Here is a 72089-nt window from a genome sequence, read left to right on the forward strand (position 1 = left end):
CAACACTCCCCCTTGGATGCCCACATATCAACATCAGTTGCCTCGTTAAAACCTTGCTTGGAAAAACCTAGTGGTAAAAAACAATAGTGAAGGAAAAAGAGTATAACTTTACTTGGATTGTTGATATAGTGTTAAATATGCTTATGTTGCCTCGTTAAAACCTTGATAGGAAAAACCCGTGGGAAAAATCCTAATCGAAGGAAAAAGAGTACAACATGTATGTATTATGGATGCTCACCCTAATATATATCTCCCCCTGATTCCGCATTCTCCAAATTTAGCTGTTTGGTAAGTTGATGTAATCCGATACTTTGCACTATCTTCTGAAACGTGCACTTTGGTAGAGATTTAGTGAACAAATCTGCCAGATTTTCATTGGAACGGATTTGTCTGACTTCAATAACTTTAGCCTTCTGAAGCTCATGTGCATTGAAAAACTTTGGAGATATGTGTTTAGTCTTATCGCCCTTGATGAATCATTCATTCATTTGGGTAACACAAGCTGCATTATCTTCATGAATGACGGTTGGAGTGTCTGTCTTTGAAGGTAGACCAAATGAATTCCGACTATGATGGATAATTGATCTTAACCAAGAACATTCACGACTTGCTTCATGTAAAGCAAGTATTTCTGAATGATTTGAAGATGTAGCAACTAATGTTTACTTTGTTGAGCACCATGAAATTGCTGTATCTTCATTCTTGAACACATATCCAGTTTGTGAGCGGGCTTTATGCAGATCAGAGAGAAAACCAACATCTACATATCCAACAAGGATTTGGTTATTTGTGGATTTCTTTGAGTAGAAGAGACCCATGTTTGTTGTCCCACGAAGATATCGCAATACATCTTTGACTCCCTTCGAATGACAAATTGTTGGAGCAGAGCTATACCTTGCTAACAAGTTGACTAAAAAAGCTATATTTGGTATAGTACATTGTGCTAAATACAATAAAGCACCTATTGCACTCAAATATGATACTTCTGGACCAAGGACTAGTTCATCATTTTTTTTGGACGAAATGGATCTTTCTTAATGTCCAAAGAACGAACGACCATTGGTGTGTTGAGTGGATAAGCCTTGTCCATACCAAATCGCTTCAGGATTTTTTCAATGTAAGCTAATTGGTGGACCAAAATTCCACTAGCACAATACTCGATCTACAGGCCGAGACAAAATTTTTTTTTTCCAAGGTCTTTCACTTCAAATTCGCTTTTCAGATATTCAGCAGTTTTATTAAGTTCTTTAGGGGTTCCAACTAGGTTCATATCATCGACATATACTGCCACTATAGTAAATCCAGAGTTAGATTTCTTAATAAACACACAAGGGCAAATGACATTGTTGATATATCTTTCTTTGATCAAATACTCACTGAGACGATTATACCACATTCGTCCAAATTGTTTCAGCCCATATAATGATCGCCTTAATTTGATTAAGAGCATACTTCGTGGTTTGTTAGTTGTTTCAGGCAACTTAAGTCATTCTGGGACTTTCATATATATGTCAATATCTAATTCTCCATATAGATACGCGGTGATGACATCCATAAGTCGCATGTCAAGTTTTTCTGAAACCATTAAACTTATTAAGTAATGGAACGTAATTGCGTCCATTACAAGGGAATATGTCTCCTCATAATCAATTTCAGGTCTTTGTGAAAAACCTTGTGCAACGAGTCATGCTTTATATCTTGCAATCTCGTTTTTCTCATTGCATTTCCTTGTGAATACCCATTTGTAACCCACAAGGTTTACACCAGGCGGGGTTTGGACTACTGGTCCAAAAACATTTCGCCTTTCCAAGGAATTTAATTCTGCCTGGATTGTATCTTTCCACTTAGACCAATCTTGTCTCTGTTTGCATTCATCAACAGAGCGGGGCTCAAGATCATCACTTAATATGATTTTAGTGGCTACTGCAAATGTGAACATGTCGTCGATGATTATTTCATTCCGACCCCACAATTCATTAGTACAAGCATAATTTAAGAAGATTTCTTTACTTTCATGTACCTCTGTTTTTTCAGGTACATATGTCTCATCAAGGACATTTTCTTTTTATGAAAGTACAGAATCATGAATTGTGGATGTGTCATTCACTTTTTCTTCTTAAATGATTTCATTTGGATTCAATTATGCCCTCGACTTTCTCTTTCGAGGGGCTGAATCTTTTCAACTTGGAAGTTTACCATGCTTCAAGTGTGCACCAGATAAATCATTTGCTGCCACTTTATTTTGTCCAACAGGGACATTAATTCTTGCAGGTGCATTTGCAGCTGGTATATGTGATTTTGTCACTTTCATAGCATCATTAAATGCATTTGGCATTTGATTAGCAATACTTTGAAGATGAACAATCCTTTTCACTTCATTTTCACATTGAGTGCTATGTGGATCAAAATGAGATAAGGTGGGAACAACCCATGTCAGCTTTTTCCATTCTTCTGGAACGGTCTTTTCTCCCCCTTAACGACGGGAATACTGTCTCATTAAAGTGACAATCAGCAAAATGAGCTATAAACATATCACCTGTCAAGAGTTCTAAATATCTAATGATAGATGGTGAATCAAAACCCACGTAAATTCTCAGTTTGCGCTGAGGTCCCATTTTAGTTCGTTGTGGTGGTGTAATAGGTACATAAACAACACAACCAAAAACTCGTAAATGTGAAATGCTTAGCTGATGCCCAAACACAAGTTGTACTGATGAGTATTGGTGGTTGGCTATAGGTCTTTATCACACCAATGATGCAGCATGTAAGATGGCATGTCCCCATGTAGAAACTGGCAATTTTATTTTCATGAGCAGAGTGCGAGCTTAATACTGAAGCTGCTTGATCAATGCTTCTGCTAAACCATTTTGAGTATAGACATAAGAAATAAGGTGTTCAACATCAATGCTCAATGTCATGCAGTAATCATCAAAAGTTTGAGACGTAAATTCACCAGTGTTATCAAGTCGGATTGACTTAATGGGATATTTTGGGAACTATGCTCGCAACTTAATTATCTAAGCAAAAAGTCTCACAAAAACTACATTCCAAGTAAACAAGAGATAAACATGTGACCATCGGGTAGAAGCATCAACCAAAACCACAAAATATCGAAATGGTCCACATGATGGTTGAATAGGCCCACAAATATAATGATGGGGATTCGGCATCGACCTTTAGTTGTGATCGTCTAATTACCAACTTCCTTTGAGAACAAGCCTTGCAACGGTTATCATTTGAGATAGCAATGTGCTTGCTCAATAATGGATGTCCATTAGGGTTGGTAATGATTCTACGTATCATGGTAGATCCTGGGTAACCCAGACGGTCATGCCAAAGCATGTAAACTTTTGAATCAATGAACTTCTGGTTCATGACATCATGTCATTCAATTGTCCTTATGTATGTATAATACAATCCATTCGACAAACCATGCAACTTCTCCAATATATGCTTCTGAGTATCATTGGAGGTAATGCATAGATATTCCACATTTTCTGCACTTTTTGTTTCTATGTGGTATCCATTTAAACATATGTCTTTAAAACTCAACAAATTTCGAGTTGATCGAGTAGCGTACAACGCATTTTGTATGGACAATTTGGTAACATAATCTGGGCTTTCCCTAAGCCTTTAATCATATCTGATTGCCCTGATATTGTTGTTACCCTTACTTTTGCAAGCATCAATCTTGAGAAATACTTTCGATCTCGAAGTATTGTATGTGTGGTTGCGCTATCTACAAGACAAATATCTCCGTTATTTCTCATGTTTTGAGAATGACCATAGTTTTCATCCATGTTTTCTAAGTAAGGGAACCACAGTTAAAATCAATTTATAACAAGAAATTTAAATGCTACTTTTATTGAATCTGAAATACTAGTTTTTAAACGACAAGTTCAACATAATAAAAGTACATCAAACATCAATGATTCAATTAGACCGGTATACTTCATTTTCCCTTTCCACCATGAAGTCCGAGACCTCTAGGTGGGTTGTGTTCAACTGTCCTGATAAGTCGCACACTGGATTAGGTATATCCATTGGTTTAGCCTAGTCGAGAAAATTAGTCTTGACACCCTTCTCCTTGAGGGAGGCTTGATATAGATCCACCAGATATTTTGGGGTACGACAGATACGCACCCAGTGCCCATCGCCACCGCACCTATGGCAAGCTCCATCAGAGTTTCTAGGAGCATTGTTCATACTAGCTTTGCCTTTGTGGCGGTTTTCATTTTTAAAGCTTGGGCTTGAATTATGCCTTGGAACCTGGTTGTGAAACTGGACACCATGATTTTTGCCTTTCCCGTTCCACTGTCCTCGCCTGTGCCACATCCTTGTTTATGATTATTGCCACCAGAAGATGTGGCGTTCACTTCGAGGGAAGCAGCATTCACTTCTGGGAATGGTGCAGATCTAGTAGGTCGGGACTAATGATTTTTCACCGGGAGCTCATTGTTTTGTTCAGTTACCAAGAGCATAGATATCAACTGGTTATATTCAGTAAAGCCTTGCGCTCTATACTGCTGCTGCAGGAGCACGTTAGAGACATGAAATGTGTTGAAATTCTTTTCTAGCATATCTTCCTCAGTAATGGTATCCCCACAGAACTTCATCTGAGAGGTAATTTTGAATAACGCAAAATTATACTCAGCCACTGACTTGAAATCCTGGATCCTTAGGTGAATCCATTCATAGTGAGCCTTTGGAAGAATCACCGTTGTCTGGTGATTGTATCTGTTTCTCAATGCCTTCCAGAGAGCTAACGAATCTTCAACTGTTAAGTACTTGCTCTTTAGTCCCTCATTAAGATGGCGATGAATAAAGATCATGGGCTTCGCCCGATTTTGAAAGGATGAGTTGTTTTCTTCCCTAATGGTATCTCCAAGATTCCCTCCTTCCAGATAGATCTTGGTATCCAGTACCCAGGTAAGGTAATTTTTCCCAGTAATGTCCAGGGCAGCAAAATCAAGCTTTGCCAAGTTCACCATTTTCTTTTCTAAAAGAAAATTGAGATGTGTAAGACTTGCAATAATATGTAATCTGGGGGATGTAGTGTTAAAACTTCTGGTTCTTACAAATTTTTCATTTTGATCTTCAAGCCAAAATGATAAGCACTCGAAACTTCTGGCTCGAGATTTACATGATGAATGAGGAGGGCGATTGTATTTCACCATTCTTATAACATAGGATGGGCGATTATTCTGCACTATTCAAGTAGCAGGAAAATTTAAATATACAAAGCAGGGTGGGTGATTATACTGCACCACTTAAAATTGCAATGAAATTAAACAGCAGGCAAATTTAAATATAAGGGTATGATGGGCGATAATACCGCTCCACCTAAAATTTGCAGTAAAATTAGATCTGCAGTCCAAAATAGGAGATGATACCGCACCATTTGCAGTTCAAGATGGGCGATTGTACCGCACCATCTTGGATTGCAGTAAAATTAATATAAATAAACACTAGGTTAGTAATCAAGATCTACACCAAACAAGAAATCAAAGATATATGTAACTGTTAGGTTGAGAAATAAAAGCAGGCATGGTGCAAACAGTTCTTCATGAGGGTATATCTAGCAGTTGAGGCAGAGGAAGAAGATGAATAGTAAAATCCTTAGAGAAAACTTTTTTTTTTCTTTCGGCGAAGAGAAATGAGGAATGGTTATATTTAAAGAGTCGTGCTGATAACGTGTTATAAATAGGTTAAAGTTAGAGAGATAACCTTTACTAGTGACAAGAGCGAAGTAAGTGTAAAATATTACATTGTAACTATAGCATAAGAGGATGACAAATAAAGGAGGTAAGAATAGATAATGATGTTATTTATCTTTCCTTTCTTTTTCTGTATTTTGATTGCAGTCGAGTGCTCTATTTATAGAGCAACTCGCATTATTACATGTTGAAATTTACATCACATGACTTAAAAAATACAATCCTTTTGTTTCCAAAGTCTACATCTCATTTGTGGGCATTGAAAAACATACGTGTGGGCATTCATAACAATGCCAATGTTTTCAACAGAAACAAATATTGTACATTAGAAAAGATTGTTGATATTTTTACAAAAAAATGAGAGCTGATTTTTAGTAACGTTTAAGTTTTTTCCTATTAAGGAGATAAAGGTCCCATCTTTCTAACAAATGTAATGTAACAACCTGTCTCGGGATTTACGAAACAAAAAGAGTTTTTTTGTATTTTCACTAAGTTTAGGGATATTTTTCTTTTAAAAATGGTTTTCGGGTCTTAAATGGTGTGCCCAAGGGGGGCCCACCCCTGATTTGTGTCCCCGGTCTCTTTCTCCCTTTTCTCTCAGTTCTTTCTTCTCCTTCACTCTCCCTTATCACTCCCTCTCGACTCTCTCTATCTCAGCCCCCTTCAAGGGTTTTTCTCACCAACAAACAACACCACAACAACATCAATATCTCCACTAACACCCTAGTGAGTTAGAATCGAAAGATAACACCCCAAACCCCTCTCTTTCTCTCGGCCTACATTGCTCACCGAAGTTCTCCGACGAGTTTCCTCCTCTTCCGACTAAGGTAAGCCTTGAACCTCATCCAAAAGTTATAGATCATGTCTTAATGTATGTTGGGAAGTGGTTTTAAGAAGTGTTATCGATGTTTGGACGTAGGAACCTCACAAGGAAAAACTTCCCTAGTTTTTCGACCATCACCGCCTCTTTCGAGGCAATTTCCAGCCAAACCACGGTGAGTTGGCTGACGTGCAGGTATCAATCTCTTAATCTCATTGAGTACTACAACTTTCCTTTTTGAATCACCCAGTTTCGTTGAGTATTGAAAAAGTTATATCCATTTGAATCTTACCCAGTTTCCGACGACCTCTGAGGCTTTAGAGGAATTTTCCGACCAAACCACCGTGAGTTAGACGTTGTGTGAGGTACCATTCTCTTCGTCTCATCGAGAGCTATGACTTCTATTTTTTAATCACTTAATTTAGTTGAGTATTGACAAAGTTATTAACATTTAAAGTTTGTTCAGTTTTCTTGCCGAATTCTGGCCTTCTCCTTCCTTTGGGTCCAACGACCTATGTTTTGAGCTCAGGGGGGCTTTCAAGCCTAAACCCTCTTCCTTTTATTTGGTTTAAACGCCAAAACCCTTGTAGATAGGCCTTTGGGCCATTCAACCTAACCCATCAGAAACCCTTGGGAACCTAACCCATTTTTCCCCAACCCAAGACCTAAGTAGAACCAAGCCTTGGACCTAGGACCTTTCAGCCCAAACCTACTAGCCCAAGTTCCAAACCCATCAAAACCCAAGCCCAGAACTCAGGCCCAATTCGGATCCAAGCTCAAACCCGTTTAACCTGCTGACTTGGACCCGGTCTGACAGTTGACCCGGTGAAGGTCAGCGTTGACTTTGACCGTTGACTTTTTGTTAACTTTTCGGGTTTTCGTCTGGGACTTCTTCTAGGCTAATTCCGATGTCCTGGACCTGTTTTTGAAGTCCGTTTTCCCAAATTCAATCATTTGAGTAGAGTTTGACTAAATATACCCTTTATGTGCTTAGGGGCAATTATTTGTGGCGTTTTCATCTTCGCTAGTTGCGTGGCTCTTCGACGGCAAAGAACTGTGAGTGGACCTCTTCTAAAAATGCATGTTTTGATAGTAGAAATGCATACATGAAAAGCATGATTTGATGACTATGTTTTATGAAACGTTTTATGACATAACATGCTTACTAAGGCTAGTTTGAATTATTACTATTTTTCCTATAACCCGTGTTCTTATAAAATATCTGATGGATGACGATATGATATTTAGAACATGTTTAGAACACATCTATATAGTATAGATGATATATGACTTTATACTATGAAGTTGTTTTTCAATATATGTATGTTCAATGGTTTTGTATTTACCTAGTGGTCCTTATTTCATTACGAGACGTAGGGAAAAATTCCGGTCCGTCCTGGGCGACGGTTTGGTGTTGGCATAGGGCCTGGAGTGTGTTTCCTCTGGCTATTAGCACAAGGACGGGTAGTCGGCATAGGGCCTGGAGTGTATTTTCCTCTGACTGTCTGTTCAGAGACGGGAGCCGGCATGGGGGTTATCGGACGTTCACTAGTGATTATTATATATACAAGTTATGATTTGAGACATTGCAGGGCATACTAGGTTTCGAAAAACCAATTTTATCATGTTATATGTGCTTCCATAAAACATGGGGGTTAGTACGTTGATAATTGTTTTATTTTATATATATATATATGTATGTATGTATGTATAAACTTGGTCCACTCATGTTTGTTTTGCACGCCCTTCAGAACTTAGAATCGAGTCATACAATCCTAGTGTTAAGGCACTTCAGCATCGGTATCTTCAAGTCCTCTCGGTGTAGGACCTATTCTTTTATTCATTCAATTTTATATTATTTCTTTTAGTGTTCTAGTTAGTTGTATACTCTGGTATTCGGGGAATATCGGGATTGAGGCGTGTCAAGTAAGGCCCACCAATACATGTAGGTTTCATCTCTATCAAAGAAATGATACAAATGATGGTTACAAATAGATTGTAGGAATATCATTTCTTGCAAAAAAAATTACGGTTGTTTAGATAGAGACCTTGCAACTCTTATTTCCTAAACAAAAACCTACCTAGTTTTAAAAATGCAAATAAAACCCAAGTTTAAAAGGCTGCCAAATAGAAAAGTAGTTGACTTTTTATTACAAAATATTTGCAACTTCTATCACAATATTCAAAATAAATCACTAAATGTTATTACTCACCTTAATTAATAACAATGAACACATAATTATTGCACATATTATTAACCCTGACATACACACACACACACACGTTTAAAAGTATATAGTATATATATATATATATATATATATAGGATAGGTTAAGGGACAAACATTTTTGACAACTATTTTTACACTCTTTTTAAGCCTTTAGATCACATGACAACCAAGGGTCCTTAATTCATTAAATGAAATAGATGCTCATGTGGATTTTAATTAATATTCAAAACAAAAAACAAACCTAAAATGACATAAAATCTTGAAGAAGGAATTAAAAATAAAATTAAAAAGAAATCCTATAAGCGTGCAAAGAAGAAATGAGTAGAACTCCATCGATTCGTAGCTTCCATCTCCTTCTTTGTCGTTGAGGTCTGCATCTTCTGGCACCTCGACGCCCTCACCGTCATCATCATCCTCCCTGCCATCGATGCATCCATCTCCTTCCTCACAAAATAATAAAACCTTTGGCATCATTTCAAGAAAGTACATGAGTGGCTCCAGGGAAAAACAGCGCAAAGTATGCTCCTCATAAATAGCCACAAAAGAGAACATAAGCTCAAGGCAATGAGGAAAACTATGTTCTGATAAGAGTTTATATTCATAGACAGTTTATTAGACAAGTAATTTTGGAAATATTTTTACACTTTTTTTAAACCTTTGGATCACATGACATCCAAGGGTCCTTATTTATTCATTAAATGACATGGAAGTTTATGTGATTTTAACTAATATTAAAAATAAAAATAAAATGAAAAAGCATAAAATCTGGAAGGATTAAAATAAAATTAAAAGGGGAGAAGCCCTATAAGCATGTAAACCAGAAAAGAATAGAACTCCTTTGATTCATAGCCTCCATCTTCCTCTTTGCCGATGATTATTTCCAAAATTACTTGTCTAATAAACTGTCTATGAATTTAAACTCTTATCAGAACATAGTTTTCTTCATTGCCTTGAGCTTATGTTCTCTTTTGTGGGTATTTATGAGAAGTATACTTTGCGTTGTCTACACCGATTCCTATTCGGTTCTTGCCAGTTTACGGTTCCAAATACTAAATTATTTGAACACCAAATCATCATGCATTCAAATACATCTTCTAAAACTCTTCAACAAAAAAAAAAAAAAAAAAAAAAAAAGAAAAGGAAAACATCTTCTAAAATTGATTATATAAAGTTGCATAAATTAAAAGTGATTTCTTTCCCACCAGCCTCCTCAGGTGGGAAAGGAGGAAGTTTTGCACTAAGATCTGAGCATAAAAGCGCATACATAGGACAAAAGGTTGGCTCCAGCACAACCTTATCAAATCTCAGAAAGATAACATCCTGCAATTCAAATTGAACGCTCAAGCTCATCAGCTGGAAAGTAATAGCTCAGTATGGAGTAAGAAGTTTTTAAAGACATTTATTTAATTCAAACCTTTAAAATATCTAGAGTGGTAATTCCAGAATCAATTAGTTGGACCTTGAGAGTGTCAAACTTCTCCGGGGTCAATCTATTCAGTAAAATGCACAAAAATTAGAACACTTTCATAAGATAATCAGATAGAACAAGCAGTTGCACAAAAAGAAATATTCTAGCTTCTATTAAATTGCAGCCTTTTGCAACTTGGTAAAACTAATTTTTCAACCTATTATACCATGACATATGTGTATATATAATTTATTTATTTATTATTAATAAAATGGTTTGGTTCGGTTCTGGCTGGTTCTTGATCATTCGAAACCGAAAACGAAACCAGTTTGGACGATTCTGTTCGGTTTTTTACTCAAAATTGACTTTTCTGGTCAACACGGTTCTTTTCAATTTTTTTTTTTTTTTCGTACAGTTCAATACTGTTTTGTGGTTTGGTGGTTTTTATGCCCACCCCTATTGTCATGTGATATAGAAAGTGTTATAGGGCACATTTTATTATGGGAAGTGTTATTGGCACTCCAAAAATCTCATTCTACACTCCACACAAGTGTATTTTTCTTTCCAAATATAAAAAGTTTGGAGTGTAGAATGAGATTTTTGGAATGAGAATAACAATTCTCTTTATTATTATATGGACAAATTAATAGGTAAACTAGTGTTGGGTAAAATATTATTATTTTCTTATGTAGGTAATTATTTTGCATGTATTTTGCATATATTGAGTTTGCTTTATTATGTAGGTTAATTCTTTTGCATGGATAAATGATTTTTTTTTAAAAGCAATCTAACATTTTAAAATTCTAATATTATTATGTAGGTAAATTCTTTTGCATGGATAAATATAATTTTATTGACTTAATTAAGCATGTATTATTACATATACTAAGCATGTTTTATTGTTATTATATATTAGGCAATGAATTTATAACATTAATGTTTTTTAATTTTAATTTTTGTAAAATTATTAATTCTTCTTTACAATTTGCATGGAATTAAATGTGTACATCAAACATTCAAATAAGGGTATCTTAAGCATTCGATTTTTTTTTTAAATATGTAAAGTCAAACATAATTTATGAATTTGCTGATGTGGAATTTAGTCAATGGTTCTTATTCGAGTAAAAAACTTGTATCGGGTTTATGTGTAGAAAATTAAGTTTCAGATGCTAAAGTTATGGATACAAATTTGTTCCTCCTTGATCTTGGACAAAAGTGCACCTACAAAACAAATCACACCTTAGGTCAAGGCCAAAAGCCTCACGTGCCCATGATGAATGGGTGGGGTTTGGCCGAAGAGCCTCCAATGCCAAAGTTAGAATTTTGAGGGAAAAATGTTTGGAGAGTTTTGTAGTATTTTTGCAAGAGAATTGGAAGTGAACTTTGAGAAGAATGATGGGGTTTAAAAAGGAGAGTGGTTGGCCTCGTTGGGTGAGAGAGAACTGGCCACCTAGCTCCCTTTGTGGCTAGGTTCTTGATTTTTGTTAAATTGGGAGTTATGGAATAATTACCTAATCAATTAGCTAATTAATAGAATAATTACCTAATTGATTAGCTAATCAATATAATAAAAAAGGGAAGATTTGTGAGTTACCCTGTGGAGAAGATTGGATAAGGATGTATGAAATAGGTTTTGAATTGTTACCTATTTTGGGCACTTTTGACTTGGTTGAGTGATGATTACCCGCTGCTCGCGCGTAGGAATCCTGGTATGCCTCAAGGGTATTTTTGTCATCTTTTACCCAAAAATTCATGTGTCGCCTTGTGATCATTTTTGGCTCCACAAATGTCCCCACACTTGTTGGGCTGCTCGCAAAAAAGGGCAACAAGTGTAGAGATTTTCTTGCTTTAGGAAACTTAGGATTGCTTCCTATTTTGATGTAGATTCCCTCTTTAATAGGAAATTAGATCCTTCTAGGAAAGGGAAATGAATTTCTCTCAAAACCTATTTAAGTCCACCTTAAGTAGGTTATTAAATCAACTTTGGAGATCGATTCATTCTACCCTATAAAAGAGAGAAAGAGAGAGAGAAAGAGAGAGAGAGAGAGAGAGAGAGCTTAGAGGATATTTATTCCCCCTCATTTAGCAATCTTCTACATCTTACCCGGTGCAAATGACCGTCTTTGGTTGATTTCTTTGTCTTCTCTGTGCCGTACCAATGTAAGAAAAATTTAATTTTCTTTTCTTTTTCTTGGATAGTGCTGCCGCGGGGCAGCCGTCAGGGTAATGTGGCACGTCAGTTGGTAAGGGTCAGGAGTCAGCTCGGCATGAGCTGAGGAAGTGTTGAGGCAGGGACCACTGCTTGGGCTGCTTATTTTGGCTAAAGCCAAGGGCAGCTATGTGGCTGGGCCTGCTGATTGAGGCGTGCATGATTCATGTCCTTTGGGCTCTTGGACTTGACGCGGGCCAGGTCAACGATTGAGAGAAACAAGGAGGTCGCAGGCCTCATGGGCAGTTGAAATGCTGGGTATGCATGCCTCCTGCCTATGGTCTGAGAGAAAAACGAGGGAAAAGTCGGTATAGGTTGAGCTCCCCTGCTGAGCATTGTGAATGGCATTGGTTGCTTAATCCTCTTCGTCAAGAGAAATGGGTTATTCCCAAGAAAGGAGGTAAAGAGGATTAAGGCGGATGCGTAGGCTCGTATAAACGTTGTCGTTGAGCCTACTATGAATAAAGGTGGAAAGAAGAGATTTTCCCTACCTGCTCAAGAGATGCCGGTTGATAAAAACTTAAGACTTCCTCCGCTGCTTGTGAAGGTCCGCCTGCTGCTGAGAGGCTTGTCATTGACATGACTTCTTCCAATGGGAAGAAAAATGAGGCTGTTAGATATGAGCATGTGGCGCCTTCTATTTCAAGAATGGCTAGTATGATTGCTAATAGGATTGCTCAGCATAAAGGTCCTGTCATGCCCTCAATGCCGAAGTCTGTACTAAGACGTCTGTTGGGAGCTAAGTTTGGTTCACCTTTGGAGAGGCTTGCTATTATAAAGAGCGATAAGGTGGACTCTGATGCTAAAATAGCGCCAATGCTTACTCCCTCTGCTACTGAGACTAATTTGCATGTTGGGAAGGAGGAGACTGCTCGTATGGGCAGCTGTGAGAAATCCACTAAGCTTGCTTCTAAGGAAGCTACTAAGATTCGTGTGCTCTTGAAACCAGATCTACTTGAAGACATGAATGCTTGTGCCAAGTTTGTTGATGGCGTTAGAAAAGTTTGTTTGCCTAAGTTCCTTTGTGAAACATACAACCCAATATAGAAGGACCGATTTGCTTGCTATAATGCAAATATAACAAGGCTGCCAAAGAGATGGTGAGGACTATGACAGCTGAAGCTTATTCCTCGGCCGAAGAGAACAAGAGGTTGGATTTTGAGTTCGTTGCTTTGAATAGGTCTAATAGTTCTGCCCTCACTTCTCTGTAGCTTGAGATCGCTCACCAAGAGATCTTTGACTTGAAAACTAGGCATGACGCGATCCAAGTTAAGTATGAAAGTGCATAGAAGGAAATTGGATGTTACATACCTCAGATTCAAGATCTTGAGTTTGCAGTTTCTAAGCTTCGTTTTGCTACTCGTGCAAAGGATGAAGAGTTGATTGCTGCTTCTAATCAAGTGATCCACTTCAACAGAATCGTCGATAGGCTTGAACCCTAAGTGTTGGAACTTCAAGGTGTACTAAAGATCAACAAAAGTCTGAAGAAAGAAGTGGATCAGCTGCAGCGCGTCCGTGTTGGTCTGTTCGAGGAAAATGAGCAGTTGAAGGGTGGCAAGGATGGGCTCGAGGTTTCGAGACCTTCTCTATTTATCTGGAAGACTTGCTTGCTTTTATTTTTGAGGTTTCCATTAGTGAAGTAGTTTGAGAAGTTGGTGCTCAGGCTCGAATAGCATGGGTTGAAGCGCTGGATAATGACGATGCTAAGAGTGTGGCGACTGCTGAAAGTGTGGCGACTGAGTAGTCGTGGGATGTCCAAGCTGTTGAAGTGTAGTCTTCTAGGTAGCCTTTAGGATTTTCTTTGTTTTTCCTTGTAACTCTTGTTTTGCTTGAACTCCTTCGACCTTTGCTAGTTGTTTATAAACATGCTTCATTCACTTTTCTTCATCTTCGCTTCTTTTGTTCATGCCCTAACCGTTAGACTTTATAGATCAATGGCAGGCGTACTACCTTTCTATAAGTAGATAAGCCTGCGTAGCCTATGCAGCCATAAGTGTTGGTGTAGAACTTTGCAAAGTTGTTAGCCATAGGGTTGGCGGCCAGATGCCTTACTTACAGAAGTAGACAAGTTCGTGTAACCACTAGGCTGTTAACCTTGGCTTTCTCTAAATTTGCAGGTTACGTAACAAGTATCACAACACTTTAGGACTTGGTGTAAGTTGTTCTGTGCTTGGTAGAGGTAAAGCTTATCGACTACGTAGCGTGTCGGCAGTGGATAAAGCTTCGTATATGCACGCTAGCTTGTTTAACCTTTCACAAGAATATACGGTTGTATAAGTCTAGCATGGCTTTATTGCTCGAAAGGCAAAACATAGGCAGTCTTCTAGAATCCATAGGTTACCGTAGTGCACTCGGTAGCAGCTTTAGGGTTCCAGGGTAGCTGTTTATCGAATATACTGCGTAATGTACCTCTTCCATCTCTAGGGATCGGTTCCTTGTGGATTAGGCCAAGAAATCCAAAATCCTTTAGTTAGTTAAGCCTTGAAAAAGACTATGGTGGCTACTTTTAGGAATCCTGGCACAAGCCATCGTGCATCTAGTTATACTAGGGCAACCATTATCATCCACGTCTGGATATTCGGAGTGTAAAGTTTATCTTCCCGTCTTGGAGAGCTGATCCATGTGGGTATCGGGGAATTAGTTTACCCTCTTGCATTGGAAAGCATGGTTGGTCCCTCGGGGGGGGGGTGTAATTCCTGCGATGAGTCCTTAAGGGTGCAGTTTTCTTTTGAAGTGCAGAAGTGATCAGTTGTTGTAAGCATGTAGTGAGCCAAGTTATGATTACTTCTGAATTCCTCATTGTAAAATGAGCGAAACGAACGAGAACTTAGCTGTAATGTAGGAACTGCATAACAACTGGATAATCCTTAACTTGTGAGGTGGTGCCTGTCGAGCTGCTTGAGTCTTCGGGCTTTGATGTAGCTGGAGGTCACATATGGTACTTCCTCAAATTGTAGGCGTTCCACTACTTTTCGATCTTTTTGTCGTTGCATAGTAGTGAGGGTGTAATTACTCTTGCCACCTACTTTACTGATCTTGTACGGACCTTTCCAGATGAGATCCATCTTTTTGGAGCCTTCTTTGCGAGTAGTGATGAAGGCTTTTCTTAGGACTAGATCTTTGGGCTAGAATTGCCGGATTTTGGCCCTTTTGTTGTAGCTGGAGAGGAGCTGCTGCTGGTAGCCTACAATGCTGGTGATGGTCTACTCGCGTTTCTCCTTTGCCATATTTAAGCTTGTGGCCATCTCCTTACTGTTATGCTCAATGCTTAGTAGTAGAGTAGTGATACTTGGCTTAACAACATTGAGATAAATGATTGCTTTTGAGTCAAATGACAAAGAGAAATGAGTCTCATTGGTTGTTCATCGTTTGGTGGTGTGATATTCCCATAGACATCTGGGTTGTTCATCTGGCCATTTTCCTTTCTTGTTCGTGAGGGATTTCTTGAGGTAGTCGAGGATCATCTTGTTGGATGCTTTGACCTGCCTATTGCCTTGAGGATATCTCGGCATGGACATGTGCTACTTGATGCCATACTTTTAGAAGAATTTTGCCAAATCTTTGCCCACAAATTGTGGGCCGTTGTCGGTGACGATAGACTGAGGGATGCCAAATTGGCAAATGATGTTCCTTCATATGAAGTGCGCTATGTCCGTTTGAGTCGTGGTCGTTTTGGGCTCTGCTTCTACCCATTTGGTGAAATAGTCAGTCGCCACGATCATCATGCCTTTGCCCTCAGTAGCAGGAGGTATAGGTCTTACCAGGTCAATTACCTACTGCATGAACGGCCAAGGCGGTTGCACTTTTATACTAACTCCTTAGCATCTCGATGTATGGTAGGCTAGCAGTAACCTGCGTTGAGAGCCTTCTGTGCTAAGGATCGACCTCTGAAGTGATTTCCACAAACGCCTTCGTGGATTGAGCTTAGAACTTTCAAGTCATTGGGAGGAAGGAGGAAAAGAAGAAGGAGGAAGGAGGAGGAGGAGGAAGAAGAAGAAGAAGAAGAAGAAAAATATAAAATATAAAAAAAGCCCAAATCTGCAAAAGAATGAGGAGAAGAAGAAGAAAAAAAAAACCCAAATCTGCAAAAGAAGAAGGAGGAAGGAGGAAGAGGAAGAAGAATAAGAAGAAAAAAAAAGCCCAAATATGCAAAAGGAGGAAGAAGGAGGAAGAAGAAAAACAAAAACCCAAATCTGCAAAAGAAGGAGGAGGCAAAAAAAAAAAAAAAAATACCCACATCCCATTGAGGTGGAATAGGAAAACCTTCGTGAGAAAGTGGGTTCCGAATCAAGCCACGTTAGCATTTAACTGAAAAGTAAACGACCAAGTAACGGAAGGTATAACATTGGACCAAATTCTAAAAATAAGATATGATATTGTCAATTTTAAAAAATAAAATATAAAAATATCATGACATGTAATTTTTTGTACTTTACTCTATCCTTTTTTATTACCGTTTCTTCGAAGTTGGGAAATGAATCATCAGAAGATAAATAAAAAGGCGAAAGTTTTGTTTGTTGAGGTTGCCCGCTGGCCCAATGCGCTTTCGTTATTATTATTATTATTGTCCTTGTCAGAACACCTTTCAATACGCTTTGACTCCACCGTATGCGTTGGCTCTCTCAGATCGCAGGACGTTTCCAGGAACGATACTGTTTCGGTTACCTGTTCAATACGATTTATTTACTTTACTCCAGCTTTTGCGTTGGCTCGCTGAGATTGCGGGACGTTTCCAAGAAGATACGGTTCTTTTTTGCGTTGGCTACCATTTCATGCAATTTACTGTGAGAGTGTGATGTATCAGCTATAGATATTTGTCAATACATTGATTTTTACCAAAACTATTTCTTTTAAAAGATCTACCATTTTTTATTAGAAAAGTTTGAATAAAAGGGTGTGTATGTATGCCTGTATGGATTTTCCCACGCACGAGAATACGCAAAGGAACCCATCCAATTCTTAAAGTCATCCCACTCAGATTAAAAAAAAAAAAATTTGACGGCCTTCATTCATGATGAAATTGTCAAACAATTAGCAAATTAGACACATAAAATTTGCAATATAACGCATATGAAGACACAATTTGATGAGCAATGCCTACTTGAAGAGGAATTGGCAACGAACAAAATAGAGTCTACCCATATGGATTTTGTTCTCATCACCGTCATCAAAGCTACCAAGAATGGCAAAGCAGATCGGAGAGGAGCTAATAACACACCAACAAAAAATTAAAATACTCACTAGGAGAGACTCACAAGTAACCTCACCAAGAAGCCTCTTATTAACAGAAATATCAAAACGAAAAATAAATCTACGACAATCCATGAGATGAAAGAATAGTAAGGCTAGGAGAACGGGGAGGGGCTACCACTGGCCACAAGTGAAGAAAGGGGCTGGGAGTTGTAAATTTTATAAATATAAGATTTTGGTAGGGGAAGGGAGTGAGCCACTAGGAGTAGTTTCTTATATATTAGCATTCCAAAAATCCATGCTTTTGAATAAGAGTATTTTTTTTTCTAGTACAATTTTCATAAGAGTATTTTCGGGAAGTGTAAACATGAATTCTATTATAATCAGAAAGATGTAAATTTGAGATCTTATTTATTTTTGTTCTCTTTTAACCAACAAAAATTATTATACATATTTTTTTAGTCCACCTCTTAAATATGGAAACATATACTTTATTTACATGTTTTGGCGAAAATAGATATTTTACATTAATCATTTGAGAGCTTTTCGATTGAAAAAATTTAAATTGTACATTTCTAGATATTTTGCATTTTCTATTAGAAGATTTACATTAATGTGTACTTTATCTGCTATTAGAGATGCTATAATGGAGTTCGAATTTAGAGTTGCTGAAATTATGTAAAAAACAACTTACTAAAAAATTTGTTGTAGGTTTGGTAAGACCTAACCTTAAGGTAAAACTCAAATTTTAGGTTCTAAATTTACCTCAATATGTTCCAACTCTTGGGACAAATATGAGTTAAAACTCAAAACTCATTTCTGGGCCAAATTTAGCCTAGATTTACCCCAGGATTAGTGGAATTGGCTCACCATATATGTATGTTTTTTTAGTTTTATATTTATAAATTCATTGAATCCAATGGTTAAGATCTAATTTGATGAAGTCTAACGGTAAAAAAAAAAAAAAAAAAAATCTAACAGTCCAAATTTAAATCCAATGGCTAAAGTAAATAAAAAGAAATTCTTTTATATGTTTCATATTTTTTTCATAGTGTTTCACGAGTTTCATAGTGTCAGTTAGTGATTTTTCAATATTTATGGGAATCTAAATATTTTTAGGTTAAAATGTTCATAAAATTAAATTACGATAGTCTACATAATTTTTTATTTTAAAAAAATTACTTTAAGAAAAAAAAATTAGCCTAAATTCATTCTTTAATAATCTAGGTTTAAAATTTTAACCTTGAAGGATTGGACTAAAAAAACTATTTCTAGGTTAAAACCGAAATTTTTTGGGCTAAAATTTTTAAGTTTTAACATGAGGGTTAGAGATGGTTTAAATGGTAAAATACCCTGGGTTTAAAATTACAGCAAGTATCCTCGCTTGTCCTTTCTCCTTTCTCCTTGTCGTCCTTCAAATCGAAGGTTGGCGACCTTCAATTACCAGGAGAAATCAACAGTTAGCCATAATTCCTTCAATGAATTAGAGTATGCTCTGCTCGTTTTCTGCGAAGTTTCCTTCATTGAAAAAAAAAGTGGAGAAGATAGGATTTTTTATTTATTTATTTTTTTTTTTAAGACTAGCGTTAGTAAATTAGATATTAGATTAGTCACTGATAAGGTTCAAACACACACCGTCATACAAGAGCACGACACTATTCTACCACTGCAGTGAACTGCCACTTGCAAGAAGATAAGATTATTAAAAAAATATTAAAATAACTATCATCCAACATCATGATATTTTAAGTCATCTCTATAAGGGTTAGGTTCTCAAGCCCAAGGGAAGAGCCCAACCCAAAAGACTAGTCCAATAGGTAGGAGGACCCAAGGACTTAAGAACCCCTACACCCCCATAATTGTAGTCGATGTGGGATCATAACATTACACCACCGTTCGGAAGTCGATGCCCACGACAGCCTTTACTCTGGTGGCTTTTACTCTTAACGGCGGCGCACCCTTTGGTCGTCTTGTTAAGGTAGCCCTTTCCAGGTTGCCCCTTCCGCCGCGTTGGGAACCTAGGTTTTGATACCAATGTTAAATAACACACTCTAGTTTGGATTCATAACTCATCATGTCTTGTCTATCTTACATTTTGATACAACAAACAGTGAACTAGACTGAAATCTATTTTAGCACACACCCAGCCCAACACATGAACAATTTCATTTCATTTTGTATTGTATTATAAAGTGTTGATTATTTTAAAAATTCTAAAAAATAAAATAATTATGAGAAAATAATGTGGCAGTTTTAATTTTAAAGTGGACATTTTTCTATTGTTATTTTAATTTTTTTTTAATTATAAATGACGTATGTTATACTTACATGGCTGTGAGATTAGTGTAAAATTTATGTTCATGTAATTATTAAATTGTCCATTTTTTTGAACGTTTGTTCAATTTTAATAAAGGGGTTAGAATGATATTTATGAACTTTTGATTGACAGCCAAAGTTCTATTACTATGTAGTTTAGATTTGTCACAACTATCCCAATCTTAAATTGTAGTATCCCACATCGCCCGTGAGGGCGTGGTCTTTGGGCCTTATATATCCATTGCCAGCATGTACCTTTCAGTGAGGCCTTTTGGAGCTGCGGCTTGCAAAGACAAAACCGTGCGGTAGCCCTCTGCTGTGACCTAGTCCAGAGGGGGAATGCCAAAGCGGACAATATCACTGCGAGGGAGGGCTGGGATGTGACAATTTGGTATCAGAGCCAGACTCACGGTCGTGGTGTGCCGACGAGGACGTCGGGCTCCCTAAGGGGGGTGGATTGTAGTATCCCACATCGCCCGTGAGGGCGTGGTCTTTGGGCCTTATATATCCATTGCCAGCATGTACCTTTCAGTGAGGCCTTTTGGAGCTGCGGCTTGCAAAGACAAAACCGTGCGGTAGCCCTCTGCTGTGACCTAGTCCAGAGGGGGAATGCCAAAGCGGACAATATCACTGCGAGGGAGGGCTGGGATGTGACATAAATAGGCTGTATATAAAGTGAGAATGCTAGGTAAATCTTTCAAAATATCATAGAATACCTCTGTCAACTTAGAATTCTTTGTCCCAATCTCAAATAGGCCGTATATAAAGTGAGAAAGCTAGATAAGGCTAGATAAAGCTTTCAAAATATCATAAAATACATCTATAAACCTAGGATTCTTTGTCTAAATCACAAATAGGCCGTATAAAAAGTGAGAGTGCTATGTAAGCTTTCAAAATGTCATAGAATACTTCTGTCAACTTAGAATTCTAAGTTATCAAAATATCATAGAATACCTTTGTCAATTGAGAATTTTTGTCCCAATCTCAAATAGACCTTATATAAAGTGAGAAGGCTAGACAAATGTCAATTTTAAGGACAATTCATGACAAAAACACTTTTTAAAATATCGAAACATGTGTTAAAAGACACTTTATAAAAAAAATGTAATGTGAACGTGTGGCGTGTTGATTTGAACGCATAGTAAAGAAGGTGATACCAAAACATGTGGCTAGAAAATTCGGTGTGTCGTCTGTCTTCCCAACTCGTTCGCTAACCTATATATACGTGTGCTGAATCGCAGTGAAAGCAAACGACGCACGTAATATCGAAACATGTGGCGAGTACTTCCGTGTCTCGTTACTTGAAAGTACGGTAATATCGAAACATGTGGCAAGTACTTCCGTGTCTCATCTCGCTTCCTAACTCTTTCACTAAGCATATATACGTGTGCGGAAACTCAGAGTCGAAAACAAACAACGCGCGTAACACTCTCAGTTTCTCATCAAACTAGATTGTTTTACGTTCTCTTGGTAAACCATTGGAATTTCTGTTCTTCTTTCATCACCCAAGAACTGATTACGTACGTAATTGAATTAAGTTTTGAGCCTCCTTGTTTCCGTAAATTATGTACGCAGCTTCAGTCGGAATGGGTGCTCTCAGAACGTCATTTCAAATGCTGTTTGATGCTGTAAAATCAGTGCAGGAGGAGAATACAATGTTCCAACACATCCTCGGAGACATCAAATCCACACTGGACTCTCTACAACCTCTCATCAAAGACATCGATAAGTATAACTCGAAAGAGGGACTGCAAAATTATGCAATACAGATGGAGGAAGGAGCAAAGCTTGTTCATAAGTGCAGCAAAGTTGGCGTGTGGAGAAAACACACATACACCAAGAAGCTTCACCAACTGGATAAATCTCTTCGAAGAGTGTTTGATGTGCTTAAACTGCAGGGTATGAGGGATGCGAGGGAGACGTTGGTTTCTTTGAGGAATATCGAGACGGTGCTTTCTCGAATAGAAGAGAGTTTGAAGATAAAAACTAATCAGCCTGAAATGATTAAATGTTCGTCTGCCGTGCCTGAACCGCCATCGTTACAGTCGGGTTGGATTTGCCGTTGAAGGAGTTGAAGATGAAGCTCCTTAAGGATGAAAAGGTGTCTATGCTTGTGCTGACTGCTGCTGGAGGATGTGGGAAAACCACCTTGGCTAAAATGTTTTGTCAAGATCAAGAAGTCAAGGGTATGCTATTTACGATTTCAATTTTTTTTTGGTTAAGTTTTACATCCTAGTTAAAAAGTAATACACCGTGTAGAGGATTATGCGAGTAGACTTCGCGCTAGGGCCTATAAAATGTCCGCTATACTCCCTCCAAACATACACAGTAACCAAAATTTGTTAAAGAAAATAAAAACTACAACGAAGGGGACATGAAACTAAAGCGCACGAAAGGAATATAAGAAAGATTAGAAAGACCTATATGGGCATGCCCAACAAATAACTAGTCGTGATATGAACCTGACATGATTTTCTTTGTACTAGTGGTAAGTTAAGCTGATGCCTTCCTCTTAGAGTTAACAAGTCTTGCAATGAGCTCCTGTTTGATTACTTGCATGATCTGAGAATTGCAAACATATCTAGTCAACCTTTTATTAACACCTTTCTTACATCCTGTTTGGATAGATACATTCAAGAATAACATCTTCTTTGTCAATGTCTCGAAAAAGCCCAACTTGGACCTTATTGTACACCAACTATATCAACAGAAGGGGTCCGAGCTGCCTGCTTTTGAAAACGAAGTCATGGCAGCAAACTGGTTGCAACAATTTCTGAAGGAATCAAGACAAAATCCTCTACTGTTTGTCCTGGATGATGTTTGGTCAGGATCAGAGTCCCTTCTTGAGAAGTTTGATCAATTCAAGTTTTCAAATTACAAGATTTTGGTCACATCAAGATTTGCATTTCCAAGATTCGGTTCTCCTTATCATTTGTCATCATTGAATGATGAAGATGCAATGGCTCTTTTTCACTACTCAGCATCCTTGGAGGACAAGAGCTCTTATACTTACGAAGATCTTTCGAGAAAGGTGATTTCTTAGTCCACAATACCATATATATTTAAATGATTATTTATGCCTCAGAAAAGGGTAAAGAAAAAACGTTTGAGCATCCACACACGTTAATGAACCGTGAAGAATGAAGTAAGAAGAATGAAAGAGTAAACAGTTTACCTTTAGGCTTTAGATGATTTTCAACGATAAAAATCAAATAATAGTAACTGAATTCATTTTGGATATTTAAATTGCAGATTATCAAGCGCTGTAAGGGATGCCCACTTGCCATTGCATTGGTCGGGAGATCACTTCGCCGCCAGCCTTTAGAAATCTGGCAGAAAAGAGTTGTAGAATGGTGCAAAGGTTCCTCTATTCTTGATTCTGACAAGGATTTACTTGCTTGCCTCCAAAGCAGCTTAGATGCCTTGGATAACGAAAAGGCTATCATCAAGGAATGTTTCCTCGATCTAGGTTCTTTTCCAGAGGACCAAAGAATTGCTGCTGCCGCCCTCATTGATATGTGGGCAGAGTTATATGGTCTAGATGAGGAAATTCTGACCATTGCCAACCTTCACGAGCTCACCTCCCGAAGTTTAGCTAATCTTGTTGTCACAAGGTATGCAAGTTGCTCATAATTTTCTATGTCAATGTATGCTGGACAAATCATTAAAGAAATTAGTATTGATCATCCAGGCATGAGAGGGAGGCCGATGGTTATTACACTGAACACTTTGTCACCCAGCATGACATGCTTAGAGAGTTGGCGATCCATCAGGCGAGTCAAGACCCAATAGAACATAGGAAACGACTATTTATGAACATATGTGGGGACGAACTTCCTAAGTGGTTGACAGAACAAAAGTATCAAGCGATCAAGGCTCAACTACTATCTATCTCAACAGGTTCCATCAGTCTTTCTTAGTAAATATTTATACATGTGCACTCGGGACACGTGTGCACTCACAGACATGCTCCTTCATACTAACTTCAATAGGACTTCCACACATTTAATTTCAACCCACGCTAATATCTTAATGCTCACTGTTTGCAGATGGTGCCTTCTCAGCAAAATGGCCAAGCATTCAAGTACCCGAAGCAGAGGTTCTAGTTCTGAATTTTCAAACAAAGAACTATGCCTTACCTGAGTTTGTGGAGAAAATGGATAAACTAAAAGTTCTAATACTAAATAATTACGGTTCGTTACCTGCAGAACTAGATAATTTTGAACTACTTGGTTCGCTACCAAATCTTAAGAGAATTAGATTAGAACGTATTTCAATTCCTTCCATAAGCAAGGTCCTCAAACAGTTGAAAAGTTTGCAAAAGATTTCTTTTTTCATGTGTGATATCGGCCAAGGTTTGGTCCAAATTTTAGATGCACTGCCAAATCTAGTGGAATTGAACATAGATTATTGCCATGATCTGGTGCAACTTCCTGCCAACCTCTGTGACCTTGTTCACCTTAAGAAGCTTAGCATCACCAACTGTCATAAGCTATTTGCCTTGCCTGCAGACATCGGAAAGCTAGTCAATCTAGAAGTGTTGAGGCTTAGGTCTTGTGCAGAATTGTTAGAGTTGCCACGCTCTATTAGGAACCTTATTGTTTTGAAATTTCTTGACATATCTGATTGCTTTAGCGTAGAGGAGTTGCCCGAGGACATTGGTGCAATGTGCAGCATGGAAAAGATCAACGTGAGCCAGTGTTCAAGACTGAAAGAGCTGCCTGCTTCTGTTATGGATATTCAGCAATTGAATGAAGTGATATGCGACGAGGAGACAAAAACTTTATGGGAACCCTTCTTACCATTTCTCACAAACATACACATAAAGGTGATCAAAGAAGATATCAACCTAAGTTGGCTCAACAAGCTTCCACCCTAAGGCCATGGTCCTTCCATCAATGAGTGTTGGTGCAATGTATGCAGTGTGATTGTGTAATGTTATTTTTCTTTTGTAATTTACTACTATTTTATGTTTTATGTGTTTGTAAATAACATGGCCGCACTGTAGGATTACTGTCATTATCCACCATGGGTATTATTGTATATAACATGTCTCCACTTTTCATTGTTCAACTCTTCATTGATTTTTCATTGATTTATCCAATTAATGGGTGTTGATGCAATTTATTGCAGAGAGAAGTGCCTGGAAAGAAAATAAGTATTCAAAAATAACTACCTTTAATTTATCCAATCCATGAGTGATGGTGCAATGTATTAATTTAATTGTTGTTTCTCCTCTCTCTCTTGATTCACCTCTCCATTCCCCTTCAGTTAAATAGCCCACAACATTATTGTTTTATTTCAAGGTAATGCTAAGGGAGTTTAAATTCAAGTACGTTGTACGCATAACACCATTGAAAGAACAAACGGATTACAAAACTAGAACTATTATTGACATCGAACACTCCAAATTTGCCGAGAAGGCTAGATAAACTACAGAGACTACATTGTGATTGATTTGTTATTCTATAAAGTTACAAAGTACCATATATATAAACTAACCTAACCCTAATAGGCAAGGAAACAAAACCCTAATATTTGTCATTCTATAGACTACAGTGATTGACTTGTTATTCTACCGAATTAATTAGAGCATGTCAATACTTTAAAAGCCCGACTTGGCTTTGCAATATGAAGGCCACAAAGAAATTCAACAACTACAAATCAATTAGAGCATGACAATTAAGTAGACGAAGGGGTTCTTTTCTCCAATTGATCTCTTGAAGTATTTTTGTATAATTAGTTTTGAAACAAAATAATTGTACGTTAGAAAAGATAGCTGATATTATATATACTAAAACCCAGTTTCCGGCACTGTTCAGAAATAGTAAAAGGGCGGAAATGCCCTCGGTTTCTTCCTTGCTTCCCGTATTGTTTACGTTTTGCTACAGTATAAAGTCCATTTTACCCTCATTTGCCACGCGTGTACTTCGTGAACCGCAACCTTTTTCCTCTTCTGGATTCTTCTTTCCATCTTTCTCTCTCTCTCTCTCACACACCCTTTTGTTTCTCTCAAACCTCTCTTTGCCTCGCTCGCTCTCCGATCTCCAGAGAACCTCTCTTTGCCTCACTCTCCGATCTCCAGTTCTCTCTGTGTCTCCTTTCTTCCAGAAAACACTCAAGTTAGTCAAATTTGTTCAGATCTTTTTGTCGGGGGCTACAGATGGCAGCGCTCTCTTGCTGAAAAATAGTGGTCTCGATTTAAAGAAAATTTGAAGCCCATAAAAGATCATGTTTCCTGCTGCCGATTTGGTGTGGGTAATTCTCTGCTTTGAATGTTATGTGCGTGGGAGTGTAAATTTGGATTTATAAATGGGTTTTTTTGTTCAAATTTTTTGGTTGTGATTTTGGGGATTTTGTTTGTAGCTTCGGATTCTGGGTGATGATGGTTAATTTGGTTTTGCTTTCGGTTTCAGGAGATCGGGTTTTTCGAATTTATGACTTTTCTTTGAAGCCTGCGAAGACCTCTGTGTTTAAGGTGAGTGCTTTTGAAATTCCACGGTTTTGATTCGACTTGCAGGCTGAGGTGTGATTTTAGATATGAAATTTTCAAGCTTCAGATCCCTTTCCACCGTTACTACCACCAATTCACCCATACCTCAGCTTTCTTTCCACGATTCCTCAAAACGTTCATATCGGTACGTACACTCAAGTCCGATTCTATTTGAAAAGACCGATTATTTTCCCTTTTTTTTTTCCAGCAAAAAGCACCATCTTTGTCTAATTTTTTTGAATTTTTCTCAGGAATTCTGGCCCATCGTTGAGATTTTCTGTATGGGTTTTGGTTCTTTTGGATTTGGAAGGAGATGGAGATCGGAGTTCGTTGCTATCATTTATTCAACTTAAATTTTTGGGGATTTGGTTTGAATTTCTGGGTAGGCAAATGTCACCTTTGTTCAACTTAAATTTAGTTTTTTTTTTTTCCTCAAATTTATTTGATGGCATGATTTTTTGATCCTTACTAAATAGTTGTTAAGAAATGTTGAAATTTTTAATAGTTCTGAATCTTCTGATTTCTTCTGAATTTGTTTTTGTGTTTTACTATCATGTCTCATGCTTTCGAATATAATTGGGTAAATTTTCCCAAGAAATGGGTAATAAATGGAAGGCTCATAACATGTAATAGAAGAGAGTTATCAATGATGATAATAATATTTTACTATTAAGTACTTCAGTTGGACATCTCACAAGACATAAAAGCCCTGTAAGTTTTCTTCTTTTTCAAAGTGCATGTCTTTTTGGTGATTCTTTCAATGCTTGGACATCTGTTAATTTTGTGTGATTTTGCTTTGGATGGTTGTTGGGTTTGATTGGATTGTACACTTATTTAAAAATGGATAATCATTCTTCGAGTTAATGGCTGAATTGTAGGCTTGGCTTGATTTTGCCTTTTAATTTCCTCTAAAGTTGTAGGTTATAATTCAAATTATGGCTATCTTGAAGCATGTATAATTTTTGTTCTCTTTTATGAATTCAGAATAGGCGTGTGTGTGTGTGTGTGTGCATGTGTGATTAAAGCAATGATGTTTTTGTTTGAAATTTCGAAAGTGTTTGTTTTCCAGATTTTTAATCACTAATCTGTTAGAAGCCAAAGGATTCATATGCAGACAAAATGTTTGGTGTGTAAAGTTTAAAAGAATTCATTTTTATGAAAAAGATAAATAGGTAACTATAAGAACCTGCTTTGGTTATATTAACGGGGGAATGCAACTATAACAATTCATTAAATGCGATGATATAATCTGATAGTATGGATTCTTTTAAAGATTTTTTGCGATTATTTTACAGTAAGTATGTTGAGTAATTTTCTGGAGAGTAAACCTTTTAGATTTGAATATGCAGCAATTAATGCACTAGAAGGATTCCTCTTTCAATGGTGATTTGTCTTTTTGACATATTCATTGCAAGGACAAATGAGAAGTAATCGGAGGCTGTTGTACCTTACATTAAGGTTCATTCGTTGTGTTATATTTGGATTTTATTATATAGTACTGTCTATGTATGGTTTTTGAAACGGTGCTCAAAATTATCCTGTGTTCTTTTTGTATATACAGAGTGAACAGTTCATCCTTTGCGAAGGACAAAACAGGAGACAAGGTTTTTTACTCCATATGGGACGGAGAGGTTAGTTTGATTGTGGTTACTTTTTTGGTTTAGTTGAATTGAAAATTGGTCATATTGAGTCGAATTTAATCATTTGCTTACATGGATTGAAATTACTGGTTCTATTAATGCTGATGACGGAAATCAACCCGAGTTCAAATTAAAACAATATGATAATTTTGGTTATGGTAAGAACTAAAAACTTAGTACCCTTTTTTTTTTATCTTTCCCCTTTTTGGAATTAAGAAATTAGGTTACCTTTGTATACCTTTTCTGTGATCGTTCACTGAAAATTTGTTAATTTTTTTAACATATATAAGGAAATATTTTTACTTTCTAGAATCCATTTCTAATGTTTAGAGTTTGCATGATTTTACATTGTCAAATAGTATATAAGTTTCCATGTTTAAGTGTGTCAGTGTGCTGTTGCACTACTTTAATTGGATGTGATAAAAGGTGACATGTTTTCGTCAAATTGAAGTTTTTAGTAATGAGTTTTTTCAATGCTGTTATTTTTTGAACATATAAAACGATATCGTTATGTTCATTACGGTGAGAACTGGGAACTTAAAACACTATTTTTTTAGCTTTTCATTTTTTGAAGAAATTGAATTACTTTTTTTTTTTTTTTTTTTTTTTGTGTTTATATATATCTTTTCTTCATTCAATTAAGTATTACACCATTTAGTTTAAATTGCAAAGACAGATGTATGAACCGTATTTGATATAGAACGTTTTTTCAACCGTATTTAGTTTAAATTGCAAACAATATTTTCTCCTATTTTTCAACCATCTTTTATCTAATATAAATTTGTCTTTTTCAATCTTTGTTATACATCTAAGATAGTGAGCCAAAACAAATCACAAAGGCAAACACACAACAGTTTGATGAGGTGCTGTAAAATTGCTGAAAAAGGTAACAATACAAAATCCTTATTTTCTTCACGGTATAATTCTACTGTCATATAAATTCATTTCATGTGTTTCAATATTTTTCTTTCCTTGCCTAGGCTGCTTCCTCAACAATCAACAGTACTGGAGAAAACCTTTTAGCGTTGCAGTAAACTACTTTTCTCATATTTTGTTATTTTAGATAATACAATACAACTTCTGCAACTTTTGGTGTGTCTGCTGCATATATAAAATCTTTCATATGTAAAAATCATCATTTCCTTTTCAATGTAAATAATATTAATCTTTTATCTTATAGTCTTTAAATCTTTCAAACATAATTTTTCTTACAATTTTTAATCCCGCAGTAACGCGCGGGCACAACTTTCTAGTTTTCACTAAAAAGGAGAGTTGATTTTTATTAATTAACATTGAAGTTTTTGCATATATATTTTGAGAAAATAAGGGAATTACAATATATAGCCTACTCACATAAAATTTTCATTTTTTGTCATTTTTCGTTAACTTATAATTCATGCAAACGGGATCAATTTGTCAATAAATGTATAATACACATAAATGAGATCAATTCATATGTGCATTGAACATGACAAATCTCATGTGATCAGTAGGGAAGCACATAATTTCCTTATGTTTTCATAGCATAAGCACAAAAACTTTAATGTTGATAAATGTTGGGGGACTTTTTAGGTCGAGGTAGATTTGAACTTTGAGAACGTCCTATTGTCTCCTTGGTGCGGATTCATACCAAGTCTCGGAATATCTCGAAAGAGTTAGCTTGTCTTAGGAAATACCCCGGTAACATCAACGGCTCGAAGATGACATGATTGATCAAGATAATGACTTGCTCAAGTGAATTGTGGTGTCGAAGCTAGAAGATTATAAGTTTACATGAGAGAGAAGGGATTTGCATGGTTGCATGGCATTCTTTGCTGGGTGATTTGGGCTTTCTTAGGGTGATAGTAAGGCTTCTAATGGCTGGGATGTTTGATGGAAGGTTGTGGGAATTACTAAGGTTGCATGAATAGTGATGCTTGAGGCCTGAAGTATGCTTTTGGACTAAATGGAACTCTCTAGGCTTATTTCCTTAGTGGTTCTCTCTCTTACGTTCTCTCATATCTCTCTCTATATTCTACCCTCAGATCCCCCTCTAATGGCTTATCCTCCTTATTTTAGTGAAGGATTATTCTCTAGGCTTCTAAGGAATCTCCCTTGTGGCTTGGTCTTCCCTTTCCTTCTCCCTAGGCTTCCTATCATTCATCTTTTGGTATAAGATAGTTGCACTGTTGAGACCTGCAGTTTACTTTTTCCGGAGACGCGCTTTCCTAGGGCATCCTTTCACAGACGTTAATTCTAGTAACACGCTTCACGGCTTTGCATGTTGACTATCTGTGTAGGCTGGGAAGGGAAGGTCAGCATTAAATGCCTGACTTGCTGGGCTTAGCATGCATTTAGTGTAAGAATCTAATTTAGTTATATCTAAGGGAGTTGGTTTGCTAAGGAAAGGGGTAAACTAGGTTAATTCTTTCTCAATTACGTGGAATGCAAAGGGTATGGGCTTGGATTTTTGGGCCCCAAACAACCCAAAGTCTTCCATGACCTCGATTCTACGTAGGCCCGATAACCTTCTGTAACCATCCATACCATAATCCACTTAACAAACCCCAAATATATGGCTTGGGCTAAGCATGATTAATGACTAAGGAAGCATGGCGTGATGAATAGGCATGAGCATGGCATGTTTGTAAATATATTCCTCGTCAATCTGGTGCCTGGACATATGTTTGAGCTTGAATGTAGGCTTTGCATGACAATTAGGCCTTAAGACTTAGTTAGATTGGTATGTGACATTTGTGGGCCCCAACATTAGCCCCTTGATTATTTGGGCTATGAGAAATCTTGAGTAGGCTGAATAATCAACCTCAGGCCTAAGGGATTCTTTTTTAACGTGGGGTTCCTAATGGGACTCTTCATTTTCCTGTATGGCAGATAATTACTCCATGCCGTTGTGCTCGTTTGCTTCCCATGCACGTCCAATCATACATAAAAATTTTGGGTATTCTTTCGCCTCCACTTTGTAACCGTTACAAACTGCTCTCCTTCCTAGGACTTTTCTTCTTCTTTTTTCCTTCTCTGTTTTCCCTAGTGATGGAATTAGGTATGTGTCTTTTCTCTTTGATTATGGGTTCCAAAGATTTTGGGGTTTCATCATGGACACACAAGGGGTGCCTGTTTTTCCTTGGAGAAATTGAACTCCACTCCTTGGGTAGTCTTGTTGCTTTGAAATCTTGTGCGTTTGTTATGTGATTTCTTTCCTGCTTTTGATGTGTACTGTGCAATTGTCGTCGAGCTTAACTTGCTTGTGTGTTGATGTATGCTTGTGCAAGACCGATCGATTAATTGTATCAATTTACGTGGGATGATTAGCTTGACTGTATATAGCCTGTTTTGCTTGGATATGTGTATAACATACTTTTCCTGGTGAGATGTTACAAGGCCTTGATAGTATGGCATATGTAGGGAAAGATGCATGTGTTTTGTGTGATCGCACGTAGGGAAAATAGTCCCACATTAAAGTCTTAGACTTTTGCATAAAAGACTTTGAATTTTATGAACGTACCATTTTGCTTTCCCAGGGTACATTTGCTTGTTTTCCCAAGATAGATTCCTTACCATGTTTAGCTTTGTATATTTGCATGTTTCTTCCTACATGTTGCATTGGCTAGTAATACTTATGGTTTGAAGCTTGCTTTGCATAGGTGCATTATGGCTACGGAATCACCAAAGTGTATAACTGTGATTGATGGATCCTTCACTACTGAGGACCGTCTTCGATGAGGTAGGCCGCTGCCTTCTCTTGGTTCTTACAGCAAGACTTCAAGGAGGATAGGCCTTTCTTAGACTTTGTCTCTCATATCGATCCCAGGCGCATTTCCCAGTACTGCATCAAGAGTAGGTTGTTTCTCGCCGTGCCAATCCATTTTGAGTTCTCTTGCAGTGAGGCCACTGGCTGGGCAAATTGAATGGATACTGAGCTTCGGTTTGTGAAGCAGTGCACGACCCTGACAATGGCCAAGGCTTTGGACGCTGTCTTCATGACCAAGAAGTAGGTTATTCGCCTTGAGCCTGAACTTCTTCGCCATGTTGTTAGGAGGTAGAGCTTAGAGATCCATTACTTTGTTTGTGCCTGGGGAGAATGTACCCTCACTCTGGAAGATGTCGCCAATATCATGCATTTTCCAATTGCGGGTAATGTGGATCCCTTCCACTATGTTATTCCTCATGTAGATGCTGATACCTTTGATATTTCTAACTCTCGGTTTTTTTTTTTCTGAACCTTGAGATGTTGTAATAGCGGGCTATGAAGACATTTTTTTCCTCACTTTGCTTTTACTTTTTATTATAATTTATTTTTCAATAGCTAGCTTATCGCTTTTGAAAAATGGCCATAGAGCCGCCTTGCTTAGCATTTTGCTTATTTGCCTTTGACTTCTCTCTTTGGCTTTGGATGTTAATATTGAATTTAGCATAATGCTTGTATGTCTTTAATCTTGCAATGACATTGGCTTTCTCTTACTTCGAGTGCATGCGAATTTGCTGGATGAAATTCTGTTTAGGCTTTGAGAGAAAGGCTTGAGCATATGCTTACTTTCCTGTGGAAATAGCTAATCCTGCCACTTGGCACTTTGCCAGTGAGTTCCCTAAGGAAAGATGAAAAAGATCTCATAGTTTCCGTAAGGAAGCAAAGCATGTCAGGAAAGCTTGACTTGCTTAGCATTAATTTTTCATTGATAGGCTTGGCATGTTACATGAGTATAGCTTTGAAAAAGCTTTATTTGCTTGACACAATGGTTTTGCAGGGCGTCTTTGCTTGGCATGTTGCATGAGCATTGCATTGAACCATTGAGCAACTTGCTGGCATTGATTTTGCACTGATAAGCTTGGCATTGATTTTGCACTGATAAGCTTGGCATTGATTTTGCATGATTGCTTTGCAAAAAAAGCTTTATTTGCTTGACTCAATGGTTTTGCATGACGTGTTGGCTTGGCATGTTGTATGAACATTGCATTGAACCATTGAGCAGCTTGCTTGGCATTGATTTTGCATGATTTCTTTGGAAAAAACTTTATTTGCTTGACTCAATGGTTTTGCATGGCGTGTTGACTTGACATGTTGTATGAGCATTGCATTGAACCATCGAGTAGCTTGCTTAGTATTGACAGGCTTGGAATGGGCTTTTATTATAGCCTTAGGATGATTCGCCCCTTAAAGCAGCTTGCTTGGCATGGGCTTTTATTATAGCCTTGGCATGATTACTGATATAACTTTTTTAGAAGAAATCCTTCTGGTTACTTTTGTTAATATAAAGAAATGAATGTACCGAAGATTTTGACAAAATGCTTTTTCATTTCTTTAAAATTTGGGGTACATCAATCGTTGCGGTGACAACGAACTCTTGCAGCTCAGCAATGACTTCCTTGGAAATGGTGGCCTCTTCTTCTTCGGGAAACAATGCTAGCATGTCTATCACAGTTTGGCTTTTAATAACCTTAGGCGTCACACATATAATATCTAATTCGAAAAGTTGGAGCAATAAACGAGCCAAACGACGTCTAGCTAGTATAAGTCTAGTGAGCAAGTACCTTACAGTTCAGATTTTACCATAAGGTGCAGCTTGTGGGCTAGGAAATAGTGGCGCAACTATTGTGATGAGTAGACAAGACCTAGGTAAAGGCGTTCTGTCTTCTCATAGCGGGTTTTAGCGTCTCTAAGCTGTTTGTTGACATAGTAGATTGGTGGTTTTTCCCCAGCTAGACTGTCTTAGGCAAGGAGAGCTTCTGCAGTAGTACTTATTGCGACTAGGTAGAGCTTGAACGGAATACCCTGGACTGGTGTCTTCATTGTAGGAAGGATGGTGACTAGTTGTTGGACTCGATAGGCTTCATCGCATTCCTTAGTCTAAGCAAATTTATTCCCTTTCTTGAGCAATGGGGCAAAGTCTCATGTCGCTACTGCTAATACTAGTATGAAACGCCGAATGTAGGACAACTTCCCTATCAAGCTTTTCACCTCCTTTGCATTTGTCAATGGCTTAAGGGCTCCAATGGTGCGCACCTTGTCTAGATCTACATCGATGCCTTGTTGATGTACTAGGAAGCCTAGGAAGCCTAGTAAAGGTTTTTCAAATGGCATGTGGAAAGCCATTTTCTCAGCATCTTTAGTAGACATCTTGATTTGTTTGTATCAATTGAAGCCATCTATAAATGACATCAGGCCTTGCCCTGAGGTTGAATTGATCATGATGTCCATGTTGGGCAGTGGAAACTTGTCTTTTGGGCATGTTGCATTGGGATGCCAGTAGTCAATGCATATCCAGTTATGGACAATGTTCTTCTTCTTTACTGGGATGATGTTGGCTAGACAAAGAAGGTGTTTCATAGGCTTGATATCCGAACGCAATGAGCTTTTCTACCTCGACTTTAACTTTAGCCTCTATTTTCAGGTGGAAATTCCTCATTTGCACAGAGGGATCATCATTTAGGTTTACCTATCTAAGCTTTTCTGCCACTATAATGGATCCATCTTGCATGAATTTTGATGCAAGCATGATCTTATACAAGGATTCGTCCTCGGTAGCAAGTGCAGACATGTCTTTAGTTTCCTTAGGAACTTCACTTGCTTGGCATGCAGTGTCTCCATACTCGGGGTTTTCCCACATAATGTGGTCAGGCCCCCTAAAACTGTAAACAACGCAACCGTCAAGAATCATAACCTCGCAGCATTGAGGTGGAATATAGGCAAGGATATTGGTCTCTGGCAGTCTGCATTTTCCATTTTCCACAGTGGCTAGGAATTTTTGGGCACTGAGATCTCGACCTTCTTCCCAAGGGGGCAGTGGTACCCCTTAGGCTTGTGATACCCCACTTTCGGCACTTGAGAAATCATTATAGAACTCGGCATCATAATAATGAACTTCATCTAGGCTGAACAACATCTGGTTTCCCAAGATGCGAATAAGCCTCAGACAATTCCTTCCCTTGATGCACTGGTGGTAGGCGGAGACCACGAGTATGTGCTTGTTTATCTATGGCCTTCCAAGCAGAGTGTGGTAAGCCACGTCGATATCTATCACATAAAACTTAGTAAATGACCTGATATGGCTAATCTTTAAGTCGATCTCAATGTATCCAATAATTTCCTCACTACTGTTCCCAAACTCATTGATAGAGATTTGAGACCTTACCACCTTTGACGTTAGGACGTTTACTGCAGTGAGCATTGCCAAGGGCAGAATGTTGATGAATGAACCAGTGTTAACCAAGGCTTACATGATAAAAACATCTTAATTTACCTTCCAGGTACAGTATCCTTCAGTGGTTAGGGAAAGCCATTTCCATGTCTTTGTTAGTGAAGATGATGGCGTTATTGTTATCAACGAAAGCCCTCTGCAGCTGGGCAGCATAGCATTGAATGTCATAGTCCTTAAAAACACGTATGAAAGCTTTGGCAGCAGCAGTCCTTACTTCTAGGCCATATTTGAGATGGTCGAAGAGGGATTTGAACTTTGAATTCTTCTGGAAAACCTGTGCTGCAGTGGGTCTTTGCCCTTAGGAAAGGTAATGCTCTGCTGCGTTGGCTTCCATGTAGGGAAGGCTATACAAAGTCACAGCCATCATTTCCTGGTTAAACAATTGCTTTTCTGAGGTTTTCTCGTTGTATCCTTTAGGCATATCAATGGTGAAGACCTCGTTATTTAGGTGTGGAGAAAAATTCATGAGATTTGCATCTTCATATCCCCATCCTTCAGCTTAAGGCCATGGTGTGTCATAGCTCTGTGGCTTGGAGTATTTGCACTAGTAAGTTTTCTTCATGTTCCTGGAAGATTCCCAAATAGCTTCTGGTGGCTTAGGATTATTCATCCATGGGTGGTAGTCATCGTCATCTCCAGAGCATGTAATGACAACTGCTACCTCTTTCCCTCAATGTTTTGGCAGAGGGTCAGTATCTATGGTTTGCTTTTTGCATGGCAACTCTAGCGTCCCTACGCAGATTTTTGTATGGAGAATTTTCAGCAAAGTTTGGCATACAATGGAAGGATGTCCCACATACTGATGGTAGCGACAGTACCTGAGATCTTTTCTATATTTTCTGGAAGGGGCTTTGTACGAGCAGGGTAGCTTAATGGCCCTATCTGCGAGCATGGTATCAAGGATGACTTAGAATTCCTCGTCGTTGCACTCTAGTAGAGGGTAGGTTTCCCTATCACTCTCTCTCTCTTTCATTTTCTGTGGGTTGTAGTCAAATCTGTCATCCACAACTAGGGCATGATAAGTTTCCTTTTTATCAGTTTTCTAGGATCTCCTTATGGAAAGCTTGACTGACAAGTTAGTCTTCATCACTGCTTCCAGAGCCTTGAGATCTAGCAGATACCAATATTCTCCAAGTACACCCTATAGTTAGCGACAATGTTGCTAATGCAGATCTCTACAATAGCTTATTTATCGTTATAGCAATCAAGGGCGAGGTCTCGAAAACATTTGATAAAAGTCACCAGATCTTCCCCGTGCTTTTGGTGTGTATTGTTGAGTTTAGTAGTCATGAACCTTTCCTTATGCAGGAAGTTCTTTTTACAGAACTTGCTTGCCAGCTCTTCCCAAATCTGGATGAAGTTTGGTGGGAAGGTGGTGTCCCAAGTATATGCACAATCAATTAGACTTTTCGAGAACTTCTTAAGACAGAGGTTGCAGTCACCGGTATGAGGACCCAAAGCGTCAATGAAAGGGCTTATATGTTCCTTAGGGCTGCCCTTCCTCCTATCAAATAGAACAAGGTTAGGAGTCTCGTATCCTTTAAGATATGGCATGTGGAGAACGCTGGTTGGATATGATGGCTCAGGAACATATTTTTAATCCTTTGAACTCCTATGTAGCTCATTTTCGAGTATGGCTATGACGTCTTCCTGAGTGACAAAAGATGGTGTTTTCTCAAGACCTTTGTCAACAGCAGCAGCTGACTCCTCCTGGGAAGCTTTTTCTCTGGGTGTGCAATCCTTATTACTAGCTTTCTCGCTTAGCTTCGGGATTGAGTTTTTCAACTTTTTCACGGATGCAACAATTTCTTTTTGAGCTTCACCTAAGGCATGAATGGTTGCAATGATGTTCGACATGTCATATTTGTCTAGGTTTTCCTAGCTTTCCTGGTGTTGGCCTTCGTGTTGAGACTTGTTGAGTCGGGAAGCAGTCTGGCCTACATTTGAGGTATTGCCACTCCTGGTAGTGTTTTTTCTTGATCTTGGAGTCATTGAATCAAGATTACAACCTATCCTCAGTGGAGTCACTAATTTATGTTAGAGGACTTTTTAGGTCGAGGTGGACTTGGGGTTTAAGAACATATTTTTGTTTCCTTTGGTGCGGATTTGTACCAAGTCCTAGGATATCTCGAAAGAGTTAGCTTGTCTTAAAAAAAATACCCTGATAATATCAACGACTTGAAAATGGCATGATTAATCAAGATAATAACTTGCTTAAGTGAAGCGTGGTGTGGAAGCTAGAAGATTATCAGTTACATGAGAGAGAAAAGATTTGCACGGTTGCATGACATTCTTTGCTGGGTGATTTAGGTTTTCCTAGGGTGATAGTAAGGCTTCTAATGGTTGAGACGTTTGATGGACGGCTTTGGGAATTACTAAGGTTGCATGAATAGTAATGCTTGAGGCTTGAAGTATGCTTCTAGGCTAAATGGAACTCTCTAGGCTTATTTCCTGGGTGGTTCTCTCTCTTGCATTCTCTTTTATCTCTCAGTGTATTCCACCCTCTGATCCTTCCTCTAATGGCTTCTCCATCTCCTTATGTAAGTGAAGGGTTCTTCTCTAAGCTTCAAAGGAATCTCCCTTTGTGGCTTGGTATTCCCCTTTTTTCTCCATAGGCTTCATATTTTCCCTTTTTGGTGTAAGATAGCTACAATGTTGAGACCTACAATTTGCTTCTTCCCGAGACACGGCTTTCCCAGGGCAGCGTTCCACAGACGCTGATTGTGGTAACTCGCTTTATGACTTTCACGCGTTGGCTATTTGTGCAAGCTAGGAAGGGAAAGTTAGCATTAGATGCTTAACTTGCTTGGCTTAGCATGCATTTAATGCAACAATCTAGTTTAGTTCTAACCAAGGGAGTTGGCTTGCTAGGGAAATGGGTAAACTAGACTAATTCTCTCTCAATGATGCCTGCATGGAATGCATATGGTAGGCTTAGATCTTTAGGCCCTAAGCAACCCAAAGTCTTCCATGACCCCGATTCCATGTAGGCTCGATGACCTTCTATAACCATCTACACCACAAGTCACTTGACAAATCCCCAATATGTGACTTAGAGTTAACATGAATAATGACTAAGGAAGCATGGTGTGATGAATAAGCATGAGCATGGTGTGAATATCTGGCTTAATCACTATGGCATGGCATGTTTGTAAACATATTTCTCATCGATCCCGCACCTTGGCATGTGTTTGGGCTTGAATGTAGGCTTTGCATGACAATTGGCCCTTAAGAGTTGGTTGAATTGGTGTGTGACATTTTTGGGCCCCAACAATAAATAAAAAATTATAGGGTAAATCTCAGTTTACTACCTTCAAGTTTCATGGTTTTCAACATTTAGTACATGAAGTTTTTTTCGTTCCAGAGTCATACCTAAAGTGTTAATTTTGAGACAATTTCATACATCTGTTAAGTTTTCCGTTAAAACTTCCATTAACTGATGACGTCGTACCCACATGGACAATTACTGGGAGCCACGTGTCAATATGGGCCCACTTTAATATTAAAAAAATTAAACAAATACAAACAAACAAAAAAACCCACCCATCTTCTATCTCTCCCACCCCGTCCCTTCCTTTTTTCCTCTACAACCCCTACCCATCCTCCCTCCATTTTCTCCTCTGCAACCCGTACCACCCACCCTCCCTCATCTCCTCTGCAACCCGCACCACCCACTTCACTCCACGTTTGCTAGAACTATTTTGCTATTATGTCCCGAACAAATCATCTTTTTAAATCTAAACCCAAACACACACAAAACCAAAACCAATGATTCAATTTTTACTGTTTTTAGAGAGAGAAAGTTTTAGAAAGAGAGAGAGAGGGTGAGAGAGATGTAGGAGTCGATCTTCTTAATGCTGGCGGCGACGGCCGGAAACAACATCGGCAAAATTCTCGAGAAGAAGGGCATCGTCATTCTTCCTCCTCTCTTTTTCAACCTCAAGGTAGGTACTCCCTCATTTCTTTTTTTGGTTTGCCCATTTTTCCCTTTTTGATTATGTGATTGTTGTTCGAATCCCGATTTGTAATTTTGGATTTGGGTTCCGGGATTCCGGTTCTAACTGGGAGACGATGACGATTCGTCCGGGAGCCTGGGCGTGATGGTTGATGATCTGCAAAGGCTAAGGGTCGAGGAGCTCCGACATGAGGTCCACCATCGTGACGTTTCAATCGTGTAAATTTCGCTGCCCTTGCCAAAGATATGTGTGAGGCATCATCGTTTAATGGTCCCCTATGGTTGCACGCTTGTTTTGTGTTCCACAGCCATGTTCCTCTCATTTCATAATTTTTTTCATTGAAATTAGGGTTTTTGGTTTTATACTAATCGAAATCTCCGAATTCTTTCTTTGACATTGGATGATAGATGATGATAAATGCAGAGGAGATGGGTGGTACCATTGGTACGAGGTGTGTGGTGCGGGTTGCAGAGGAGATGAGGGAGGCTGGGTGGTGCGGGTTGCAAAGGAGAGAAGGGAAGAATGGTGGGTGGAGGAAAGAATGAAGGGACCGGGTGGGGGGAGGTAGAAGATGGGTGGGTTTTTTTTTTTTTTTTTTTGTGTTTTTGTATTATTATTATTTTTAATATTGAAGTGGGCCCATATTAACATGTGGCGCCCAGTAATTGTTCACGTAGACGCCACATCATCAATTAACAAAAGTTCTAATGGAAAACTTAACAGATGTATGAGACTGTCCCAAAATTAACATTTTAGGTATGACTCTGGGACGAAAAAAACTTCAAGTACTAAATATTGAAAACCACAAAACTTAAGGGTAGTAAATTGAGATTTATCTAAAATTATATGTATATATGTATATTTTCTCATCTTCTAGTATACCAAAAGAACTTAGAAAGTAGCAGCTTCACAATAAATTCTCTAACTAACTTACATTAGGCCTATAAATTTACTTGCAACAAAATTTGCACTAAAAAATGATTATGCACTACTCCCTAATAAAATAAACAAAGGTTAAATGGAGGACAAAGTGGCTCAAATTTTTCAGAAACTATATATATTTGATTGCATGAACAATAAAGTTATTGTACAATTTAAATTTAAAATTCATAAAGAAAATTATATTTTTTTAGGAACCAAGACATAAAAAGTTTATTAATCAACATTGAAATTTTTGTGCATATTCTACGAAAACAGAAGGAAATTATACTATGGTCTCCTCACAAGAAATTTGCAAGTCTATCATTCTTCGTGAACTTGTTATACACGCTAAAGGGAATGAATTCTTCAATGAAATTTTAATACACGTAAATGAGACTCATTCGTAAGTTTATTGGAAATAATGAAGCTCATACAAGTAACCCAGAATACAATTTCCTTGTATTTTCATAGCATATGCACACAAAATTTAATGTTGAAAAATAAATTTTTAATGTATAGGAGTCTAATTTTTTTTTTTTTTTTTTCATCTTCTAGTTCAAGTTTTGTGCATATTCCACAAAACCAAAAAAAAAAAAATGTAAACCAACATCTTAGTATTTTCTCAAAAGAAAAACTTGCATTCAACGGTGAAGGCAGTAACAAGGCTAGGGTGGGCTCTAGCATAGGCAGAGTTTTAGTTGTTTAAGGTTAAAAATACTGATAATTTAGACTATTATATTATTTTTAATTGTTATAGCCCACCCAACACGTAAAAGTTTTGAAAAAGTAAGAGTTAATAAATATTAAATAAATGATTTGCTTTAATCAATATCAAAATTTAGTATTATTATATTTCAAATTGTACACGCACTGACACACACGTCCCAATAAGTCTTTTTATTTGATTAGTTTATAGGGAGTAGTCTATAGTGATTAGTTTAGGTTTCCTAGGAGTAGTCATCCGGTTTTAAAAAGTAGATTTATTATTTTATTATTTTAGGTTTCCTAGGAGTAGTTTATTATTATTATTTTTTCACTTTTGGAGGTACAACAGTGACCCTATTTCACTTTTCAGTTCAGAAAGCCTTCGTCTTGTCTCATCTGCAGTTCACAGAAACCAAGCCTACAAGTGAGAAAGTTTATTGATATTTCTTATCAGTCGGTAAGTTTTTGACCACTTTATTCTTATATCTTGATGATTTTATTTGTTTATTGCTTTAATTTTAAGAGTTCGTACAATCGCACTTTAAAAATTAAATTTCAAGTTTAATATATTTTTTCTAATAGTCTGATAGATTTCTTAGAAATATACTTTATTATATAAACTTGTATTCTTGTTGTTCAACGTGTTAGGTTAACGTTCAATGAAGAGGTTAAGAACTATTGATTCATTCTTTAAAAAAAGAGATGATGGTGATAAATTAGAGACTGATATACCTTCTGCATCTAATGATAATGCACCAATATCAATTGAGCAGCCTCATGATTCTCACCAGACATCTAATACAATTGAACCTCAAGAAAAAGTTTTTGATGATGCTTCTTTGGAAATGGAACGAGACCCGGGGAAACGGATTCAAATACATAAGTATCCTATTAATCAACAAGATGAAGTTCGACGTGCTTATATCAAAGTTGGGCCTTACTGACCGAAACTTCTTGAGTATCCTAGGTCTCGGTTTGGATCACAATATCGTCGATTTTAGTATTCTTGGTTTTCACAATTTCTATGATTAGAATATTCTCCGACAACAGATAGAGTATATTGTTTCCCATGCTTTCTTTTTGGGACTAGTCCAGCAAGTCGTTCGGCACTAACTGTTGATGGGTTTAACAATTGGAAAAGAGTTAATGACGGAAAGAATTGTATATTTCTTTCTCATATTAGAGGTCCATCTTCATTACATAATACTTGTGTTTCACGTGTAAAGGAATTGATGAATCCATCTCAGCATGTTGACAAGGTTATTAATCGACAATCAAAAGAACAAATTTTGAAGAAACGGTTGCGACTCAAGGCTACAATTGAGTGTGTTCGATGGCTTACATTCCAAGCATGTCCTTTTAAAGGACATGATGAATTAGTGGGTTCAAAAAATCGTGGGAATTTTATTGAATTGGTAAAGCATACAGCCAAGTTTAATGATAAGGTGGCTGCAGTTGTTTTAGAAAATGCACCAAACAATGCCAAATATTCCTCTCCCATGATCCAAAAGAAGGTTTTGAACATTCTCACCAACATAGTACGAAGAAAAATTCGTGAAGAAGTTGGGGATGGTGTTTTTTGTATTCTTGTTGATAAAGCACATGACACTGCTCATAGAGAGCAAATGGCCATTATTTTAAGATTTGTTGATAATGATGGTTTTCTACAAGAACGGTTTTTAGATATTGTGTGGGTTGAAGACACTACTGCACCAACACTTCACAAGGAGATAAAAAAAGTCCTTGCTTTCCATGAGTTGCCTATAAACAAGTTACGAGGTCAAGGCTATGATGGTGTGAGTAATATGCGAGGTCAGTGGAATGGGCTACAATCTTTATTTATTAAAGAATGTTCATTTGCTTATTATGTGCATTGTTTTGCTCATTAACTGCAATTAGCATTAGTTGCAGCATCAAAAGAAGTAGTTGTTATTTGGTTATTCTTTTCAGCATTAGGTTCAATTGTAAATGTTATTACTACTTCTCCAAAGCGTCATACCTAGTTGCAGGTTGCACACATAGTGAACATTGAAGAGTTGGTGGGTGCTGGTGAACTTGAGACGGGAAGAGGAGCTAATCAAATCGGTACTATACATCGACCTGGAGCTACTCGTTAGGGTTCTCATTATGATTCAGTGTGTGACTTGATACGCGATGCATCTTGTACAGTACTTGAGAACATAAAGAATGATAAATCTGCTACACACTCTTTGCGTGGGGAAGCTACTGGTGCTTATAATGCAATCAGATATTTTGAATTTACTTTCATCTTGCATCTATTGTAGGAGATCATGGGAATCACTAACATCCTTTGTCGCGAACTGCAAAATAAAGTCACAAGACATTCTGAATGCTATGAACCTAGTCACTACAACAAAAGATGTCCTTTAGAAGTTGCGATTGGATGGTTGGGCTACCTTTATTGAAAATGTGAGTTTATTTTGCAAGAAACATGACGTTAATATGCCTGATATGAATGCTCAATACAAAGTAGGAACTGGTCGTTCTTGTCAGCAAACAGATCATATTACATTTGAGCATCATTATCACATTGATATCTTCAATAATGTAATAGATTTTCAGCTGGCAGAGCTAAATAGCAGGTTCAGTGAGGAGGCAATGGAACTTCTTATTCTCAGTTCAGGTTCAGAACCAGGAGAAACTTTTAAGGCGTTCAACATTGATCATATTTGCAAGCTTGCAGAGAAATTTTATCCTCTGGATTTCACTAATAAAGAGCTACATACGTTTAGATGTGAGTTGAAAATCTATGAATCAGACGTACCACATCATCTTGTGTTTCAAAAAATGTCTACTACTTCGGAATTATGTCGGGGATTAGTTGAAACAAAGAGGTCCAAAGGTATTATTTGATTGATAGGTTAATTCGACTTGTATTGACTCTTCCCGTTTCTACAGCAACTACTGAACAAGCTTTTTCAGCAATGAATCTTATTAAAACAAGATGGAGAGTGAATTTCTAGCAAATTCAATGGTTGTGTACATTGAAAAAAAGCTTGCTGAAAAGATTGATTAAGAAGAAATAACAAAGGATTTCAATTCCATTAAGGATCAAAGGGCACAACTTGAATATATACTTTTTCTTTTGTTTGTTAAGTTATCATGACAAGACTGATGATGTATGTTTCTTTCTACTGTAAGTTGCAACTTCAAATGTTTTTTTTGTTAAATCTAGTTGAAACTTGCTTTATTTATAGTTAAATTTCTTACTTTAAATTATTACTTTTAGGCTTTTTATTGTGTAACTTTATGTAAGTAACAAAAAAAATTTAACCATTTGATCTCCTAATAGTAATTTTAGTTTAGCCCACCCACCAAATAATTCCTGACTCCACCATTGCTTGCATTAAGCCTATGAATTCACTCAAAATAAAATAAACAACATTGTGTGGTAAATTTAGGCGTAATTATAATAGTTGAAACAAATACACTTCCCCCTACCACCCAATTTGTGCATATCCTATGAAAATATAAGGAACTTACGCCATGGTCCCTTCTCAAGAAATTCCCACCTCTATCATTTTTTGTTAACTTATAATTCATGCAAACGAGAACAATTTATTAAAGAACATATGATACACGTGAATGAGATCAATTCATAAGTGTATTGAACATGACATCTCATGTGAATAGAGAAGCATATAATTTCCTTATGTTTTCATGGCATGTGCACAGAAAGTCTAATGGAATTGAAAATTTTATATGCATATAATCATATTTTCTCATCTTGTAGTATTGTATTTTAAAAGATTAAAGGAAACCATACAGTAGCATCTTCACAATAAATTCTCTAACTTACATTAGAGCTATAAATTCACTCGCAACAATATTTAAATTGGAAAAAAAAAAATCATCTTACAAGGTCAAAAGAGGGCAAAGTGACTTCTTTTAGCGCTAATAACAGTTTTTTTAGAAACTACATATTTGTTTGCATAAACAATAAAGTCATTATACAATTTAAATTTAAAACTCATAAAGAAAATTGTACTTTTTTAAGGAAATCAAATTAGAGGAATGTTAGTTACCTTCTCATCTTACCTACTCTAATTTGCCTTTCCCAATCATCTTTTGCCACTGAATTTAAAGCCTTTGTGATTTAGCGTCAAATTTATTTTTAATTCATTTTAATGGTGGATATCTTATTCCACTAACATTTCAACTAATAAAAAATTTTGTTTCAACATTGTTTTCAATAATAACAATCATTTAAAGCTTTATTTAAATAATAAAATAACATTTGACAATTCGGTTGGATAAGTACAAAGTTTGACATAAGGCTTCAAATTGCCAAATTAGCCATCACTTGTAATTTGACTCTTATAATTTGACATTTCCTTTAGATTCCAATATCACTTCAAACTAGGCAATTAATGTGTTTAAAATTCTTTTAATTCCTTTTCCATACATAGCCCTCATCTAATTATAACTCTTTTTCTTTAGGGCTAATCTCAGTTTACTACCTTGATGTGTCTTGGTTTTCAACATTTAATACATGAAGTTTTTTTCGTCCTAGGGTGGTACATGAAGTCATAATTTTGGGACACTTTTATACATCCATTAAGGTTGATATTAAATCAGTTGTTAACTGGTGACGTGACACTCACGTGAACAATGACTAGGCACCATATGTCAATATGAGCCCATGTCAATATTAAAAAAATTTTAAAATAAAATAAAAAGTAGTTTTAATTTTTTTTCTAGGTTGTCTCCTACCCACCTCGACCCTTCTCTCCATTCTCTCCTCTGCACCCACCCATCTGCAACTACTCTCCCCACACATCCACCCTCAATTCCCTCCCCGCATTTCCATTCCCTTCGATCCATTTGCCATTGGTTGATTCAATCTTCACCCACCATCATCGTCGATGGCAGCAAGAAGAAGACGGACTGCTAGTACCAGGGACGAGGGTTACGAGGTCCATCGACATTTCGCCGTCGAATCTGTCATAGATCTACAAGTAATATTTCTGGTGGCACGGGGGTTGCAGATCACAGGCTGCATAGGGAGATTTCGACGACGCGAGGGCAGGGCTTAGGGCCCCCACTTCGAAAGGGTTCCCAAAATTTTTTTATATCCTGTAAATAACATATAAATACAAAAAAAGGTAAGAGATATAATAATTCATTTGTTGGTGCAGTGGAAATGTTTGGCTTTCTTTTTCTTTGGAGTGTTGAGTTCAAAACACAGAGATGCCTTTTTTAGTCACTAAATTTTTCTTGTTTTTCAAATTTACTACCAATCCATATGTCCAACTCTCAATCCATCTGTCCAAATGCATAAAAAGTTATAAAACTCAAGTACCTTTACAATCTTTTTTTCTTTCAACCCCAATCTCCCCATTTCTATTGAGTTTTTAAACTAACTATCACATGGTCTTGAAGATTGTACTTTAAGGTAATAAAAAACTTTGAATTCATATTTTTCTTTTCAATAATTTTTTATTCAATGGATTGTTTTAGTATTCGATTCATTAGTGTGATGTTGATTTTAAGAAAAAAGCACAAGAGAAACAATTGATGCTGTTGAATTTATTATACTCATCAATCAAGTTTTATTGTTCTTCACTCCCTTGATCATCAAGTTTTATTGTTTTTCACTCTCAATCTTAGACTCTTGACTACAAACATTTAGTACATTTGAGTCTAAAAACATGAGCTAAGTAATGTGTTGATGCACAAAATCGGCGAGGACTTTGGTACAACAGAAAATGTCAAGTTTGTGACCTTCGCTAAGTTGCTCTGGTCATTAGTGTGAATAAGTATGTAAATGAATAGAGACAGGGAAGCAAATAACACAAGATGTACGTGGTTCACCCAGATTGGCTACGTCCACGGAGTAGAGGAGTTCTCATTAGTTGTGAAGGGTTTATACAAATACAAAGGTTCAAGCTCTCTTTTTGTGAGTTCTAGTGAATAGTTTAGTACAAATGACATTAGGGATTATTGTGGGAGAATGATCCCCTTTTATAGAAGAGAGTTTCTAGTTTTGTTTTGACATTGACACGTGTCGTGTTGTGATTGGCCTCTGATATCGACACGTGTCGCGCTATGATTGGCCTCTAATACCGACATGTGTCGTGTTGTGATTGGCTTCCTGGTTGGAGGAAAAGTCTTGTGGATCCTTGACGGTATGTTGTTGACCGGTGCTTAGTAGTTTCGGGATTGGTCAAGTATGGTACAAACATAATGTTTGTATATTTATCTTCTTTTTATATTAATTGTTAATGATATTGGATGTGGAAATAGAATATTTATGTATTTAGCGAATTCTTTTTTATACATATCAATTTACAAAGAACCGGAAATTAGAGAATATTAGGGCCCCATTTTGAAAACTCGCCTAAGAGCCCCCGAATTCTCAGGACCGGCCCTGCGCGGGGGTCAGGGAAGCCGGAGATGTTCGTGCAAGATATGTCGCTTCAACGGCATGGGATGGGGTCGATGTCGAGCCAATCAGAGAAGGTGGAGGTGTCGGCGAGTTGTTCAACGGCTGATTTTAGAAAGAAGAGGCCATCAAAGGTGAGTTAGAGTGTGGTGTTGACGCAAATCCTTGCTGAGCTCAAGGAGCTCCTAATGGTGGAGATCAAATGGAAATGGCAATGATGGACATCGAAGGGGGAAAGGAGATTTTTTTTTTTTTTTTTTTTTTTAATATCCGTATGGGCTCATATTGACACGTGATGTCCAATTATTGTCCACGTGTGCACTACGTTATCAGTTAATGACTGATTTAATAGCAACCTTAACAAATGTATGAAAGTGTACTAAAATTATGACTGACATAAAAAATTTCATCTGCCAAATATTGAAAACCAAAAAACATCATGTTAGCAAACTGAGATTAACTCTTTTCTTTAATTCTTATTTTTGTCAAGATTGAAACTATTTTGCATATTCCATCAGAACATAATGAGATTATACAATAGTCTTAGTCTCCCACATGAAATTCTTAGTTCTGTCAATTTTCGTGAATTTGTGATACATGCTAAATGGGTAAATTCTTCCATGAACTTCTGATATACGTAAATGAGACCCATTCTTAAGTTTACTAGAAATGACGAAGCTCATGCGAGTAGGCCGGAATACAATTTCCTTGTGTTTTAATAGCATATGCACACAAACTTTAATGTTGATAAATAAGTTTTTTTTTTTTTTTTTTTTTTTTTTTTTTTTTTGTCTCTACAAAACAAAAAGCAAAGCAAAGCAAAAGTAGCATCTTCATAATATTTAATAAGGATAAATTAGGTTTTTATCCCTTATTTCGCCTTCTCTTTAATTGAAACATTATTCCTTTTTCATTTTTAATCAAAGTCATTGACTTTTCTTCATGTCATTATTTGAATACTAAATTATTTACAAGTTATTATCTGTCAATTTAAAAACGTAAATTATTAATCATTTTTAAATATAATCTTTTTAGTATATTTTTTCATATATTTCTATTTACAATTTGTATTCTTTTTTTAATTTATACCAAAAAAATTTTTAGTTTTAATTTGTATCCATAATTTTGAATTTTAATATGTACCCATAGTTTTGAATTTTAATATGTACCCATATTTTTAATTTAATTTGTGCCAATATTTTTTTTATGGATGTACCCATGGTAATTACGTGTTTATTTTATGTTTTAAAATATATCAATAGTTATTTCTTGAACTATATTAATAATTATGTGGGTAAATATTTTTTTTGCTAGAACTATGTGAAGAACAAATTACTCTATTATTCATTTTTAAGTAATTGTTATATTTGTAACAATATTATTTGGATTTGTTTAAATTTCATAATTTGTGGGATATTGAATGTATAAATGCATGAGTTAAATCCCTTAAATGATGTTAAGGACCTTGATCAAACCATTCAATAAAAAATAAGATTTCATTCTAAACACTAGGTTGATTAGAAATTGGAACCAAAATGACCCATTTAATAATTACATCATGCCTATAAATTCACTCACAATAATGCTGTTATAATCATATTAGCTAGAACAGAAATTTAAATCATTTCCAAACTAGAACAACGCGTCCATAATAATTCATTGAAAGTTAGTGAAATAGGTAAGGTAGTTGCATGGTAGTTCAACTTTTTCTCTTTTCTCTTTACCATTTCGTCGAACCCGGGAAATGAATCATCAAATAAGGAAAAAGGCCAAAGGTTTGTTGAGGTCGCCCACTGGCAATTACCTTCAATACGCTTTCGTTATTCCTCCATTATTATTGTCCTCGTCAGAACACCTTTCAAGACGCCTTCAATTACTTGACTCCGCCGCGCGCGTTGGCTCGTTGAGATTGCAGGACGTTTTCCATGAATATACCGTTTGGGGGGTGGGGGGCGGCTTTAATTACAAAAGTCTAAATAAAAGGTGGGCTGTTAAAACGTTAATGATTTTTCATCACTTATATAAAAACACGTAATGTGCCACCCATATTTTTTAGGGGAAACTTAATATGAGTCCAATTTTATGAGCCATTATTAGTTATAGTCCAATTTTGTTTTAAATTTTGGGTTAGGTCCAGTGATTTATTATCCACTTAAGTTTATTTGTATTTTCTTGCCAAATTTACCCTCAAATTGACTAATTAAGTAATTATTGTTTTTTAATTTATGATTTAGGTTAATCTTATCCTTAATTATAGGATTAGGGATTGAAATGTCTTTTTTTCTTCTCATTTCCCCAACCGTTAATTTCTCTTTTCTTGTTTCAATTCTCTTTTCTTGTTTCTCCCTCATAATATCTTTCTCTTCCTGTGTTATTTTGCTGAGTAATCTTCTTCCATAATATTCCTCTTCTCCTCCTCTTCCATAAGAATGATGAATATACATTTGATTGGTTAAAAAAATATATATATATATTGCATTAGTGTTTTGGATTCTTCATCTTTTATTTTATTTATTTATTTTGCTTTTTTTTCTTTTATATATATATATATATATATATATATTTTTTTTGAAGTTCTATTGAATTAGCATTTTCTCTAGTGTTTCCTCCCTCAATATCATTTTTCTTCCCCTCTTTTTTTGTTTTATCTACCTATATCACTTGTCCTTTTTTATTTTTTTATATTATAAGGTACATGTATCATGAATAATTGTATTTATCTACCTATATATATATATATTATATATTCTGTTGATATTTTAAGATTAATTGTGTTTATCTACCTGTACCACAAGATTTTTTTATAATACTCTACCCATATTAGAGATTAATTGCATATGTATCATATGTTTTTTTGTTTGTAAATTAACTACCTGCATCGCAAATTGATTGCATTGCATACCTGCAACACAGATTAGTTGCATTATCTACCTACACCATAATTAGATATTATTTAAATATATCTTCATGACATATTTTGTATTTATGTACCTATATCATAGGATTTTTTTCTTTTTGTAATCTACTTTTATCAAGAATGTATATCACAGTAGATTTTGTTGTTGATAAACATGCCATGAATTTTAATTTTAATTTTTTTTCCTTGGATATTGAATAGATTAAAGGCTTTAATGATTCAAAATTTGAATAAATCAAGAAATTTAAATATATTTTAATTTAGATTATAAAAGGGCAAAATAGACATAAAAAAAATCAGTTGAACCTAAACTGATAAGGCACATGGAATTGGACTCAATTGGAAAGTGGCTCAATTTTTTGGACTCGGATCTAAATGCCCCTATTTTTTATCATAATGAAAATTTTCCCTACCAAATGACACGATAACTCTAAAAATATGCATACTAAATATTAAAATATGTTTGATAATTAGTGAAAATTTTAAATTCTGGAGTTTTATTTAATTTAAAAGCTATAAGCTAAAAAAGAAGATATAAATATTAAAATAAGTAAAGAAACGTATTCAAGTCTTGCAATCATCCACTCAAACTCAAAAGATTGAGATCTCCAAAGCCAAAGAATCTTCATTCATGATGAAATGGACGAACACTTCGCGAACTATACACCAAAAATTGCAATATAACGAACATAAAGACACTATTTGAAAATGAGAAGTGCCGATTCGAAGAGGAACTGGCAAGGAAACTAGTGTCTACCCATATGGATTTTGTTCTCAACACCATCAATGAAGCTAACAAGAACAATAGAGTAGACCTAGGAGGAGCCAATAACACACCAATACAAAACTAAAATACTCACTAGGAAAGACTCACAACTCACTACACCAAGAAGTCTCTACGGAAATACTAAAACAAAAAATAAATCTACAACAAACCATGAGGAGAAAGCTCGGAGGCTTTAAATTTTGTAGATTTAAGATTTTGGTAGGAGAAAAGTGAGTCGCTAATTGTAGTTTCGTATGTATTAGCATTCAAAAAGTTCATACTTTCGAGTTGTACTAACAAATGATAAAGGCAAATTTATTGTAATTTCAACGTCTTTGTAATGCATTTGTAACAGTTTCGTAATTCTAGAGTAATTCATTTATAATGTTTTTCTGGTACATCTTTAATAAGAGCACTCCGAAAAGTGTAAGTATGAGTTATACTTTTATTAGAGATACTCTAATTAATTAAAAGTTTGGGATTGCCAAAATTATTTGAAAAACAACTTATTAGAGCATCTTCGAAGAAAATATATTGGAAAGGCTGTTTTTTTTCCAAAATCACCGGTCTCTTACAGCAGAAATCAAGCAAAAGCAGAAGCAGGTACGAGACGCTTCTCAAAACCGGCTTTTGTCTCGTGAACAGTAGAGTTTTAATGAAAATTTTAAAATGACAATAACGCCCTGGGTTTTTAATGAAAATATATTGGAATGGCTATGGGGAGATGGGATGACAGGGAGAGGCCGGGTGCTTAGGATTGTCCCGTGGTTTGGAGGTCGCGGCTGCGGCGGCGGCAGGAATTAGAAAATTTTAATATGGGCCGGTATTTGTTTGACTAATCTGGGGCCTGTTATTTGTTTAGTTAATTTCAACATGACTTAGATTTAAGGTAAAATTATTAGAAATTTTTCTATTAAACTATTTGTTGGTCAATACTTTTACGTAAGTGAAAATGCAGAAGATAAACATTGAAGAAGATAAACTCTGAAGAAAAATTATTAAATTATCATCCAACATTATGTTATTTGTAGTCATCTCTATATTGGCTTGTTTGACGGATTGAAAGAGATTGAACCGTAGAAATAAAATTAGAATAATAGGACTCGTAAGATAAAAATTGTACGACATGTATAAAGATATGTGAGATAACGCACTCTATTGAGAATCAATAATCTACAATATCCTGTCGATCTTCTATTGTGAAACAACAAACAACGAACTGGACTGAAATTTATTTTAACTAGAACATGCTGACACACAATGTGTGAACAATTTCATTTCATTTTGTTTTGTATAATAAAGTGTTGATTATTTAAAAAATTCTAGAAAAAGCTTACCTGAGGTGCTCGGATAAAAGTTGATCGTTTCTGGGTCGTAACCCTTTAAGAAAGCAGTGGAGAAGGTGGCATCTTGGTGAGTTGGTGGTTGGGTTGGGTGCTCTCAGCGTTTTACGAAGCCTTTTATATTTTTCTATTTTACCATTGTTAATTTTCTTTTTATTTATTTGTTATTATTTTTAGTTTTTTAGAATTTAAAATTAATTGATTTTTTTTTTTTTAATTCATGTGCAACCCACCTATTGCACATCAGTATACTAACATAAGTTTTGACGAACGAAATACACCTATATGCAAAAATATATTAATCGATTTTCAATTACACAACATAACGCAACCCTTTTTTTAAAAAGTAAACTACTTCGAACGTGCGGTGGGTTGATATTTTAAAAAAATTATTTGAATGCCCGTAATACCAAAGCGTGTGGCAAGTAACTCCGTGTTCGCTAAGCCTATATATGTGTGCTGAAACTCAAGAGTTGAAAACAAACAACGCACGTAACATACTCAGTTTCTCATCAAACTAGATTGTTTTACATTCTCTCGGTAAACCATTGGAATTTCTGTTCTTCTTTCATCACCCAAGAACTGATTACGTACGTAATTGAATTAAGTTTTGAGCCTCCTTGTTTCCGTAAATTATGTATGCAGCTTCAGTCGGAATGGGTGCTCTGAGAACGTCATTTCAAATGCTGTTTGATGCTGTAAAATCAGTGCAGGAGGAGAATACAATGTTCCAACACCTCCTCGGAGACATCAAATCCACACTGGACTCTCTACAACCACTCATCAAAGACATCGAAAAGTATAACTCCAAGGAGGGACTGCAAAATTATGCAATACAGATGGAGGAAGGAGCAAAGCTTGTTCAAAAGTGCAGCAAAGTTGGCGTCTGGAGAAAACACACATACACCAAGAGCTTAATCAACTGAACGAATCTCTCCGAAGAGTGTTTGATGTGCTTAAACTGCAGGGTGTGAGGGATGCGAGGGAGACGTTGGTTTCTTTGAGGAATATCGAGACACAGCTCTCTCGAATAGAAGAGAGTTTGAAGATAAAAAATATTCAGCCCACAGTGGTTAAATGTTCGTCTGCCGTGCCTGAACCGCCATCGGTTACAGTCGGGTTGGATTTGCCGTTGAAGGAGTTGAAGATGAAGCTCCTTAAGGATGAAAAGGTGTCTATGCTTGTGCTGACTGCTGCTGGAGGATGCGGGAAAACCACCTTAGCTAAAATGTTTTGTCAAGATCAAGAAGTCAAAGGTATGCTATTTATGATTTCACCTTTTTTTTTCTTTGAAGTTTTACATCGTCGTTAAAATGTAATACACCATTTAGAGGATTATGCAAGTAGAACTACGTGCTAGGTCCTATAAAATGTCTGCTACTCCCTCCAAACATGAAACTAAAGCGCACGAAAGGAATATAAGAAAAGATTAGAAAGACCAACAAATACCAAGTAGTAGTGATATGAACTTGACTACTAGTGGTAAGTTAAGCTGATGCCTTCCTCTTAGAGTTAAACAAGTCTTGTAATGAGCTCCTGCTTGATTACTTACTTGATCTCAGAATTGCAGACATATCTAGTCAACCTTTTATTAACACCTTTCTTACATTCTGTTTGGATAGATACATTCAAGAACAACATCTTCTTTGTCAATGTCTCGAAAAAGCCCAACTTGGACCTTATTGTACACCAACTATATCAACGGAAGGGGTCCGAGCTGCCTGCTTTCGAAAACGAAGTCATGGCAGCTAACTGGTTGCAACAATTTCTGAAGGAATCAAGACAAAATCCTCTACTGTTTGTCCTGGATGATGTTTGGTCAGGATCAGAGTCCCTTCTTGAGAAGTTTGATCAATTCAAGTTTTCAAATTACAAGATTTTGGTCACATCAAGATTTGCGTTTCCAAGATTCGGCTCTCCTTATCATTTGGCAAGATTGAATGATGAAGATGCAATGGCTCTTTTTCACTATTCGGCATCCTTGGAGGATATGAGCTCTTATACTTACGAAGATCTTTCAAGAAAGGTGATTTCTTAATACACAACACACACACACACACACACACACATATATGCTCGTTTATGCCTCAGAAGAGGGTAAAGAAATAACTTCTGAGCATCCACACACGTCAATGATCTGTGAAGAATGAAGTAAGAAGAATGAAAGAGTAGACAGTTCACAATTTTATCATCTTTATGAAACCATTTAGATGATTTTCAACAATTTAATTAAATAATAGTAATTGAATTCATTTTGGATAATCAAATTGCAGATTATCAAGCGCTGTAAGGGCTGCCCACTTGCCATTGCATTGGTTGGGAGATCGCTTCGCGGCCAGCCTGTAGAAATCTGGCAGAAAAGAGTAGTGGAATGGTGCAAAGGTTCATCTATTCTTGATTCTGACAAGGATTTACTTGCTTGCCTCCAAAGCAGCTTAGATGCCTTGGATAAAGAAAAGGCTATCATCAAGGAATGTTTTCTCGATCTAGGTTCTTTTCCGGAGGACCAAAGAATTGCTGCTGCCGCCCTCATTGATATGTGGGCAGAGTTATATGGTCTAGATGAGGAAATTCTGACCATTGCCAACCTTCACGAGCTCACCGTCCGAAGTTTAGCTAATCTTGTTGTCACAAGGTATGCAGGCTGCATGCTCATAATTTTCTATTTCAATGTATTCCGAACAAATCATTAAAGAAATTAGTATTGATCATCCAGGCATGAGAGGGAGGCAGATGGCTATTACACTGAACACTTTATCACCCAGCACGACATGCTTAGAGAGTTGGCGATCCATGAGGCGAGTCAAGACCCAATAGAACATAGGAAACGACTATTTATAAACATATGTGGGGACAAACTTCCTAAGTGGTGGACAGAACAAAAGTATCAAGCGATCAAGGCTCGACTATTATCTATCTCAACAGGTTCAATCAATCTCTCTTTAGTAAATACTTATACATGTGCGCTCGGGACACACATGCTCATTCATACGAAGACTTCAATAGGACTTCCACGCATTTAGGCTAATATCTTAAAGCTTATTGTTTGCAGATGGAGATTTCTCGGCAAAATGGCCAAACATGCAAGTACCCGAAGCAGAGGTTCTAGTTCTGAATTTTCAAACAAAGAACTATGCCTTACCTGAGTTTGTGGAGAAAATGGATAAACTAAAAGTTCTAATACTCAATAATTACGGTTCGTTACCTGCTGAACTGGATAATTTTGAACTACTTGGTTCGCTACCAAATCTTAAGAGAATTAGATTAGAACGTATTTCAATTCCTTCCATAAGCAAGGTCCTCAAACAGTTGAAAAGTTTGCAAAAGATATCTTTTTTCATGTGTGATATCGGCCAAGGTTTGGTCCAAATTTTAGATGCACTGCCAAATCTAGTGGAATTGAACATAGATTATTGCCATGATCTGGTGCAACTTCCTGCCAACCTTTGTGACCTTGTTCACCTTAAGAAGCTTAGCATCACTAATTGTCATAAGCTATCTGCCTTGCCTGCAGACATCGGAAAGCTAGTCAATCTAGAAGTGTTGAGGCTTAGGTCTTGTACAGAATTGTTAGAGTTGCCACGCTCGATTAGGAACCTTAAAGTTTTGAACTTTCTTGACATAGCTGATTGCTTTAGCGTAGAGGAGTTGCCCGAGGCCATTGGTGCAATGTGCAGCATGGAAAAGATCAACGTGAGCCAGTGTTCAAGACTGAAAGAGCTGCCTGCTTCTGTTATGGACCTTCAGCAGTTGAACGAAGTGATATGCGACGAGGAGACGAAAACTTTATGGGAACCCTTCTTACCATTTCTCATAAACATACACATAAAGGTGATCAAAGAAGATATCAACCTAAATTGGCTCAACAAGCTTCCACCCTAAGGCCATGGTCCTTCCATCAATGAGTGTTGGTACAATGTATGCAGTGTGATTGTGTGTAATGTTATTTTTCTTTTGTAATTTACTACTATTTTATGTTGTATGTGTTTGTAAATACATGGCCACACTGTAGGATTACTATAATTATCCACCATTGGTATTATTGTATATAACATGTTTGCACTTTTCATTGTTCAAATCTTTATTGATTTTCCTTTTATTTATCCAATCAATAGGTGTTGGTGCAATGTATTGCAGGGAGAAGTGCTTGGAAAGAAAATAAGAGTTCAAAAACTTTAATTCGTATGTGCATTGAACATGACAGATCTCATATGATCAGTAGGGAAGCACATAATTTCCTTATGTTTTCAAAGCATATGCACAAAAATTTTAATGTTGATAAATGTTGGGGGACTTTTTAGGTCGAGATGAGCTTGGGCTTTGAGAACGTCTTATTGTCTCCCTTAGTGCGGATTCGTACCAAGTCCTAGAATATCTCGAAAGAGTTAGCTTGTCTTAGGAAATACCCCGGTAACATCAACGACTCAAAGATGACACGATTGATCAAGATAATGACTTTCTTAAGTGAAGCATGGTGTTGAAGCTAGAAGATTATCAGTTTGCATGAGAGAGAAGGGATTTGCATGATTGCATGACATTCTTTGCTGGGTGATTTGGGCTTTCTTAGGGTGATAGTAAGGCTTCTAATGGTTGAGATGTTTGATGGAAGGCTGTGCGAATTACTAAGGTTGAATGAATGGTGATGCTTGAGGCTTGAAGTATGCTTTTAGACTAAATGGAACTCTCTGGGCTTATTTCCTGGATGGTTCTCTCTCTTGCGTTCTCTTATATCTCTCTCTCTATTCTACCCTATGATCCCCCCTCTAATGGCTTCTGTCCCTCATTATGTAAGTGAAGGGTTCTTCTCTAGGCTTCAAAGGAATCTCCCATTGTGGCTTGGTCTTTCCCTTCTCTCTCCCTAGGCTTCCTATTATTCCCATTTTGGTATAAGATAGCTACACTGTTAAGACATGCAGTTTACTTCTTCCCGAGACACGACTTTCCCAGGGCTGCCTTCCGCAGACCCTAATTCTGGTAGTGCGCTTCACAACTTTCACGCCTTGGCTGTCTGTGCATGCTGGGAAGGAAAAGTCAGCATTAAATGCCTGACTTGCTAGGCTTAGCATGCATTTAATGCAAGAATATAGTTTAGTTCTATCTAAAGGAGTTAGCTTGCTAGGGAAAGGGGTAAACTAGGCTAATTTTCTCCCAATGATGCCTGTGTGGAATGCAAAGGATATGGGCTTGGATCTTTGGGCCCCAAGCAACCCAAAGTCTTACACGGCCCTGATTTCACGTAGGCCCGATAACCTTCTGTAACCATCCACACCACAATCCACTTGATAAGCCTCGAATATGTGGCTTGGGCTTAGCATGATTAATGACTAAGGAAGCATGTCGTGATGAATATGAATGAGCATGTCGTGAATATCCGGCTTAATCACCGTGGCATAGCATGTTTGTAAATATATTCCTCATTAATCTCGTGCCTTGACATGTGTTTGGGCTTGAATGTAGGTTTTGCATGACAATTGGGCCTTGAGACTTGGCTTGATTAGTGTGTGACATTTTTGGACCCCAACATTAGCCCCTTGATTATTTAGGCTATGAGAAATCTTGAGTAGGCTGAATAATCAACCCCAAGCCCAAGGGATTCCTTTTTGAAAGTGAGCTTCTTGATGGGACTCTTCCTCTTCCCGTGTGGTAGCTGATTATTCCCTGACATTTTGCTCGTTTACTTCTCGTGCACGTCCAATCATATGGAGAAACTCTGGATATTCCCCATCTCCACTTAGTAACCGTTACAAATTGCTCTCCTCCCTAGGATTTTTCTTTTTCTTTTTCTTTTTGCCTTCTCTGTTTTCCCTGGTGATGGAATTAGGCATGCGTCTTTTCTCTTTGATTATGGGTTCCAAAGATTTTAGAGTTTTAGTATGGACACACAAGGGGTGCGGGTTTTTCCTTCGAGAAATTGAACTCCACTCCTTGGGTAGTCTTGCTGCTTTGAAATCTTCTGCGCTTGTTCTGTGATTTCTTTCCTTCTTTTGATGTATATTGTGCAATTGTCGTCGAACTTAGCTTGCTTGCGTGTTGATGCGTACTTAACTAGGACCGATGGATTGATTGCATCAATTTGCTTGGCATGATTAGCTTGACTGCATATAGCCTGTTTTGATTGGATATGCGTGTAACATACTTTTCCTGGCTAGATCTTATAGGGATTTTATAACATGGAATGTGTAGGGAAAGATGCATGTGTTTTGCGTGATAGCATGTAGGGAAAATAGTCTCATGTTAAAGTCTTAGACTTTTGCATGGAAGACTTTGAATTTTATGAATGTACCCTTTTGCTTTCGTGGGACGCGTTTGCTTGCTTTCCCAAGATAGATTCCTTGTCGTGTTTCACTTTGTATGCTTGCCTGTTTCTTTCTACATGTTGCACTGGCTTGTAATATTTATGGTTTGACGGTTGCTTTCCATACGCGCATTATGGCTATGGAATCACCAAAGTGTCTAAATGCAGTTGATGGATCCTTCGCCAAAGTGTCTAAATGATGGATCCTTCACCAAAGTATCTTACGGTTATGGATTTAACTAAATGATTTTGGCTATTTTTAGCTACGCTCTCTGGAACTTGATTTTGATCCTATTTAATTCTTTGAAACTCTAAAGTTGTCACTTTGTTCCCTAGAACTTGATTTCAATCTCACTTTGCCCCCTAAAACTCAAAAGTTACCACTTTACTTCATGAAACTCAATATTCACTCCACTTTAGCTTGTTTCTATGTATTTCGTTAAATAACCAAGAAAATTCAAAAAGGATATTAAATGCACTAGACTCTCGAATTTCTTATGTGGCATAATTAGATTCCATTTTTTATTGACATGGCACAAGTATAAAGCTCACATGTTCAATCAAATAGTACCACATATATTGAAACAAAATAAACAAAAGAAAATTTAATTTTAAAATGTTGTATACCTATATATATATATATATATAAAGAAAAAGTAAGAAAAATAGCAAAAACATTTCATGGGTTTCATCTCTTCAATTCCTCTCTCTAATTGTTGTCCATACATTCATTCCTTCTCCCTCCATCTCCAACCACCTTATCATTTGTTCAATTGATTTTGTTATTTCTTATGATCTTAATAGAGGTGGCTAGTGAAGAATGAAGATGAATTTTTTTGTTCTTTCTTACTATTCATTTATTTCAGGAGAAATTTGGCATATTACTAATTATAAATTTTGAGTGGATGGACTTATTAAAAAAAAAAAAAATAGAAACGAGGCAATGTAGAGCAAATTTTGAGTTTCAAAGAATAAAGTGGTGAGTTTCAAGAAACAAAATGAGATCAAAATCGAGTTTCAGGAAGTAAAGTGACAATTTTTAAGTTTCAAGTAACAAAGTGAGATCAAAATCGAGTTCTAGAGAGTCAAGTAATGACTATTAAATTTTAAATAGTAAAATGAGATTGAAATCGAGTTCTAAATAGCGTAGCTAAAAATAAGCCAATAATTTTGAAAAGCTCAACCATTCTCTTTTGTCCGTTCGAGCGCAAAAGAGCAGCTTAAGCTAACAATTTATAGGCCCAAGTTGATAAAATGGGCTAAAATTTTTCGGTGGAAAGTTTTTTGGTCGAAGTAAGTTGGGTTTATTTGGGAAATTTTGTTATATTCCAATTATACCCTGTTCATGTAGCGGTCCAAAAGCTAAAAGATAATAAATAAAGAAGGGCAGACCAGTAAATTGACTATTATTTTAAAAGTTAGTTACTTTTCTGGGTAAAAAAATCCTCGTTATTTTATCCAACTCTTTCTAGGAAATGAAGTGAGCAGTGACTGGAGAAAGAAAACACGATTGAAAGGTTCCAACTTGCGACTGATTCCGATTGAACACAATACTTTTCTGAGAGGGATGGGAATTGGGTTCTGGTAGGTGGATTCCTTGTCCCCAAAGAAAGAAAAACAAGAAATTCACCCATGCACACCACTGTTTGCGTTGCCGTCCGCAAAATTGGAGAAACAAAAATACGCAGGGGTCAATCAGATCAATGATTCAAGTTGCAGGGTAGTTTTTAAAATTTTAAATATTTATTTTATTTTTTTATCTTTGGATCAATGCATTGTAATTACACTCTCATCGGAAGCTATGAATGTGAAAAAAATGCGTGTAGGTGTATTGGATTCTAGGGTTGAGTGAAAGAGTTTGCATTGGTCACATTCTTGTGTAGCAAGAAATAATGTAGGAAGAAGTTTGGGTTAGAAAGCTCGGTGCGGTTTCAAACGGTTTCGGGTCGATTTAAAAAAAAAAATTACAATTTAAAATTTATACTTATCTACGCATAAAACAGTCTCATTTTCTACATAGTAGATTAATTAATGAATCCCTGTCAACAATAAGTGATTGAGTGAGGATATTTTGATAATCCATTTTCATCTAAAATTTGGACAATATCAACCCTACAACAAACTTGCAAGACACAACTATTAAAAAAAGTGATGAATGATGATATTCTAGCGTGGTTGAGTCCATGCTAAATGTATGGACTCTAACAAATATCAGTTAAAACATGACATCTAATATAAACATTTAATTAAATGTTTATTAATACTTGCAGTGAGGTTCGGTTTTGGTGCGGTTTTCAAAAGCCAAAACCGAAACCAAACCGTTTCTTACAATGTGGTTATCCAAATCGTTTCAAAAACGCAAAACCAAACCGTTCGGTGTGATACTATTTGATTTGTGTTTCGGTTTCGGTTTGCTGTTCTAAGTGCCCACCCCTATTTGCTATTAATTTGAGAAAATTTATCATATCAATGATATCATCTCTGCACGTGGGTGTTGAAGATGTAAAAAAATCAGATTCTAGTTCTTTCCACTCAGAACAAAATGTGGGAAGCTCCCAGATTGCACAGAAGACATTAAGCTTATGTTTCTGTAATCCTACTCAAATAAAATGCTTTACAGATTACCGAGTGAGTCAAATCACCAAAAATCTCGACATGACCAGATCCCGCCCTCAAAACAATGGAACCGATTTGAATCCCGGACTATAATTTTTCTGTTAGCAATCTTAGAAACAAACTTAATCGCAGTATGACAATCTACACATGTTCTTAAGTTCTTAAAAACCTTGATCGGTGTTCCTGGCGGAGTAGAAATAATGCCAAATGCAACGGCGAGCTTTTCACTGTGGTAGGAGAGGTTCTGCTCTTTCTGCTCCTCTTCAACATCATGCAGCACAAAATTCGTGTCGGGGACATACCCTTCTTCCTTCATCCTCTTCAAAAGCTCATGCAAATAGTGATGTATTTCATCATATCTTGGGTGAGACGTATCTCCCACTAAGAAAACATGCACCTCTCTCTTGATATCGATCCAACTCAAACCTGGTTTCTTTATCAGCCCTCTTTCATCCATCATCTTTCTGACCTCTATTACTTCACCCCACATATCAGCAGCAGCATAAAATATTCGTCGTTATTTTCCCAGTTCTTTCTAAGAAAAGAAGTGAGCAGTGACTGGAGAAAGAAAACACGACTGAAAGGTTCCAACTTGCGACCGATTGCAATCGAACGCAACACTTTTCTGAGAGGGATGGGAATTGGGTTCTGGTAGGAGGATTCCTTGTCCCCAAAGAAAGAAAAACAAGAAATTCACCCATGCACACCACTGTTTGCGTTGCCTTCCACAAAATTGGAGAAGCAAGAATCCGCAGGGGTCAATCAGATCAACGATTCAAGTTGCAGGGTAGTTTTTAAAATTTTAAATATTTATTTTAGTTTTTTATCTCTGGATCAATGCATTGTAATTACACTCTCGTCGGAAGCCATGAATGTGATAGTTAGGTGTGATATTTTGCTTAGAACCAGCATCTTCTTGGTCAGTCAATGGCTCCGATTCGAAGTTTCTCAGGAAGCAGCTTTGTAATTTGCTTGGTAAGTCAATGGGGGTAGGTGAAAGTAAAAGTCAGTGGATTGAAGCAGAATAAAGAGAGCATTTTTATTTGGGTTTTTTCATACTGCTATGGTCTTCTCTTGTCTTCAAGCTTTGATTGATATGATTACGAGTTAGTTTTCGGATTTGTCGGTGTCGGGTTTCGTTTGAGAGAAGCTGGAATGGGAGGAATTGGGGAACTTTTTGCAGGTGCTGCTGTAGGAGCATTATTTACTGTACTGTATGAGGTTGTTAAGGATGTCAAGGACAAGACTGATGTTTAGAGAGCTCCTCGGAGATCTCGATTCCACATTAGAAGCGCTAAATCCACTGATCAAAGACATAGAGAGATACAAAAAGGTGTTGGATCAATCAAACAAGGAAGTGGAAAAGATTGTGAGACAAATAGCGGATGGGGAAGAGCTGGTTCTCAAGTGCTCCAAGCTTAATTAGCCGGTGGAAAAGCTTCAAAAAGTATAAACACGCCAAGCAACTTCTCGATTTGGATAAATGTCTAAACAGGTTGTTGAAGATACTGAATGTGGAGGGAATAAGGAACGGGTTTGAGAACTTGGATATTTCGAGGGAGAAGTTGGCCGTGTCGAAGGAGGCCTTGGCTGCTGTAGGGGAGTTCCCCTTGCCATTACAGTGACCGGAAAATGCATATACGGGCACATCTGCACATGTACCTATGACCAGCACTCGTAAACACATATATGGACATAAGGACTCGCGCGTGCACACAGTGACACACACATACACGAACACACACTAATTGCACTTTCATTTAAACTATCTGCACACATGTTAGCACACATATACGTAAATATTGGAGCAACGTCTTTTTTTATTTGTGTTGCATTGTTTTCTTTAATTTTCATCTTCTTGTTGGATTTTTCTTGTTTGATTTCGTTCTTGGTTGTGTCTAGTTTCTGCGGTTCATCACATCAATTTGTAATATTGTTTATATCATACTCTCGAGTCTTCAAAAATTGTGTTATTTTTTCCTGTGTAATTGTCATGCACAAATAAAGAATATGTATTATATTTTCCTGGATTATACAAAAAGTGTGTAAAAGTGCGTTTTTACTACACTTAAGATGTAGATAATGCATCTGGTTGTATCTATAAGTTTTCCTTTGTTGCTTTCTTTGGTATAGAAGATTGTATATAGAGCCACCTTAAGTTACGGTTTATCGTATTTTAAGTTAATGTAGACATATAGTAAATGCCAACAAGTAGAGATGTCCGCACTTTGCTGCTGGTTTTGAAACTGTACCCACAATTTAAAACATCCATCTCCATATAATTTAGAAACCGATCAAAGCAGTTGAACCCAAATGATAGAAATAAGTCTTCACTTTGTATGTATGTTCTATTGAATTTACATTAAGAGATTATGTACAACTAAAGTGGCAACTTTATAAGTACAAATCCCAGAGTAAATAAATTGTTCCCATCATCAATTTGCACTTGATTATACTAACTTTACATTAACAACCTATGTACAACAAAAATGATTCACATGCTTTACTTTTGAGGATTTAATTTCTTACTATTGAAGTTTGAATGTCTATTTCTCATTATTATGAAACAAGTTACAAAGAAAGCTCATATATATGAGCGGAAGAAAAGGAGAAAACGGAAGCAGAAATCAAGGGACAACACTTTCCTTGATTTATGTTTTACCAACAACTAAAGATAAGTACAATCAGCTAACAACTAAAGTAAGGTAGAAATCCCTTGAATTAGGGAGAATGACAACTATGACAGCCATACACAACAATGGCAGCCATACTTAGTTGTTAGACTGCAGTGCACCATACATACACCTATGTCTGCCGACTAGGGTTTGAGACTTAACTTAGACTAACCCTAGAACTTCTTCCAATACTCCCCCTCAAGCTGGATCAAAGGGATCAATTGATCCGAGCTTGGATAGGAGATGATGAAAAACGGTAAATGGCAGTCCTTTGGTGAAGAGATCTGCAATCTGATCATGACTGCGAACAAAGTGTGTAGCAATTACCTTGGACTGCACTTGATTCCGAACATAGTGGCAGTCAACTTCAATGTGTTTGGTTCGCTCATGGAAGACAGGATTGGATGCGATGTGCATTGCTGCTTGATTGTCACAATGAAGTGTCATAGGTTGCGAATGAGGAAACCCTAGGTCCAAGAGTAGGGTTTTGAGCCAAGTAAGCTCACATGCCGTTGATGCCATAGCACGATATTCCGCTTCTGCACTTGAGCGTGCAACCACACTTTGTTTTTTGCTTTTCCAGGTGACAAGGTTACCCCCTACGAATGTGCAAAAACCAGTGATAGACTTTCGATCGAGAGAGTTCCCTGCCCAATCTGCATCTGTGTATCCTGAGATCTGAGTATGACCATTATTACGCATGAGGATCCCTCTACCAATGGAACCCTTCAGATAGCGAAGCACACGGTGAACGATCTTCATGTGATTTGTGTTTGGAGCATGCATGAACTGGCTAACAAGGCTCACAGCATATGCTATATCAGGACGAGTGATAGTTAGGTAAATGAGCTTGCCAACCAGTCGCTGATAGTATTCTTTGTTAGGAATGAGATCACCATGGAACTGTAGCTTCAAGTTGCTATTCAAGGGTGTTCGAGCAGGTTTACAATCTGTCATGTTTGCCTCATGAAGGAGATCAATGATGTACTTTCGCTGATTTAGAAAACAGCCCTTGTGAGAATGTGCCACCTCGATTCCTAAGAAGTATTTAAGAATGCCGAGATCTTTGATAGCAAATTTGTGACTGAGATATTGCTTAAGGTCACTAATCTCAGAAACATCATCACCTGTAACAATTAAGTCATCGACATAAATAAGTACAACAAGTTTACCAGATGTGCCCGATCGCACAAATAGAGAGGAATCTGCATTGCTTCGAGAGAAACCAACTCCCTCTAGGACATGACTAAGCTTGGCATACCATGCTTGGGAACTTTGCTTGAGTCCATAAATGGATTTATGAAGTCTGCACACCAAGTCTGGATTGTGTGATTGAGGATGACCCAGGGGGATTTTCATGAAAACTTCTTCTTCTAGTTCCCCATGTAAAAAACCATTTTTAACGTCCATTTGGAAGAGAGGCCATGCATTGTTAATGGCGACAGATAACAACACCCTCACTGTATTCATCTTTGCCACAGGTGCAAAGGTCTCTTTGTAATCTACTCCATAAGTCTGAGTAAATCCACGAGCAACCAATCGAGCTTTGTGTCTTTCAATCGTGCCATCTGAATGGAACTTGATTTTGTACACCCAACGACTTCCTACAGCCTTCTTTCCCTTGGGAAGCTTCATGATGGTCCAGGTGTTGTTCTCGTGAAGAGCTTGAAGCTCTTCTGCCATAGCAGTTCTCCATTCGCTGTGTAATTTTGCTTCTTGAAAGCTTCGAGGTTCATGTGTCTCAGTAACTGTATTAAGAAATGCAGCAAATGAAGGTGACACTTTGCTGTAATTAACAACAGAAGTCAAGGGGTGCCTAACATTATAAGTCACATAATCATTTAACTTGGATGGAAGTCTCCTCTCACGAGAAGGATTTCGACGAACTGTGGAAGGTTGAGCCACTGGTAGTTGAGCAGTCTCTTGGTTGAAAGTACTCCTCGAGGGTTCAGATGAGATAAGTTCATCAGGTACCACTGGCTGAGAATGGACCTCATCCAGTGTTTGGTCCCTTAAGACATCTGTTGTGTCTTCTTCACATGGATATGGCATTGGAAACAAGTCAAGTAGTTTCTCCCCCTCTTGAGAGTAGTCCAAGGGTTGAGTGAAGTAAGGCATTGGTTCCTCAAATCTTACATCTCTTGAAACAACCATCTTCCTAGTTGTGGGATTGTAACATTTGTAACCCTTTTGAGTAGAAGAGTAGCCTAAGAACACACATTTTGCAGCTCGTGGTTCTAGCTTGTCACGTTTCTGTGCTTGAATGTGAACAAAACATGTACATCCGAATACCCGTAAGTGTGACAAATCTATCTGTCTGCCCTTCAGAATCTCATAAGGTGATTTAAAATTCAAAACCTTACTGGGCAATCTATTAATAAGATATGCAGCAGTAAGGACACCTTGAGACCAAAATCTTTTGGGTACGTTCGAGTGAAACATCAGTGCCCTAGTTTTTTCAAGCAAGTCTCTATTTTTCCTTTCTGCTACCCCGTTTTGTTGGGGCGTTCCAACACAACTGGTTTGATGTAATATGCCATGTGTGCTTAGGTAATGAGACATATTATGGGACATATATTCGGAGCCATTATCTGATCGTAAGACATGAATATTTGAAGCAAATTGAGTGTTTACAAGTCTATGAAAATCTTGAAAAACTTCCAGCACTTCACTTTTAAATTTCAAAAGATATAACCAAGTTATCCTTGTGAAATCATCCACGAATGTTACAAAGTATTTGTATCCATCAAATGACTCTAAAACTGGTCCCCAAACATCGGAATGCACGATTTCAAAAGGATTACTAGCCCTAGATAGGGAGGAAGTGAAAGGTAACCTAGTGAATTTAGAAAAATGACACACATCACAAGAACTTATAACCTTGCACAGGTTTGGAAACAAAAAAGATAGGACTTTATCAGAAGGATGTGCAAGGCGTCGATGCCAAAGTTGTTGTTCTTGAATCAGACTTGAGGTGACTTGAAAAGCCTTGGGAGTTTGAACATGCTTGGAGAGGTAGTAAAGACCGTTTAGAAAAAAACCTTCACCAATCGTCTTCTTGGTGATGATGTCCTGAAAAATCACAATTTTGGGAGAAAAGATGGCAGTGCAGTTTAGTGAGTTTGTGATTTTTCCAACAGATAAAAGCTGAAAAGGGAATGAAGGAACATAGAGTGCCTCAGACTCGACATTATTAGAGATCAGATGTATTTTTCCTTTCCCTACAACCATGGCACCCTTGCCATTAGCGACTGACACTTGAGATGGACATGAAAGTTTTTTAAAATCATATAGATTTGTGGACTTGTTGGTCATATGATCAATGGCTCCTGAATCTATAATCCAATAATCATGCATATTACCTATTTCAAGAGCAGTTAGGAAGGATCGCAAGATACCTGGAATATCTTGTTGTGTCATGCCTTCTTTCCCAGCCAAAAAACCAGCAAGCTGTCCAAGTAGAGCAGCTGGTTTGTTGTCACCCTGACTAGTTAATCCTTCATTCTCTCCACCACCTTGTTTCTTGTGAAGAAAGGCAGCAAATTCATTTATCAGCATGGCCGGATTGGATGTAAACATCTGTGCTTCCTCGGAATGAGAAGTCATGGTATGGTTTGCCTTGGGTGATGGGTTGTGTGCTCCTCTAGTGAAGCTCTTGTTGCTGTCCCTTGAGTGCTTGGGCCTTAGTTCAGGATGGAGAATCCAGCAATGGTCTCGTGTATGTCCACCAGTATCACAATAACTACATTTCACAGTAGGTTTCTTTCCTTTATATCTTCTCTCTTCACTAGCCCTGTGGTTTGAGAAATATACCCTAGATTCTGGTATATTTGACTTTAATTCCACAGTCATGATCTTTCTGCGAGTTTCTTCCCTTTGGATAGTGACACCTGAGATCTTCGTATTCAGAGCTCAAACTTGCTAGAAGCTGAAATATTTTATCTTCTTCAGCTCTCTTGATCAGCACAGCAGCGTCAATGGTGTGTGGCCGATAAACATTCAACTCGTTCCACATGGTGGTCAACTTGCCAAGATGATGCACAAATGAGTTCCCTTCCTGTTGTAGACTAGCAATATCCTTCTTCAGCTGGAACACTCGAGCTGCGTTATTCTGATTCCCATACATCTCTTTGAGGTTTTTCCAAAGAGTGTACGAAGATTCAGCATAACCGAAGATTTCTGCAATTTTTTGATCCATAGAATTGAGTAGCCATGACATGACCAGCTGGTCCTTGCACAGCCAATCATTGTAACCTGATGAGGACACATTAGGCGCTGGGATCGCGCCATTAACATAACCCAGCTTCGATCGTCCTCCTAACGCAAGTGTGACAGCCCTCTCCCACGGGAGATAGTTGAACTCATTTAGTAGGACGGAACTAAGACGTTGATTTGGATTAATATCCACGTCTTGATGAGATGAGGAAGACGCAACATGCGAGTTTACTTCTTCGCCTTGCACGGAGCTCCCTTCAGCCATGATAAAGAAGAAATAGGAAGACGATATTCAGAAGCAGATCGATAGAGATCACTGCTCTGATACCATATTGAAGTTTGAATGTCTATTTCTCATTATTATCAAACAAGTTACAAAGAAAGCTCATATATATGAGCGGAAGAAAAGGAGAAAACGGAAGCAGAAATCAAGGGACAACACTTTCCTTGATTTATGCTTTACCAACAACTAAAGATAAGTACAATCAGCTAACAACTAAAGTAAGGTAGAAATCCCTTGAATTAGGGAGAATGACAACTATGACAGCCATACACAACAATGGCAGCCATACTTAGTTGTTAGACTGCAGTGCACCATACATACACCTATGTCTGCCGACTAGGGTTTGAGATTTAACTTAGACTAACCCTAGAACTTCTTCCAATACTTACTTCACTGTTCTTAGAGCTCATCACATTCTTCTCTTGTTCTGCATTCAGAAACACTTTGAAACTTCCTTTTAAAACTGTAAAGACACAAATTTAATCAATTAAATACAAATATATTGAAACACTGAGAGTAGAAACAATAGTGGACATAAAGAGTTCATGGAAAGATCAAAGAGTGGACAAATCATGATTTTTTTATTTTATTTAGAAAACATACTAACAAATAACTAAATGAGTACCAACTAAAGCCCTTAAACCGTTGTTGTAAAAATAAAGAGAAATACCTTAGAATAAAGTTGAGATAATTACGTAGTGAACTAATTGATTGAATTAGAAGCCATTAAATCCAAAATCTAGCCTCTTCTTCAACAAAATATCTCAAGCATACATGGCAATGTACAATCATCAAACACATAAAAGATTAACTCCATATACAAACCCAGACTAAAGGGTGCTTAATTTGTCCAAGAGGTATACAATTCTAAGTATTGGGTTTACTTCATATTGTGTGAAATCCTATTAAGAGAATGTGGATAATTGTTGGTCTATTCATTAATAACAACCTCCATGCGATGTGCAAAACACTTTAAACGTTATCAGCATAGAGTTGATCAGCAATTACACAGTGGGTGGACAGCTATGATGCATGGACACATGTAACAGCCATCGTATCCTGTATCTGACACGCAGGGATACGGATACGCATAGGATACGTGTGGATACGAGCCCGATACGTATCGGAACGAAGGGATACGTTATTTATTAATGAGATACGCGTATCATACTATCGAGATACGCGTATCACACTTTTCAGATACGTTTTCAACTAAATCAGAGGATAATCCAACTAAATCAGAGGATAATCAGAAGAAAAAAAAATAAAAAATAAATCAAGAAATCCGCACAGAATCGTGATTGATTCCAATTAGCTAAATTGAAACGATTGTTTGGCTAAAACCCAAAACGATTTTGGGTATAAAATAATGATTTACCTATTTTTCTTCACTTGAACCTCATAAATCAGAAATCAGAAATCAGACTTGTCGTTTGCAACTACTCCGTCGTCTCCGTCCAACTGCTTCGTCGTCTCCGTCCAACTGCTTCGTCGTCTCCATAGTCTCCGTCTGCAACTGCTGGTAAGAACTTTCAACTTCATTTTCACTATGGTAATTTTGAAGCTTAATCTGGTTCCTAGAAACACAACCCGGATCTGCAGCTGAAAGGAAAGCTTGCTTTCCTGTTTTTAATTTCGAAGTTAAAAGGCAATAAGCTTTGACTGATTCAATGTGTAGATTGGAAAAAGGGCTTTTGCTTTTTGTATATGATATATTAAATTAATATAGTACTTCAATGAATGCAGCTTCCTGGCACTGTCCGTGGAAGCACTCAAAGCTTTTAGCCTTTTGCTTATATTCTTTTGCTTTTTGTATATAATATATTAAATTAATATAGTAGTTCAATGAATGCAGCTTCCTGGCATTGTCCGTGGAAGCACTCAAAGCTTTTAGCCTTTTGCTTATATTCTTTTGCTTTTTGTATATAATATAATAAAAAGGACCTCCATATATCCTTACGCCAACATTTTTCTATTGGAATAGCCTTTCATGATATTTAGATTATAATACATTGTTCTAGATATTATTGTACTTTCATGATATTTAGCTTAATCTGTTATGTAAATTGGGAATACAGTGTTCTAGATATTTAGATTATAATATTTTATGTATATGCTTTCATGATGCATTTTTTATTTCTTAAGTTAATATAAATTTTTCATGTATTAGTCTTTGTCTATACGATTATACGATGAATTGACTTTTATTGTTTATATGTTTGTTAATTTAGGAAAATGAATCTCCCTGATAATCATGTGAATGATAATGTTAATCTGGATGAGATTGTTGAAAATTATAATGCTCCGCTGTGGAAGTATGTCAAAAAGCTCGAAAAAGTGGGAAATAGAGGAGGAGGAAATACTAAATTTGAGTGCAATTATTGTCAAAAAACTTATAAAGGATCCTACTCTAGGGTCAAGTTTCATTTGTTAAAAATGTCTGGAAATGGGATCGCGCCTTGCAACAAGGTTACTGATGAAACTCTTGCGGAAATGAATAAGTTAGTTCGAGAGTGTGAATACAAGTTGAAGAGTTCTGCTCCTAAACATGTTTCGTTGCCCAATACTGGTTCATTCTGTTATGATCTACCTGAAGCAAATCTTGATCCAAAGAAGAGAAAGGGAATAAGTGGGCCTCTCAGTAAAGCTTTTAACAAGGAGGCTCGAGATCAATGTGATGCCGAAGTTGCAAGGATGTTTTATACAGGTGGCTTATCATTTAACCTTGCAAGAAATCCGCACTATCGGAACTCATATGTTCGTGCTTCTACACTTCCAGGGTATGTTCCACCAGGTTACAACGCACTGAGAACTACTCTTTTGCAATAAGAGAAGAGTCACATTGAGCGGTGCCTCCAACCAATCAAGCGCACATGGAGCACTAAAGGTGTAAGTGTTTGCAGTGATGGGTGGACAGATGCTCAAAGGAGACCACTTATTAATATTATGGCAGCTTGTGAAAGTGGGCCAATGTTCTTGAGAGCAATTAATTGTGAAGGTGAATACAAAGACAAGCATTGTATTGCCAACTTTCTTACAGAAGCTATTAAAGAAATTGGTCATGAAAATGTTGTTCAAGTGATCACTGATAATGCCCCTGTTTGTAAAGCTGCTGGGTTACTTATTGAGGCTCACTATCCCCATATCTTTTGGACACCCTGTGTTGTTCACACTCTTAATCTTGCTTTGAAGAGTATATGTACTCCGAAACAAACAGAAGTTTCCTACGATGACTGCAATTGGATTTCAACTATTGCTAGTGATGCTTGGTCCATAAAAAATTTTATTATGAACCATAGGATGAGATTGTCCATGTTTAATGAACATTGCAAACTAAAGTTACTTTCCATTGCCGAAACAAGGTTTGTTTTCTCCACTTTTTTTTTTTTTTCCTTATTTAATTATAAGTTGTCCTAATTTTTAAATTTTTCAGATTTGCTTCCACACTTGTGATGCTTAGAAGATTGAAGGAAATAAAGGAAGGTTTACAACAAATGGTGATTAGCCCGAATTGGGCTTTGTACAAAGAAGATGATTTGGTTAAAGCAATGATGGTGAAGCAAAAGATATTGGATGAGGATTTTTGGGAGAAGATTGATTATATTCTTTTCTTTACAGCTCCAATATATGAGGTTATTAGAATGGCTGACACAGATAAACCTTGTCTTCACTTGGTGTATGAGTGATGGGATGCTATGATTGAAAAGGTGAAAGCTGCTATATACAGGAATGAGCGCAAGGCATTACATGAAAAAAGCAGCTTTTTTGATGCGG

The 72089-nt window shown here is 37.1% G+C and overlaps 6 protein-coding genes across 18 annotated transcripts in view; 4 read left to right on the forward strand and 2 right to left on the reverse strand.

Moving 5' to 3' along the window:
- Positions 1–4430: 4430 nt before the first annotated feature.
- LOC125471183 lies at positions 4431–4991 on the reverse strand. Its single transcript, XM_048571344.1, has one exon. It carries the CDS (start codon positions 4989–4991, stop codon positions 4431–4433), a length of 561 nt encoding a protein of 186 aa, XP_048427301.1.
- A 16145-nt stretch (positions 4992–21136) lies between these two features.
- LOC103938918 (probable disease resistance protein At5g66900) lies at positions 21137–24964 on the forward strand. Its single transcript, XM_048571383.1, is given in 6 exon segments — positions 21137–21931; positions 21934–22077; positions 22519–22922; positions 23144–23505; positions 23583–23791; positions 23941–24964. Coding segments are annotated over 6 exon segments (2424 nt in total). The 5' UTR covers positions 21137–21456; the 3' UTR covers positions 24771–24964.
- An 898-nt stretch (positions 24965–25862) lies between these two features.
- On the forward strand, positions 25863–32288 carry LOC103938910. 13 transcript variants are annotated; one of them, XR_007253470.1, is made up of 10 exons: positions 25863–26149; positions 26308–26369; positions 26446–26529; positions 26636–26766; positions 27734–27842; positions 27946–28015; positions 28838–28910; positions 29005–29054; positions 31666–31745; positions 31833–32288. XR_007253470.1 is itself a non-coding variant. In XM_009348962.3 (5 exons), the coding sequence occupies exons 1-5, from the start codon at positions 27805–27807 to the stop codon at positions 31708–31710; spliced, it is 276 nt and encodes a 91-aa protein (XP_009347237.1). In that variant the 5' UTR covers positions 26777–27804; the 3' UTR covers positions 31711–32288. The 13 variants fall into 13 exon arrangements, 1 of the variants encoding a protein (XP_009347237.1); XR_007253469.1 differs by lacking the exon at positions 29005–29054; XR_007253465.1 differs by having other exon boundaries at positions 28842–28910; positions 31666–32288.
- A 20401-nt stretch (positions 32289–52689) lies between these two features.
- On the forward strand, positions 52690–56300 carry LOC103938909 (probable disease resistance protein At5g66900). Its single transcript, XM_009348959.3, is given in 6 exon segments — positions 52690–53140; positions 53143–53487; positions 53854–54257; positions 54505–54866; positions 54948–55156; positions 55284–56300. Coding segments are annotated over 6 exon segments (2424 nt in total). The 5' UTR covers positions 52690–52866; the 3' UTR covers positions 56114–56300.
- A 4720-nt stretch (positions 56301–61020) lies between these two features.
- Positions 61021–61656, reverse strand: LOC125471174 (pentatricopeptide repeat-containing protein At4g37170-like; the record flags this gene model as incomplete). Its single annotated transcript, XM_048571313.1, has 1 exon — positions 61021–61656. A coding segment is annotated over one exon (492 nt), but the record flags the coding sequence as incomplete, so codon positions are not given.
- Positions 61657–71731: 10075 nt separating this feature from the next.
- Positions 71732–72089, forward strand: part of LOC125471173 — a 1256-nt gene continuing 898 nt past the window's right edge. The window contains exon 1 of the mRNA XM_048571311.1: positions 71732–72089. This exon is cut by the window's right edge and continues 76 nt beyond it. Within this exon, the coding sequence (XP_048427268.1) occupies positions 72011–72089 (79 nt within the window). The 5' untranslated portion in view covers positions 71732–72010.

Source organism: the organism of the source record quoted next, unplaced genomic scaffold (genome assembly GCF_019419815.1).
Source record: "Pyrus x bretschneideri cultivar Hongxiangsu unplaced genomic scaffold, Pyrus_bretschneideri_v1 Contig59, whole genome shotgun sequence".
NCBI classification, from domain to species: domain Eukaryota; kingdom Viridiplantae; phylum Streptophyta; class Magnoliopsida; order Rosales; family Rosaceae; genus Pyrus; species Pyrus x bretschneideri.

What these genes read in the sequence shown, in the direction of transcription:
- LOC125471183 (XM_048571344.1), bottom strand. Translation starts at nt 4,991, where the DNA reads ATGGTGAACTTGGCAAAGCTTGATTTTGCTGCCCTGGACATTACTGGG.
- LOC103938910 (XM_009348962.3), top strand. Translation starts at nt 27,805, where the DNA reads ATGAGAAGTAATCGGAGGCTGTTGTACCTTACATTAAG. An exon ending in CTGTTGTACCTTACATTAAG is followed by an intron (nt 27,843 to 27,945) that starts GTTCATTCGTTG and finishes TTGTATATACAG; the next exon opens with AGTGAACAGTTCATCCTTTG. An exon ending in ACTCCATATGGGACGGAGAG is followed by an intron (nt 28,016 to 28,837) that starts GTTAGTTTGATT and finishes TATACATCTAAG; the next exon opens with ATAGTGAGCCAAAACAAATC.